Genomic DNA, 72089 nt, shown 5'->3' on the forward strand with positions numbered 1-72089 from the left:
GCTGCTATGTATCCATAATACTCTCTCAGTCTATGTCTAAACACAAATGCTTCTTCCTATATTAACGTACCCAGCTCTTTTTCTCTCTCCTCCCCGGGGAAGGACAGATTAGTGTGGGTTGATGGGCGACGGTAGTCTCAATATCATGTGTCAGTGCAGTTCAGATCAAACAGGGAGCTACTGATGATCTCTGTCCTGCTCTAGGGTGCCTTTTCCCCCTTCACAAAGAATCCTGGGCCCCTAGAGACCTCAAGCATCAGTGAGGGGGTTGATAGCACTCCTCGGCCCTATAACACAGAGGCACAGGGAACAGAGATAGGGTGATGACGAGGATGAAGATCTAAGGAACGACATTAGGATAAGCAGTAAACATTTTTGTATAAGGTATTTTATACCAATCCAAGGCTGCCCCTTTAAGGAGTAGAAAGATAATACAGTATTTCTTTGTTTGTCACCAGCTGAAATATGACACTTCCCTCGCTTTCATCAACCCTAGAAGCACAATTATTCACTGTAAACAAGTTTAAAATGCTCCAGCTTCATTTCAGTACTTCTCTTAGTGGCCTTGGTCTAGGAAGGTTAATCACTGGGGAGTTTCTCTACTTCACCTAATCAGTCAGTGTTAGATGGTGAAATGGACAGAAATGGGGGAGGGGGCTGACACCTTTATTGCTCTCCTAGGCAACTCAACCGATCAATAAGTTACTTTGATCATAATTAGACGATGAGGTTTTTTTATGCACTTTAAAGCCAAAATCACTAATGGTCCTCTGTCCAGAGAGCTCACTCATGCATATTCCAATACACCGCTGTCATAAAGGCCACTTCAAACATAATGTATTGGGATCTCCTTCCCTTCCTCAAACCAATAGTCATTAATCAATGCTGATGCCGCAAGGATCAATAAGGAAGAAATGGTGTGAGCTGAGCCCATGATTACAATGTTGCAATCCTTTGTTTTTATACCTTTATAAAGGTATAACAAATGTGCTTAATACTGATGTTTTTGCAAATTATGCAATCAAATTTGAGTAAAGGGTATTTAAAAAATCATTCTGAAAGGACTTGAAAAGAAAAAAAAACTAAAGACATTAAAAACATTTAATCATACACCCTCTTGTCACATAAATTTGGAGACAAAATGAGTTTGAACTTATCTACATTTGGATCCAGTTTAGCTCTTATTTATTTCCTCTTTATCCTCTGAGGACGCATAAGTAAATGGCAAAGCATGTCTGGTCTTAATTGTTGCCACTCGAGCTTCTATCGTCCTCTCAAACTGATTCCTAACTCAAGCCGATTTGGTGAATATTTGTGGTGTTTATTTGATTCTAAAGACTTTAGTATTCTTGTCAGAATTAATGGCCCAAAAAAAGTGAAATGTCACCGACAGCCACTAATGCAGCTGTAATTCTCAGCCTTTTTAAATTAAAAGACTGAGGTTTAAGTCTCACTAACTAATTTAAACAAGCCGTCACTGTGAAACGAGACACCCACATCCTCAATCTGCCACAAGCTTTACAGGAAATATGCGACTTTGGCATTCAAATACAGCACAGGTTAATTAAGGTTAATTAAATGCCAATAAAAAAAATAAAAAATAAAAAAACTTTCTGAAACTGATGGAAATACTTAGCATTTCTAGACTCCAATAATTATATGTTTCCCACTGGAGTCACTAGGCCGTTACATATAACTGTAGGTTATCTGATCAAAAACACTGTTTATAATGTCACCATTTCAAGTTCTCTAAATTACTTTAAGGTCGCAACATCCAATCCAAACCACTGTTGGAATAGCAGATTATAAAAGAAAATATACAGAGCTGCCTGTGTTGATTGGTGTTGCTGTAAATGTTTTATAAATAAATGTTATTTGTGTTAATATCTACCTAGGCAAAATTTACAGCTTATCAGTTTCTTTGCCAATCTCATAAAGCACAAAAGGTTTATTGTGGCATATAAGGACATGCATATTCAAAATCTGACCTAATGTGTGACATTTCTTTAGATGAATCATTCAGGAACAAATCAAATGACTGTATTTATGAACAAGTTATTGGTTAATTAATTCAACCAATTGTTCAAGAAACACTGATTTTGCTGAACAGTTGGAGCAACATATATATACAAAAATGCCCCTGTATGAGCTTTTGTCTCATGTTCATATCATATGATATAGATAAGCAATATCACACAAGTGCTGTTTGTATCCCGAATATCATAAGTACAAATTTGATAATAATTTTAGACAATTCAAGCAGGATATAAGAAAGAATATGTAATTTTATGTATTTATTAAATGATTTAGTTTGTTTGTTTCCCATCAACATCAATGCTCCACACTCCATCCCAGTAGGTGGCAGAATATGCACCAAAAGCGGGTTTGCCAACCTCCATAAGATGTCCATATTCCAATATTTCCATATTCTATCCATACTTCCATATATATTTTATTTTCTAATATTTCCATATTAATAAAAAACAGGGATAAGTCACCCAAAAAATTTAATTCTGTCATCATTTACTCACCCTCGTGTCATTTCAAACCGTCAAGACTTACTTTCTGTTTTGGTTACCACTGACTTCAATTGTATGGAGAAGAAGAAAAAAAATCTTAAATTATATTATTTTATGTTTCACTGTTTATTTTAAGTTGCTGTAGCCTAAATGTTTTTGTAATAAATTCTATGTTGGATCAAATTTCTATGCAACTTTCTGTAATGTCTATTTGATCTGAAGAGGCATTGGCTTTTATGTTTCTGTGTCTGTCTGCATGCATTTAAGAGTTTAGAGGTACAAGTAAAAGTAACATGGGAGTGACGGTCAAACACAATGTAAAAGACAGATGTCTCTTATTCGAAGACACATTCTGAGCAAAAACCCAGACTGTGAGAAAACTAAAAGATGGAACCATTATTAAAACTGTTTAGCCATCGTTCCTGATCAGAACCAGATGGTCAGCGTCTATAGGTTCTGAGTATTGTTAGCAAATACATAGAGATTAAACCTCCACACCCTTTCTGCTTTTAACAACTTAGGCAAGAGAGCTTAAAGGTTAAAGGTCAGAAAAGGGTGTCTGTGTATGTTTGAAATACTAACATTTCACACGGATAGACAGACAGAAATAGATTTCAATGGGATAAGTTGATGGGATCACAGCTTGACTTAAGAGACCACACAGTCTTAAGCTACCAAAAGCTGACTTTAAAAGGTTAGATCGCCTGACCTTTTCCTTCCTAAAGTCAAACGCTGTTCAGATAAGTGCCATCCGAGGGTTTTAAAGTCAATAAGCTTCATGAAAAGCATTTACACCACACTGCTGATGACATTCAGAGAGTCACCACTGACAGAAGCAATAACCAGGCCCAGCGGGCATCTGCAGACTATTTCTGCCATGATTTTGACTGAAGATCTGCAGGTTTAAAGACAATCAAATGTGTCACACAGAGCTGAGAGTATTATACTCTTATTAGTAGCTGAAATCACAATCAAATTAGGCACAATACTAAATAAGTGAACGCACAAGGGGATCTGTAGGCTATTATGAATAATGAGAGCTCCAGGTCTGCAGAAATCTACAGAGCTTTCTGTAATTTGTAAGATGTTTAATTTAATTTGCACTGTTTATTTTATTTTGCACTGTTTTTCATTGTCTGTCGCAACTGCTCTGGCAATGTGTTTTGCCAAATGTAACTAAAATTACACCAAATGTTTTCCGGCTCCTGTTATAAATCAAGGAGCATACAAATGAATATTTTATTTAGAGTGCAAAAGGATAAATTATTGTGTACACATGTACTTGTGCTCCCTATGGCCAGTCCAGTACCTCTGAGCGAGAACAAGAATGAGAGAGATGTAGGTCAAACATATTATAGTGTAATTAACATTCATCATCATCATAGCTGCATCTGATGTAGAACAAAACTGTGTCACCACCGGAAGTGTGCAGGTGAAATAGATCTGGGTTTTTGAGCTCTCCTGAGGAAAGAGAATAATGGAAGAGAAAGGAAAGTGAAGGCTGTGGGACACAAGATGTGTTAGTTAAATAGAGAGTACTGTGGCGATGAGTAAAGAAAGGCATTTAATTAGTTCAAAACATAGCAAAAAATGTTGAAATATTATTACAATTTAAAATAACTGTTTTCCATTTGAATACATTTCAAAATATATTTTATTCCTGTGATGCAAAGCTAAATTTTCAGCATCATTACTCCAGTCTTCAGTGTCACATGATCCTTCAGAAATCCCTTTAATAAATTTTGAAAACAGCTGTGTTGCTTAATATTTTTGTAGAAACGGGATTCTTTGATGAATAGAAAGTTCAAATGAGCAGCATTTTTTCTTTTTATTATTTGTTACATTAAAATGCCTTTACTGTTACTTTTAATCAATTTAATGCATCTTGTTTTTCTTACTGATACCAAATCTTTGAACAGTAGTGTATGTAAAAATATTTCATTGAAGGGGTTAGGGCAGGGATCTCCAACCCTGGTCCTGGAGAGCTACCATCCTGCAGACTTCAGCTCCAACCCTGCTGCAACACACCTGTCTGTAATTACCAAGTAGCCCTGAACACCTTGATTAGCTAGCTCAGGTGTGTTTGATTGGGATTGGAGCTGAAATCTTCAGGATTGTAACTCTCCAAGAGCAGGGTTGGAGATCCCTGGGTTAGGGGATGAAAAATGTCATTATCTCAATATAAAACCATTGGCATGATCTTAGACCAATTAGGCTTAACGGCATTCTGATTTTTGAATGAGAATGTATTATTTCAGGTTATTTATTGTGCTGCAAATTCCAAATCTGATGTAAACACGGTTTTCTTTCGATGTTTGGTTACTATAATGAGCTGATTTTTGATAGTTATCAGCGTTTTGTTGAACATGTAAACACACTCAATGGAAAGTGCCCACCGTGATAGAAAAACAAACAAGTGTGTTTGGTAACCCATGCTCTGTGAAAACTTCCCTGATTTCAGCTTGGCAAAAGAACAGCTGGATCTGATGGTAGCTTTCTTCAGATACAGAAGTCACAATGTCAAAGTTCGGGGTGGTCTCGTAGAAGACATCTGTGTGTATGCATGCACATACATGGTCAGTTTTGCTGTAATCTGGACTAATCTAATTTGACCTAATCTACTACACTGTCTTTAGAAAACACACACTTGAACATGAACAAAAGACAAACTAGACAGGGCCACCACATCACTTAAACCACCACATATCAAACTACAAAATACACACCATGTTACTGTCACACACATCAAATGACCAACATATGCTCTAACAAACTTCATGTGTGATATGAAAGAAGAGAGCTGGAGGAAGCGGGATGCATGTTGTTTTTCATATCAATGTAGTGCAATGTTTAGATTTGATACACTACTCAGTTGTTAACAAATGATGGTTTTTGAAAGAAGATAACTCTGTTCTTAACTTATCCATGAGCTGTATCCCTTCACTGCCAGAGTCTCTTTGTTAGTATGCAGTTTCGCCCTGTTCCGGATTCAATTGGCATAGTAAACTCAACAGTAGTATGATTAAGGTTAAAGCAAATTTGTTGTATATCAAAGATATAAAGCTATTTTTCTTTGTTTATTTTTGGCCTTTGAATAGTCTGGAGAATCAAGAATAAGTGATAAAGCATATGCATATGTTATTTTTTTAAATTTGTTTAACTATTTTGCTAAATTATTTAGGCATTATTAATATAATTTATTTGTCAGCAATATTATAAAATTATCAATAAGTTATTAATTAAATAGAATAAACCGTAAACCATCCAATGTCAAGCAGATTTTAAAGGGATAGTCTACAGGTCACTCTTAAAGGGGTCATCGGATACACAATTTGTTTGAACATAAATGTGTGTTGGAAGTGTGTGTACACATCCATCCTATAATGATAAAAATCCACCCACTGGTTTTTTAAAAAAATCCCTATTTTAAAACCCCCTTTCTCGAATCAGTCTGTTCTGAGATTCCTGTCAGAATGATGTAGTACTGTACAGGCCCCTCCCTCGATAGTTGATTGACAGGACCGTCTTACCTTAGACCCGCCCTGAGAGAGCTGAGAGCTGCCATTGTGTCGACATTGTGTCCGGGGCAGGGGAATACAAGATGTCTCAGATTAAGCGATTGAGGTGGTTTGTTGTTGGATGTAATAATGAATATAGCAGTCATCATTTACTCCCAACATCTGAGCCGCTGAAGACGCAGAGGATTAACATCACTTTAGTTTTTGAAGGGAATGCACCAATCCCCGATCTGCCTAAATGCGTCTATATTCGCGCGAATCATTCATGACCCAGCTTCATCTACAGAAGAAGTGAGAATAAAGTTTTTTTATGAATCTTTGCAAATCATTTTTCCTAATATGTGCAAGTTGGCCAGTTTCGCGGCTGAAGTTTACAGTCTGCTCGTCACCCCACGGAAGAGAGGGATGGGGTCAGCAGGGCTCATTAGCGTTTAAAGCAACAAGGACTAAAAAACAGCTTGCTGAAAGCAGAGATGATTGTGACAGGGTAAAAAAGGTGTTTTTTACACTACCATTGAGAAATTTTAACCAAAGTATGTTATAGACTTTTCATTAAGACCCTAAAGAATCATATCAACTTGTGGAAAATGGACATCCGATGACCCCTTTAAAATGAATGCATTTCTTTCTTCCATGGCGCGCACACACACACACACACACACAAATATATATATATATATATATATTTGTGTGTGTGTGTGTGTGTGCGCGCCATGTCCATAGAATGAATTCTTAATATATATATATATATATATATATATATATATATATATATATATATATATATATATATATATATATATATATATATTAAGAATTCATTCTATGGACAACACAAGACATTTAAAAGAAAAAAAAATCTTGTTTTCTTCTATATTCTATAGTAAATTTAAATTTCAGTTGAACTGTGCCTTTAATGCTAGATTAAATGGTTTGTAATCTTTTCTGAACCACAATTACATTAAAATTGTAAAAATAAATAAATAAAACCTGACAAAAATATCACATCTTCTTCAGATGAACAACATTCTTATTCCAACCTAACACTGAAACTTTATTTGATTATGCTTAAAATAATTTCTGGGACAGTTCATAAGCAGTTTGAGCAAAACCTTATAAACATCCATCTTGCACTTTTGCCCCTTATCCCTCGATTGGTATGAATGTATACACCTTTATAATCGTTCTGCTTGTATATACAATGTGCAGGTCAGTTTACATTTTAATGTCATAAATGGAGAAAAAAATCTGGAGAATTTCCAGTACATGTAAACAAGATTTTCTTGCATTATCTGTTTTTTGTAATAAATTTTTTATCAGTGTATTGACACACAAGTTATCATCAGGCTGATGGGAAAACCAGCACAGCCACAAATAAACACTTTCTTTAACATATTAGCTATTGAGTCTCGCTTCAGCATAGAGGGTGACAAAGTTCAGAGCTACAGCTTATGTTGTTCATTATCCTGTGCCTGCTCGGACAGCAGCGGCACAATCTCATTGGCTCTGCCTAGTCTCAGAGAGGCAACACAGATCTGACTTTAAACTGAAACAGAGGCTGATAATAAAATTTCCCCCACATGGGGATGAGATTAACTCGAGTACGAGTCCGCTTGCATGGAGAAATGTTCTCTTGTCCTCCCACACCTGGCCATTTAACATGAGCTGCTGACAGGAGGATTTCCACACTCTTTTGTATGGTTTGGGTGCTCTACCCATACTTGTGAGTGTGTGATGAGAGTATGTTTCTTGAGTCAAATGTGAAAAGCAAGCATAAATGTAGATGCTGTTCTACGGTCTATGTAACTAGTATGTATAAATGCGCCAATGAAAGGTCAAACTACTACTAAACTACTAATTATAGAACTAACTACTGTACCTGTTACTATCTTAAAACACTGGATGCTTTGTATTAAATGTCTGCTTTGGCACTTCAGTCTCAAACTGCCACAGTCTAGCCTTATTCTCGCTCACTGTCTTACTGCTCTGAGGAACTTAACTGAACAGTGAGTGTCCAGATACTCTGAGTGGATCAAATTCTGTGTAATGTTGTAAGATAGCCTCTTAAACTTTAATGAAACAAATTACAATCTCGGACAAAAAGTAAATAAATGCACTTTTTGAGGTACAGTGACTGATATTTTGACACTTCAGCCACTTAAATGAAAGTCTTTGCATTAGAAAACAAATTTGAAACCATGTGCTATTTATTTGAAAGAAATACACCAATAGTTTGTGGTTTTAATTGATATATTAATAATTCATTACAAAAAAATAGATATTTTACTTAAACTTAAGGCAAAAAAGTATTTTGGGTGCTTTACAGTTGTCAAACTTGGAGGTACATGTCCAATAATGTAATATAATGTACTGAACTACAAGAAAACCTTTGTGATCTTGACAAGGCAATGCTTCATAAAAAAATAGCCTCTGGACCTGCTGGTTAAAATAATATAAATAAATAATACAAAGGCTAAAAAACTGCTTTGAGAAATGTCCTAGCATTATCTGTTTGCAAAGGGTTTAAAATTCATACATTTTTAAGTGTGACTTAGGTGTACAAATACTTTTTGGCCCACTAGATATATACTGCCCTTTCAAGCACAGAAGTGAAACGGCTAGAAACTGCACTCAAGTGTGTGTGTGTGTGTGTGTGTGAGAGAATGAGTGACCATCAAAACCTATGCTAATTGTTGTCCACTGCTACTGTCAATTATACTGTCAGTTACCTCAGACTGTTTTCTTTTCTAACTGAATCCTGTGAGCCTTGATAAACAGGTTAGTGCAGATGTGACTTTCCCGTGAAAGCGTGTGTCTGGAGATCATCAGGGGACAGCACAACACCCACACCATCACCAGAAGCAAAGTCAGCACAGTAACTACACAAAATTAGGTCTTAGCACTTCAACAACAGCAGGAAAATACACCTCCTTGCTTTCTCTAAACATAAGTCACTTGATGTCCCGTTGCTCTGAAGCCTCCCAGGCCACCCAGCCTCAGCAGCACCATATCAATCTTCACCGGCATGTTTCTCTATTGGTTTTTCTCTTCATTTCTCTTCCGTCTGAGCAGGCACCAACTTTGGAGTCAAGGTCTTTTGTTCCCTCCATTTCATGTGCCATAAAAACAAACAGAACTCAAGATGGCTGCCATCGCGATAAAGCAGGAAAATAAACAAATGTGTGAGCGTTACCTGCTGGCTCAAGAATCTGCCAGTGGTTTAGATGTTTAATGTTCAGTGCAAGTTGCTTTATTTTACTTTAAAATTACGTCACCATGTCTTTGAAGCCAGTGATAGAAAAAATGCAATCAGCTGAAGGCACCAGCGTGTGGCTGAGTGCTCGTGTGTATATCCAATTGTGTGATGACTTTCCAATGCAATATAAAGTAACATATTTCTTCATATTTAATATTATGGTGTTTGAAAGTAGCTGCTATACCAGATGCTGAGGACTTAAGTGCTTAATATAAAAAGTTACAGGGAATATTTGACATATTTATAAATATTGAAATATTTGACAGTTTTTCATACATTTGGGGTCAGAGAATGTGCTCTTAAACTTATGACATAATACTATTTTCACTTCTTGTAGCTATAAATAGATAATCGGTTTGAGTATAAGCAATATTCACACTTTTGATTATCATTTATTGAATAAAGAGTACATTGATTTGATGGTACCATATTAAAGTCTGTAAAGAAAAGTAAACAATGCTGTTATTCACAGTTAAAGTTAAATTAAGTAGCACTTCACTTAAAGCCGTTATTATATAATGCTTTATAAAAGTAATTTTAATGCCTTGTAATTCACCTTATAATGCATTGTACAATCTCATAAATGTAGGGGGTGGTGATGGTGCAGTGGATAAGACACATGCCTTTGGTGTGAGAGACCCGGGTTCGAATCCACTGTGAGACACCAATGTGTCCCTGAGCAAGACACTTAACCCCTAGTTGCTCCAGAGGCGTGCGACCTCTGACATATATAGCAATTGTAAGTCGCTTTGGATAAAAGCGTCAGCTAAATGAATAAATGTAAATGTAAATCTCATGAATGATTGCTACCACAGTTAATACATTATAACACTTATCAATTCATTGTTACACTATGCATTTTAAATTAGGTTATAATTATTTACGACAAGATATAATGTATTACAATGCACATTAATAATAATTATAATGCATTACACCATTTTATAACCTTTTATAATGCATTATACATAAAGGTTTTAAGTTAAATTATCATAAATTGGTTGCGTGTATTGGTTATTGGACACATAAACAAAACAGTATATGTATCTTTCACAGAAAAAAGTACTATTTGTCAATCTATACTTTTATCGATCTTGACCTTTTATTTAAACCGAAATATTGAAACAGACAGGGGGATTTGTTGTAAGTAATATATCAGAGGTGGAAGCACGAAAAAATCTACATCCATTTTCACTTGAGGTCAAAGGTTGAGAAAGCCTGAACCTCCATTGCCACAGGGATGGCGGATAAGTTCAAATCCCAAGTGGATCAAGTAAAAGTGGGGTAAGGTGAGGTAAAGCCACCCTCTCAGATCAGTCCATCAGTCCCTCAGATAGACACCCAGAAACTCTCAGTGGGTAACACTAGGAGAAGGGTACTGATTGTGTAAATAAAGTTGCAGTATTCTCAAATGTATACAGATTGGAGAGTATTGCTGCCATCACTCTTCAGACCTCACTCACTTGTGCAGTTTGAGGAATGGAAAAACTGGAGACATGTTTTTTAATAACCTTTGGACACATGCAAGTCTTAGAAGAAGAAAATGTTCCATCTTATCATACAGTACAACATAAAGTCATTATTTTTTATGTCAATGGCTCAAAGAGTTTTTTAATTATAATAAATGCTTCCAAACTGAAAGGATATCTCCTATTACTAGCCACAGGGAATGCTGGGGGTTGATAGGATGCTTTTGTTTATGACTTCAATTCCCATAATTCAAGTAGGCCGGACATGCCTCGACTTCCTCAATATCTGTCACCAATCTGTCACCGCAGTAATAAGTGGCAATCAGTGTAATTCTGGTCAGCTAAAGTGCGACTATGAGGGTGGCACAAGCCTGTATTCAATCATGGGGAACAAAACTGCAGCCTGCTTTCTGTTTTTCTTCTGCCTCTCTCTATATTGGATATTTGATACAAAGAAAACGCAAAGGAAAGAAGGACTGGATGAATGAAGAAAAATGTCAAGAATTAAAAAGAAAATCTTGAGGCTTAGCACTCCGAAAATCTGAACTGTCAAGGAAAATAGGGAAGGGCTACATAATGGACCAAGACGACAAAGCTGATCATTTTTCATTATTACAAAAATCAAATTACATCCTCTAATGGTGGAATAAATTAGTGTAATCATGCTCGAATGGGCTGTTCATCATCTGCCCCCTGAGGGATTCTCTGATTAATAGAGGACTAGCAGTCATCACTGACATTTTACATGCACGTCACACCTTTTAAAGTTGATACCTAAAGCTTCATTTACCAAGCCTACGACCAGCAGATGAAGACGAAACTGTCTGGACCAGTCTGAAAGCACAAAAAGTGCTCATCAGTCTTCGTCAGAACACAATGCGTGGAGATAAGTGTAGATGTGAAAATGTGTCAAGAAATTTGACAATTACTGTCTCTATTTTTGAGATTTTAATTCTTCACTCAACATAAGTGAAGCAAATGGCAAAAAAAACTAAAATAAAAACTAAAATAACTGCACAAACAGAATAATCTGTTAGAAAGAGTGACATATATATCCAAAAATGTGTATAGTCAGAAGTAGCATGTGTAACTCATGGCAAGAGATCTAAGACTAATTGTCAATAGAACAATTAGTCCGTCTCATATCCTGCACAGGATCAACTGTAGACATCCGTCAATAATCCAGCTCTGGAAGCAATGAAGTTCTCTCTGAAACGTCTGCTAGACGACCTTGGTTACGGTGGGCTTAGTCAAGCACACTTCTTTAATACCTTGTACTGCTGCTCACATTAATCACGCACTGCCTGACAAGTGGACTGCATGAGAGTTCAACTCTGTGCATGCATAAGAGTTGTGAAAATCTCTATTTGAATGCATCTTTCACCTAGAAAAAAATTTAATCTCAAGTGTGTTTATGCTGATATAAAGTGTGAGTGAAAATACACTGTATTTCACTCTGCCTAGATGACAGAGGCTATCTAAACTCAACAAGCTCACTTCAATATGTCTCAGTGGAGCATGAACAAAGCACACTGTATTATTAGAGCAGTTTTTAAAGGGGTGGTTGATTGCGATTTCACTTTTTTCATTTTAAATAGTGTGTAATGTTGCTGTTGGTGCATGAACAGTATCTGCAAAGTTGCTGCTGAAAGTTCAACATAAGCAGAGATATCGTCTTTTAAAAATCAGGAAGTTTAATGCTTACAAAAACGACTCAAATGGGACTACAACGAGATACTTCCCGGGTTTTATACGTAACAAACTCATAAATTTACATCAACCCTCCCTCCGGAACATACAAAAAAGGGGACAAGGCCATGTTCTGCGGCTTTGTCGAAGAGGAAGAGTTATAGTGGAGAGCTGTAGCCATGCCGTCGAAAGTGTGTTATTTTCACCCAGCTGTCAGGTCTTCTGTATTCGGGCTTCCTACGGACGCTGTAGTTCGTCAACAATGCTTAAAATTTATGTTCCTGACAATTACAATCCTAACTTAGCTCTCTGTGCTGCGCATTTTACAGAAGACAGCTTCCAGAATTCTTTACATTTGACCGGAGCACATGCAACTGTCGCCCGTAAAGGTAATGGGCGTGAAGTTTCCGGACAATGTGCAGTACGCAGTTTAGCCAATCACAACACACCGGCCCAACTGACCAATCAGAGCCCATTGCCTGTTTCTGAGGGAGTGGTTTCATAGAATCAGGAAGTCAACCGGTAGTTCAAATGACAGAGGAGAAAGCGGCTTACAATAAAGGTGAAATTTATGAAAAGGCGTTTTTTAACAAATGAAACACGAAGACATGTTATATTGCACCCCATAAACACAATCAAGCGAAGAAAAAAGGCAGTAAACCACCCCTTTAAGTGCAGCTCAAAGGGTGTTTAGAGCAAGCATGAGAGTGAACAGAAAAAGCATGCGATGAGATGAATGCGTCACATTGTCACAGATCATGCCTGCTCATAGATGACTGTACAAGAGGAAACCAAAGACAAACTCAACGGCAAAGATAGGCAGACTTTCAGTGCACATTACATGCACTTAACAAAGAGATACTTGAACTAAAACACCAAACCAAACTTCCACATGCTCACTTTGTATAGATCAGCATGACCACCCACATGCTTCAGTGCTGAAAAATTGAAACCCTCAGTAGTGTAATACTGATAGAAGACTAATCAGTTACAGACTACGCAGACATTTCAACATGCTTATCTGCTAATCACTTCTCCTCTCTTTCTCTATGTCATGAAGACAGCATTTCAAGGCATACATGTGAAGTCTGTTCCAAAGAGTAGGATTCTTGAAACACCTCCTAAGACTCTTCATTTTAGCTAAATTATAAGGCAGCATCATATTGATCACATAGAGGAAAAAATTAATATAAATTTGACAGTTTCTTTTTGCATGCAACCACAGTAACAACTCTACAGTAACACATATTTTGCCATCACACCTTAAAACTCTTTTTCTTGCCTTCCCCTTAGTCTCTATTTAACTACTGTTTTAACTGTCCTCAGTGTATTTTCCATAACGTTCATACAGCTTGAGCTATCTGTTATCAGAGCTTCATAAATAAATAGCTCCACTGGAACCAAAACAAAGTAATTACACAGATCCTGACAGCCTAAACCCCTCTTCCTGAACATGAGGACCCCCTAAGGACTCTCTGCCATGGGACTTAGGTATTCCACTCAGTGCCTGGAGAGAAAGACCAAAGTGCAAAGCTGGTTTTGCTTTTTGGTTTTACTTCTTCCTTTCCTCTTCACATCTACGTGATGAAGGTTAACCGTTTCGACACACAGAGCGCAGTCAGTCATCAGTCAATTCAGTTTTCATAAAAATTTGATCTGGCAGTGGATCACTCGACCCCTGAGTAGTCAGTAGACGGCCCTGAAGGGGTTTCTGTCCATGATTTCAGCCCTAACTGCCCAGGGGAGTCTTACCTTTCCCATGTCCCCCTTAACTCTACATCAACCCTTCTCCTTTGCAGCATGTGGTACTGGAGCATGCTGGGCTAGCTGAGGTGATCTAGGTGTGCCTTGCATGTTATGAAAACGTTGTGTACCCCCTGGGAGAACGTTTGGGGTGCTGTTAGTGCTAGTAAAATACTGCAAAATATGACCTGAGATGGAAGTTTGTCCCACATGTGTGATCTCTCACCTGGGTCACTGAAGGAATCTTTGTTTTTGTTTTACAGTATATGTATGCAACTATGTGTGTTTGTACGTGTGTCACATTCATCTGGAAGAAATGAAAAGTCATTTTAAATGTTTTGACAGCTTGAGTGAGTTAGAGAGTCTGTTAATCATAACCACACTGGTAATATACACTTGATACCTCTTGAATAAACATACATATACACGTGTACAACAGGCCATGTAGAATCTGAAATTACGCATGATGGATACATTTAGCTACAGTAAGATAAAAATACAAATAGTTATAAAATAGAATCATGAAGAAGTACATTTTTATTTACACTAGCATTTAAAATTTGAAATTGAATTCAAGGTGTAAGAACATGTTTTTCCTGTGGCCATAGATGCTTTATTGATTTATTCAATTTAAAGTGGTCAAACGGTTCAGCAAATTTGTCTTTCATACACTGGTGTTCCACTTCCTATGCATGATATTTCTAGAAGCTCACAAACTGTTCACTTGCAAAAACACAATTAATGCAAATTAAGCACAATGCAGAATAAGCGCAAACATATGTTGGAGGAAGGATAGAGAAAAGCAGATATTCCGGCACAGAATGTAATTGGAACACATGAAACTTCCACAACAGTCTACATGTGAGAGCTGCCATCAAAAAGGACAGGTCCAGCAGAGGTGCTCCTTGCATTGCTAAGGAGAAGAAAAGAGCCATGATCAGCAGCACAGAAGGAGAAAAGAACTATTGGTTGAAATGTGTACAAGGTTAAGGAGCTCTGACAAGTGTTTGCACCAATGTCAAAACTCTGAAGGAGATAAAGCCGTAATTCCACAACATTTACTTGTGGAGTAGGTACTGAAAATCAGTTATCTTGACTTAATATAAGGCAGCATCCCACTAGACTACTCAAAACAACATCTGCTGACTGTTTTTACTGAAATCTCTGTCTCTTCTGTCAGTGGTCTGTCACACTCACCAATAAAGAATAAAGGAGGGATGACAGATTAAAGGACTGTCTCTGACATTTCTCTCCAACATTCTCTCCCTGTCATGTAGCGTCATGTTTTGGCATGCAAATTTATGGAATAACATTGCGCTGTCAATGTGTTTGTCCCTTCGGGGAATGTCATAGAAACTATATTCAGGCACAGCTTCTGTGGAAAATATTTACAATGGATAAACACAAGCTATTCTATCTTTGCTTTTGTCACAAATCTGGTCTATGAACTTCCGTTAACTCACCACCAGAGGTCACTCGCTCACCACATGGCCTCTTGCACTACACTAACTGTTGCATGTCACCTCAGACTACAATTCCCATCATTCATTGCACTGACGACAAACACAGCTGATTGCACTGATCACACACCCTACATAAACCATGGACTTCCTCTTTCTCTGGACCGAGTATTGTTCTGCGTATAACACTCTCCTAGTGTTAGCTGCTTTACCGAGCCATCTGTGTGTATGTCTAGCTCTGAGTCTGGTTCTGCGTATAATACTCTCCTAGTGTTAGCTGCCTTACCGAGCCATCTGTGTGTATGTCTAGCTCTGAGTCTGGTTCTGCGTATAACACTCTCCTAGTGTTAGCTGCCTTACAGAGCCATTCTGTGTTTTCTAAGTCTAAGTTTAGTTTGTTTTGTTTATAGTCTCGTTTCCTGTTTTCCGCCCTTGTATCATGGATTAACCCTTGTGTCACCGTTTCGGACTCTGTGTTTACCTCATTTGGATTATTGCTCAGGTTATCGGACTACCCCTCTTCTCAAGTCCTCTGGATATTGTTCGCCGATCGAGGACCCATGTCTCGTTCACCCCGTTATAGCTTTCATGTTTTATTAGTCATTAAAGGATAGGAGAACCCCCAGTAAAACATTTGGGTACACAATCAGAGTGGTCAGCAACAGCAAAAGTCCCTTTAAGGCAAGTCAGTTCACTCAGGAATTTATTGGAAACCACCCATGCAGCGATTTTCTATGTACAGTATAGGTAATAGGCATACATGCATGTACAACCTTTGGTGCAAAAAGGAGTGCATCATGCATCACATAAAATAATGATCAAAATCACTATTTTAAACTAGAATTACACATGGCTATTCATTCATTTGTTCATTCGTTCATTCATTGCAAAATCCAAGACACAAGCCTAACCATTTCCAAAACATTGCTGATGTAATGTTTCAAGTTTCTCAATAAAATACTTTATAGTGTATCATATCATCAAAGGTTGGCAACAATGTTTACATCCCCTCGAACAAATCAATAGTTGTGCCCTTGAGTACAACCTCCTCCTACAGTAATGGGGAAAGACCAAAATCTCCAAAACGGATTGCCACAATTCTGTTTCAATAACATATTTCAAGTCAGCACTAAAATCGGACAACAATGGCATCATAAATTTTTGCTTTAGCAGGGAATGAGCAGTTGGGGCTGTTAATGCTCCCCCACTGCTACTGTATACTGTCTTCCTCCTGATTCTCTAATGATTTTGCAAATGAGGCTTATGGCTGAAAACTGGCTAGAAACTCATACCTAAGTCTCTGAACACACAGTTGTTCAAACCATGCACTCACCCCAAATAAACAGTGCCTCTTTGTTAGTGGTTTAAAATATTTCTGGCTAATGACATACAAGAGTTTTAACATAATTTATTGCTGTTATACTTATAAAGCACGGAAAGGCACACTTCGCATATATGTGGAACTTTCACTGGAAAATGTTAACTTGGCAAATTTGCACCAGTCTACCAGCCATGTGAAGATGTATTGTTACAAAAAAGAACAAACCCTATTCACAAGCACACACAGTGGCATGTTAAATATTGACATTTTCCACCACCTGTTTTTGCAGTCACAGTGTGGCATTAATGAAAAGCTGGAGCAACTCACTTTAAGAATTACACGGTGCATATGGAAATAATGTACTTGACTCTTTCTAAACAATTTATGGCCAACATGCTAAATTGACTGTTGAAATTACAGACTACAGTATATAGACAAAATGGTCATTTTAGTTTTTTATGGCCACAACAACACACAGCTCCTACGTCGAAGCAAGGACAAATGATCACAAAGTCAAAATGGACCACAGCTACCACACTCCAAAATGCTTCTGTTCAAGAGAAATCTGCACAACAACAAACAGGCAAATACGCGCGCACACACACACACACACACACACAAACACAGCTAGCAAAAATACCACTATTTTGACTTCTATTTTCAAGCCCCAGACAAATCTGCTGACTTTTTTTGCATTATCTGTCCTGAATTTGGAGGAAAATATGCAGAATTCTGTGGAACAGATTTGAATGTGCATTAAATGGAGCACAGAATACTACAAAGGCTGTTATAACTAACCTTATAATCAATTATTCAAAGTACTAAATAAGCGAACAGACAAGAAGTTCTGCATGCAGATTCTGTTTAGACCTGCATATATACAATGACTGGACATTTATATCCACTGCCTGGATGAGTGCGCAAGGGAGTGTGTGTGTGAAACGGCTTTGCCCTGATCACTCAACCTCAGAGGTCCTCCTTGCACTAAAAGCTTTTTTAATTATGAATTCCATTAGTCTCTCTCTCTCTCTGCTCTCTGTCACAAATCCGGTCTGTGGCCCTCCGCCCGATAGCCACCAGATGTCGCCTTTCCATCGAATTGACTCTTGCACCACACTACTGTTGCACCCACGGACTACAATTCCCATCATCTATTGCACTGACGACACGCACAGCTGATTGCACTAATCACACGCTCACCTGAGAACTATTACACACACCATATAAATCACATTCAATTCCTCATCTAGTTGTCGAGTATTGTTCTGCATATACAGTAGCACTCCCCTAGTGTTAGCTGCCTTACTGAGGCATTCTGTGTAGTTCCAGTATTGTTCTGCATTTATTACTCTCCTACTTTTAGCTGCGATACGGAACCCTCTTAGTTGTCTTTGTCTTGCCTTGTCTGTTTTCTCGTGTTTTGATTCTTGCCCGTGTTTTCTGGATTAGCCCTTCGTCTTTCCGTTTGGACTCTGTTTGCCCCTGCTTGGACTATTGCTTGTGTTCTCGGATCACCGATCGACGACCCACGCATGCCCTCGGAATACTCTTGTGTCTTGTCCTCAACATATCTGTTAACTGATGTTTGACCCTGCCTGTGTTTTGACCACGTCTCTGTTTAATAAAAGCTTTCACATGGATCCGTACGCATCACGTCTCATCGGTTCCGTTACACTGAAATATCCAAGTACATAAATACACATACATAAAATAATAATTAAATATAAAAAAGCTTATAATAATAACGCATCCAAATGTCAGTGAAGATGCTCCTGTCCAAAGTATCCATCTTTAAATAAATAAACAAATGCATCATTTAGAGATAACACCAGAATAGGCTCCATAGCCCTTAACGGCATGAGTCACATCAGATGGATATAAGTAGCTAGGATTATTGATTTTTATATGAAGTGTATTCACTCGCTTTTAACCAAAGTCTCTTAAAGCCATTTATCCTCATCGACAGACATTAAACATGCATCACTGCTGTATTAATGAGGACTACTGTGTCTGGTTCCACATCTCTTGACAGTATAACCGAGTCAGAAAATGAAGAACAGGGGTGACCTTCATGTTTAAAGGATCATGGTAAAATTTCCAGAGAAAATTACCAGGGTCTAGACTTTTGGATGTGTTTGAACATATATGTAACCAAACCATCACAAGCCCATGGTTTCTGCTTTCTACTAGACATATGAAAACACTAATTCAGTTGTCAGCATTTTAGGTTGTGTCTAACCCTTTTTTAGAAGGTCATTGCTGCTTCCTGTTTCGACCTGATCATGGCAAAAGGGCGATGCGGGACCAATGCACACAAACACACACATACACAGAAACCTCTCAAATTACACTTCCACAGAGGCCCGTAGTCTGTGTGTGTATGTCTGTGGCAGGGGTCTGAACTCTTTCAATAGACTCCGCATTCACCTTTATCAAAGGATTCTCATCCTCTTTCAACAGAGCGAAGCATATCTAACGGCTACTCTTCATGTGTGCGTCTCTGTCAGCATAGCAAAATACCTGCAGTCTGCCTCTCTCCCATGAGATCCTATTACTTTTGTTAAAAATGCCAACAGAACAAAATGCTAGCAGAACAGTTTTAACCTCAAAGGTTAGCGCATCTAAAAATGAAAATCGTTTACTCACTTTAATGTTCTTCCAATCTCTTCTGCAAAACACAAACGGAGAACATGATTAGCACAATGAATTGGACCTGAAGTGTTTTAAGCATCAAACAGGATGCAAAAGGACCATAAGGCCATTAAAGGGCTCCATTCAATTTTATCCATCTTTTTATTGTTAAAGTAATGACAAAATTATAAGAGGCCCACTAGCTCTCTCAACTTTGATATCAAGAACAAAGATCACTTGAGGAGGCTAGATGATAGACATTATTTCTAGATAACTCAAAGGCTTTTCAAACAAGCACATAATTAAATGGAGAGAATACATATAAACAGGCAGGTGATGCTGTCAGGCTCCAAATAAAATGGAATAATCTTAGCCTGCATGAATTATCATCTATACTTATGGACTGCATAATAAGCAAAAACGCAAGAGAAAGCCAGAGACAGAGACAGGCAGAAACAGACAGGCAGATACAAATGAAATAAGTATGACGACGTTGCAGTTTTATCGCCATGTTTTTATGTCTTCTGCAGGCACATGCGGGCTTATATTAAGCATGCTTATGCAGTCTGATTAAGTCCATTTAAGGTTCTGATCAATAGAGGCCATAGAGGACAGACCTGCTTGCCCCTCTGGCCCCATCCCATCATCAAACCCACAGTCGGATTCAGACTCAAGCAACAGACAGTCATTGGAATAAATGCTGGAGTCTAACGGGCTCGTTGTCATATTGATTAAGTTGTTTGGTGCTCTTTAAATGACAGCCACCAGAGAAACTAAAAGAAGGGCAGTTTTGAAGAAGACACGAGAAAAGAGCGAGAGAAAGATAATGTGGTGCAAGTGAAAAGGTGAGGACACTGCTGAGTTGAGAGCTTGGCTTATGACGTCTGGAAACAATTCCTTCAAAATGAAAGAGACAGGAAGACAAAATACACACCCATTCCATGTTGGTCCCCTGTAGCTTTTGCTGGTCAGGCTGGTCAGCCACCAGATATTCTGCATATTAAAGAGAAAACAAAAATCAATTGCATGCAACAAAGGACAAAATAAGTAATTCTCAGATCTAAAAGATTTCAGACAGAATTGTCAAACAAAAGGAGTGTTTGGAAAACCTATGCCATTTGGTTACAATTGCATTGCAATAATTACACACCTCAGCTTTTATCATATTAAAAAAGACATATCTAGGTGGTGTTTATGTGTGCTACTATTAAAAAGATATTTAACAATACCAAATGCATCTTAATCTGGGAGTAATGTAGGCTTTTGTGTCTTAAGTAACTGTGAAAAGAAGGGGGGAAATATATTATTGTTCAAAAGACTGTCTATAAGATTTTGTTTTTGAAAGAAGTCTATTATGCTGACCAAGACTGCATTTATTTAATCACAAATACAGTACAACTGTAATGCTGTGAAATATTATTATTCTTAAAATGCAATTTCTTCCTGATGTAAAAGCTGAATTTTCATCAGCCATTTCTCTAGTATTCAGTGTCACATGATCCTACAGAAATCATGCTGATTTGCTGCTCAAGAAACCTTTTGGTAACACTTTACAGTAAGGTTCTCTTTTTTACTTTAGTTAACAAACTAACAATGAAAAATATTTCTAAAGCATTTATTAATCCTATATGAAATATCAACATTATTCAATGGACCTGAGCTAACGTGAACTAACAAGGAACTAACATTAACAAAGAATAATAAATATTGTAAGAAATGTATTGCTCATTGTTAATGTTAGTTAAAGCATTAACTAAAGAGTATTATTAGCAGTGTTGAAAACAGTTGTGCTGCTTAATATTTTTGTAGAAACCCTGCTATATATATATATATATATATATATATATATATATATATATATAAATCCTTTGATGAACAGAAAGTCAAAAATACCATAATTTTTATGAAATAATAATAAAAAACTTTTGTAAAAATATAAAAGTGTTAACTGTCTTTTTTGACCAATTTAATGCACCCTTGCTGAAATATTATTTTCTTGAAAATATATTAAAGGCACCAAACATTTGAACAGTAGCGTTTGTCGAAAGTTAAAATTGCATTATAAATAAAATGTAGCCAGACTCCAACCAGGACAAATCATTCCTACAATCATTACGGTCTGACAATCAGCTCCCTCACACATACACCTGTAATGAGCCTGTCTATTTAAAGCAGACAAATGGATCAACCTCAATGAAATATTAGTGAAAAAGAGAAAAACTGGATGCTTGCATTTCTTTTCATTCCGTGCCATCATTCAGAAAAGGGGCAGCAGATGAAACAAAGAAAAGAAGCATGAATAAGGCGCTGATGAAGCCTGATCCTCTAGAGCTCAAAGAGAAGTGAACTCGACCTCTGCAGGCCTGCTCTCTCTAGTACCTTCTTACTGACACTGCAGCGTTTTCATCCTACATCTTCTCATCTCTCACGTCTTTCATGCTGAGGGTTTGATTTGTATTCTCATCTGTCCCCTTCTTGATGTTATCTATTTCCTCCTATATTCCTCTAAAGTCTCAAGCATAATTTTGACATCTCACAAACAGTACTCAAGCTGAGTAAATGCTGGTCATGTGGAGAATTGGAGGTTGGGGGACTGCATCGTATATTTCGGCATGATTTGTAACAGCTCAAAACAAACACCAATCATATGCATTTTTTTCCCTCACTGATTATGTTTACATTTGTGATCTACATTTTTCCTCTCCTCATCTTACTCGGTTTAGATTCATAATGAGTGTGTATCACTGTAGATTAAGTGATGATGTTAAATTGAACTTGCCTGAACAGTAAGAGGCAGCCGTGATTATGTTTCTAGAACTGATGGCGGTTTGGCCACCCTGATTCTCCCAGACACGTTGCCTTTCTCATTTATATCCTGTTTCTCTGTGCTTTGGTCTCTTGTTCTTATGCTCTCCCCCCTGAGAGGAAAAAAAAACAGCCATGGGGGACAAATCAGTGGGAGTGAAATCATATCATTCATATTTCTCTGGTGAGGATCATTTGAGCTGGAATAACTGAGCAAATGTCACTTACAGTTTGATGTCAAACCACCTTTAAAAAGCCCATGCTGTGTCAACTGCTGAGAATGGAATTAAACTAAACTTTCAAGCCACTTACACAGTACACACAGTGACATGGAGAATATGGAGAACATATGGAGAACATACCGGTCTGTTTTCCTCAAAGCAATGGTGCCCTCTTAAGTTGCTATAGGTTAAACACACCTTCTTACTCAAAAAGTGAAAAATGTCTCTTCTGAAATAAAACCAGGGTGCTATAAATGCATGTATAAATGTACTCATAACTTTACTCAAATTAAAACGCCAACCAATCCCAAGAAAGAAAAATGCTGCCTTCTCAGAAAATATGGAAAAAGGGACACATCAAGACATCTGAACTTAATGTTCACATAACATCCTGCCTATTAAGATGTCTTCATGTGGATGCTGTTTGAAAGCAGCACAGATATACACTGCCTTACATCTCACAATTCTGAGTGTACTTTTGGTTAAAACTATAAAAATGGCATCTGATAAAATAGTCTTGAATAATTTTCTATAGAGATATATGCATAGTATTCATAAAATATTTACTAGTGTCATCTCAAACATTTAAGAGTGCTGAGTAGTGAAGCAGTAGCAGCTGTTAGTTATTTCAAACACATCCACTGAAAATCAATTGGACAACTTTCTCCACAATGGGTGTAGTAACAAAACTCAACACAAGATAGAGCCAGTGTCCTTTCTAACATGTTCATAACTCGCATTGCAGTGTCTCCTCATTGGATTACCCGCTGTCTCCTACACAGCTCACTCAAATGGCATTAGCAATGTGAAACAAGATAAAGCCACTAACGCCCTCAGTCCTGATCCCTACACTAATGCAGGCTCACAGACATACACAAACACAGACACTATCTCTTTCAATCACAGATACACACATACACACCCTGCATGGCTTGTAACATCATCCTTATGCATAATTACTTTTGAATACTGCAGACGAGTTTTATTTAGTAACACAGAAGAATGAGTCACGTTTAAAAAAAAAAAAAAAAAACATCTAGTTCACATTTCCCCAAAAAATCTATTAATAGACAACTATAATCTATGTAAACGGAATAATTTCTCCCGCATAACAAAATCAAGAATGTTTAATGGCCAATAAAATGGATAGAAAACGTGAAAGTGACATTTTAATGAAGATTAAGCAAACCTTCCTCTTCAAATTCTCAATACAGTAATGCATTTAAATATTTGACTTTTACTTTTTTTTGTATAATCCCCATTACTTTCAATAGCCTGAATGTAAAAGTGTTTTATTTTAATCAGCGTATATTAAAGGCAAATACAGCCAATACTACCATGATGCAGATAATTTTATTATTTAGGGTGAAATATAACCTGGACATGTTCTTGACAGGTTTCATAACAGTCACCCAAAAATATCTCACTGCATATAGCATGCGTATGTTTTATCACTCTCTCTTAAACATAATTTTTGTGGAAACCTCTGATTTGGGCAAGAAATGGCATAATAAGTCTGTTGCTTTAATCTTCTCTGTATGTGCACGCTCAGAAAGAGCAGGAAAGTGACCTTTGACCCTCTGAGGTCACTGTACATCCCCTGTCGGATATTAATATTGGGCATTAAAGCAGTGTGTGCGTGAAAGATTAAGTGGAAGTGTGTTTTCTTGGTAATGGAATGGCAAGAGGGCAAAGGGTCAAATTCTTTGATTGAAACCCTGGAGATTGTGTCACAAAATGTGAAGATAGAAAAGCAAGGAAGCACAGAAATAGAAACAGGAAAAAAGACAAAAGGGAAGGAGAATTAATGATGTTTAAAACGAGAGAAATTATCATCCTTGAGTCTGCCCAAAAAAACTAGACGAGAAAATAAATTATGGCTCCTAACAAAAGTGTGGCAATCAAGCAAGTGCTCTCATCAGTTGGCTCTAGTGCAAGTGATCTGATTTCATATTAGACTCGCATAGTAAGGCACCGGGCTGTTTCAAATCAATAAAGCTAAACAAATCGCATCGCAATACGCATAGTAGTCCTCTCCTAGGGCCAATTACCAGTTAGGTGGAGGGGAGAGCATCTTTGGTGACAAAAAAGAGACAAATAACCCAAAACAGATAACTGAGGTGCATCGATGCAGACAAACCAATAAGAATAGCCTGTACCTTGTGGCAAGGTACCGCTGGCATCAGGTTTAATAACCTGTGACGCTCCTGCCGTCAGCGCACTGAGAGAAGGACATGTTCCTGGAACAAGGTGCATATCAGTCAATTATCAACCAATCATGCATTTACAGAGATATGTTATCCAAAAACATTCAAAATAACAATTTATTCACCTTAATGTCATTCAAAACCCATACATGTTTATTTTGTTTTTCGGTAAAAGGGTTCAGTAAACACTGACTCTCAGTGCAGGGGGGGAAATGCAATGAAAGTGAATGATGACTGAGGGTGAAAAAGTTTTGAAATGACATGAGGACAACAAAAAAAGAGTTTTTTGGTGAACCATTCTTTTTTGCTAATGGTTGAGTAATATTTTTTTCCATTAAAAAAAATCTGATCCTGGTGTATTTACCAAGAAATGCATCATTGCAATAATAAATAATAATTTGTTTTGACATATAAAAGACTAAAGTTGATTATTGTGACATAATCGTAGATATTTTGGTGGCCCAGTACCTTTTGGTATAGGAGCAAGATGAAAAGAGTGTGAAGAAAGGAGGAAAGAAAGAATAAGAGTACTGTAGCTGAAAACGAGATAGATGGGGGATGCTTTGAACAGAGAGAGTAGTAATTTTCTACTTATCTACTAGAGCTATTCTTGTTTTGTTTATGTATTATATAATCATTATTTGTTCGTGCAATGGTAAATGCTTTGGCAATACTGTCATGCCAATATTGATTGAGAGTATTGAGAGAGACCAACCCTGAATATCACCCAACTGATATTATATCAGTTATATATATATATCAATTATATATTATTATTGATATTATATCAATATCATCCTGATAATATCACCAACCCCGAAAAACCTGGAAGAATCAAAGAAATTATGAATGAAGAGAAGGAGACATGCATACAGCATTGGAAAGAACAAACCAAAGACCAAAGTCGTCTCCAATGTTATCTGAAACTCAGCAGAGTACAGTCTGACTGACTATCTGGTCTCAGTCAGGAATATAACTCACAGACATTTACTAATGAAGCACAGACTGAGTGACCACCAGCTGGCCATAGAAAGAGGACGACATAAAAAGACGTGGTTACCTAAAGAAGAGCGAATCTGTAACGAATCTGGATCAGTGGAGACGGAGGAACACTTTCTCCTCCACTGTGACAAATACACGTCCTTAAGAGACGCACTGTACAGTCAAATACAGCAGATTATTCCTGGGTTCTAGTCACTCCATGAAAATGACAAATTAGGAATATTACTTGATGAAGGACCTGCTTCCTCTTTGGTAGCACAACATATTTATAAATGCCACAAACTAAGAAGTAAAGAGTGAACACATCTGCATTAGTAGTACCATCAATGTTTAAATAAATATATATATGGATGTATTTTGTTTTGTTTATTTATGGATGTATATTATATGTATTTTTGTTTTGTTTTTATTCTATGTACAACGATTTGGCTATATGTATCTAAGTATGTCATGCCAATGAAGCAATATGAATTGAATTGAGAGAGAGAGAGAGAGAGAGAGAGAGTGAGGAAGAGTGAGGAAAAGAGTGCAAGAGGAAGATTGGGGGCTCTGGCGAGGGAGAGAGAAGGAGAGAGGGGGGTTTAAAACGTCAGCGCGTGCGGGAGCCCTGCTGTCAGTCTGCATGCACTGATATGTGCGACGCTCGAGGAGTTTGCGCCCCGGTCAGGCTCGCGCACTGGGATCCTAACCGTCTCCAGCACATAAAAGCGCGGATAACGGAGATGATTCACCTCACACAGCAACACGAAACGGAGCAAAGTGTACGCAGATGGCAGCGAAGTGTCCTGTCAGTTTCCACACACCTTTGGATGTGACGCGCTCCAAGTAGCGGGAGTTTACCGTGACAGACCGCAGGTGGGATTCCCATAAGAGGAGAGCTCGGGCTTGACTTTTTGTTGGACATGGGACCGTTTCTCGGCTGTTTTGGATACGGTACCGGAGGAACCGCGTCTTCTTGAACGGAGAGCTGTCGACAGCAGGACACCGACGAGATGCGCTCCGACCACGGCTTCATCCTGCTGCTCCTCAACGGGACAGCGTGCTTGGTGAGCGGCCAGGGGGGTGATTTGAGGTCTAAGGGGTGATATTAAGTTTCAGTTTTGCGTTTATTGAACCGAACGGCGTCTCTGTCAACGGTTGAGTGGCGCGCTTCGAGTAGCCGTCACCTGCGCGTCAAGGGGTGACCGTTAACGTCTTCCCGCCGTGCGCTCGCGCTTCACAACCGAGGGCGGGAGTTTAGGATGGACTCGCTCGAGCGCGTATTGACTGTTTTTTAAACGTCACGGTTCGCTTCGCGCGCAAGGGGTCCCATGCCCATTCTGTGTTGAGTGTGTGGAGGAAAGAGAGGGGAAGAGGAGAGATCCAATGAGAAAAGCGAGAGGCGTCGCGATCCTGATTTTTCATGGGGGCACCGAGACAGTAGAGGCTCATCTGGTGCCCTAGGTAGATATGACAGGACCAAGAGAGAGAGGGGCTGAAACGAACACACGATGTATGTAACAGTCCTAAAAACTTTTAGTGCAGAATATTTTAACAGTAGCCTATCACATTAGCGAGAGTATTTCTACAGCACAACTGTGAATGTGATATTGCTAATTATACAACAGTTTTAATACAAGTAATTAAAAAACAGCTTGAGTTTCACACCAAAATACCATAAGAAGTTATGTCTATCAATAAGCAAATCAAAGATTGAAAGCTGGCCTGGAACAGTGTGTGTGAGTGGAACGGAGTATGATCATTCCACTCCACAAGTTTTCCATTTTGCCGCTGTAAAAACAAAACAAAACAAACAAAAAAACACTCTAGTTATTATAAAAACTTATAAAGACGAATGAAAACTTAACTCTGCACCACTCACACACTCTAGTATGCATCAAAAAGACCACAGAGAAGTGGTGTGTCACAAACTGATCTCTTCTAAGGAAGAGAAAAATACAATTTGGCATTTTGCGAAAATGTTTCCATTTCTAGAAATAAGATTTCGAGATTGTATGTAAATTAAAAACGGCTTTTTAATAGTTTTAAGTGAACTAAGGCAAATCATTTGTGGGAGGCATAACTCAAATGAAAAATGTTTGGATGTGTGAAAGGATGATTTCTGAAACAACATTTAAATTTTTTTTTTTTTGTCTCTACAATAGGAAAATCAATAAAAATAAACTTTTTATGAATAAAATTACTATTAATATTCATGGCACTTCTGCAAGGCACTTTCTAGAATAAGACAGACTGAGTTTTATTGAAGAATGACGCATACATGTAGGAGTAGGCTGTCCTCAGGTCAAGTCTTGGTACACCGTACAGAGTTTACACTGACCTTGGTGTACTGATATATCAATTGGTAAAATATGCCAGGGTATCCAAAGTTTAACTTTAGAGCAAAGGTTGTGTACGGCTGCCTGTTTTTCATGGACCTGCTGTGAGGGTGTTATAGCTTAACACCCGCAGTCTAAATTTAATCCCCCTCTAGCAGTCTCTGTGTTACAATTATCTGCTGTGTAGCTGGAATAATTCATGACTTCTTCTTTGACACGTTTTAATCCTCTTGTATTCTCCAGGGATACAAAATGCTGTTATTAAAGTGGCAAAAAAAGAGAAGCATATCAGAATTAAAAATCAAAACAACAAACAAGCATTGCTTTATTTGCAGGTTAATTATGCCACATACTGTAGGATGTTGCATTAGTACAAATCCAGCTTCCTGCTCTGAAGCCTCCCATTCGGCTACTAACATTTGTCCATTCGAAAGGGGGCGGACAACTAATAATCGTGACAAATCTTCCCTAGATTAATTACAAAACACCTACTTGTAATTAACTGAGAAGGGGCTGCCAGTGAGAAGAAATTTAATAAGGTCACATACCCTTAAATCTCTAACCCAAGTTTGGATTTGAAGGATGGCAGTCCTGAGAGAGATGCACGCACACCAGGGCATCACCAATCTTCTGGCTTGCCAAATTTTAATAAAGAACAAACCCAGTCTTACAGAAATGTATCAGAATGAAAGTGTTGTTTTTTTCATTAGTGATATGAAAAAACACTGCCAAGAAAAGAAACAGGCTGAAAAGAGCAGACTCATAAAATTACAGATGAAGGTTATAAGGAATTTAATTAAAATACCATATACGGTCTGCTTTGTGTGACTTGCAGAATGCTGTCAGTGCATACCTTTAGATATATAACATCAGGAAGACACTAATAATGTAATTATCCTATTTAGGTCATTTATCTGCCACATTACTTAAAACCTGAGGGAGAGTCAGACATGAGAAAATGGCTTTACGCGTTCACACACCTCAATTGGGCATCATGGGTAATTCATTTGCTGTGTGACAGTGATAAATTATGGAGCAATCCATGAATTATCCCTTATTAAACACTATTATGCCGTTATTATTAATAGACATGTAGAACACATTAATAATCAATCTTAATTTTCATCAGCTTTATTGAAACTAAAGGGCCTGCTTTAATAAAGCCTTCAAGCTTTAGTTAAACTCAGGAGCTTTCATTAAATCTATGGCCTGTGCCATGAGCTGACTGAATTTAGCATATAAGTAAATCCACTGATCAACTGATGCTTATGAGGTTAGAAACATCTAAAACCTGGCCACATACACATTGCAGAGTTATAGGAGCGAATCCACTAAATTATCACTTTGTGTGTGTACTGAATACAGAAGTCACCCTTGAAACCATAGCAATGTTTTGCCTGTTTTTGACTAGTAGTTGTTCAGTTTGGTTCTGTACACACTATATAGACTTAAAGTTGCCATTAAATAGAAATTCTAAAAATAGAAAAGATCATCATCTTATTAATCTTATTGTGAATGATTCATCCATGCATATGCTTCATTTTTAAATGTTTTTAATCAACTCAATCTTCCATGAAATGAAACGACAGATTTCTCTCTTTCGCAGTATGTCTGATTTCTCCAGTCATTCAGTTCTTTTAAACCCCACCTCTTTTAAGCCCCAAGCTCACATTCAAATCTGCCTCCATCCAATCAACGACTGATAGATTGAAAGACAGACTGAAAATAAATAACCAAATTCTGTGGTAAAGAACTCAGATAGGGAGTATTTTGCTGCAGGGTGAACGTACACTGAACAGATCTATAATGCACACATCTCAGTTAACACACTAAAATATGAAACAATATAAAATAATAATACGTAACAATATAAACTAATACAACAAAATAATATAATAAAAAATACACACACAATATTGCAAACAATTAATTCCTATTCTTTAAATACTCACAGAATCAATGGTCATTCTTTGCACACTCTTTCATATTCTGATTGTGATGATTTAAGCGATTTCTCCACAGAACAATGTCATGCAGTCAAGAGCTTATTGCAGGCAATTACCGTGTTAAACGTGTTTATGCTGATGATATTGGCCCAGCATCATTCTCATTATGAGCTCATTAAATTAATACAGTTACAAGATGTAATTTTTCAGAGCAGGCAGTCCACTTTCTACACAGTCATGAGGGAAAATAAACTACACACCGACATTAAAATCAGACCACGCCGGTCCATCTGTCTGGGCATGTGCAGTAAGCACTGGTATTGGCATACTCAGAAAAGACTGTTTGTTAAAGTCTATGCATTTGCTTGAGCACAAAACACCAATTCACATACATTTCGTTAAATGTATGTGACCAATATTGATAAAAGTAATTTGTGTTTTAAGGCTCATTCAGTTCAGAGGAACATTTCTGATTGGATATTCATACTACTCAAGCTAAATGATGAAAAAGCCAGGACAGAATAGACCTGAAGCCATTAAGGAAAGTGTATCAAGTGTGACTGTGTTGCTTAAACAGTGTCGCTTGATTTTAAGCTCTTAAAAATCTGTTTGCATGCCATAAACGGTCTAATATTCTATGATGGTCTGCTGCCTTGCCTGGTCAGATTTACTGTAAACGCTCCCCTAGATTGACCCACAGTTCATCTTGAGACAGTAAGAGGGCATGTTAGTCACTCAGACAAACAAGACTGACCCCTGGTGGAGCTCATGTACTGTAGGTTTCCCATCCGCCTCATCTGTCCCAGAAATGGGCATCATTGACATGGCAGGATTTCCCCATTGAAGATAAGTTAGAGAAAAGCACAGGACAACTAAACTAGCACAGCTTCTATGCATAGATTATTGAGCCCTACTGTCAACATCCAATTATATCTCAGATAAATGCCATTATATAAATATTGAAGCACTGCTTAATTGACACTAACTCTATGGTAGTGAGCATGCTTACATTACACTAAGCATAAAAGGCAAAAGGTGCATTTTTCAGTGGTCTCACTTTTTCTGATAATAAAGCTATGGCATTAAGGCCAGAAACACACAACACAGACAATGCACTGCAAGTGCATGTGCTCTTGGCTTACTGTGGTGCCTTATAAATAAAAAAATAAAAAATGCCTCAGTACTCAAGGGGGCGACAGAGTTACCTTTGTCATTTCATGTCTGTGACATTAAACCAGATGTGTTGTTGTTCAAGCAGACGGTTATATCATGACATAGCAAACTGGCTGTTTATGGTAAAGCCTGGTTTACGCCCATTGCAACAACACTGAGAATACAACATGTACTTGTATTGAATATGAATTGTATTGTTTTGAAATAGAATGATACCTGAAAATGTCTGTGTTCATGTACTCAGACATGTTTCTGGCCTAAAATAGAACCATCTGGTTGAAATAGCTAGTATTTAAAATATGAATATCATTGTCAGAAAATCACTGACATCACAATCATATACGGTTTACAATTTCTATCTGACGTGTTCCCTCGTAGATAAACATAACCAGACAGAAATAACACATGGATAACAGGTAAAGAAAGAGAATAAAAGTGTCTGTGCATATAAAAATATTCATAATTTCAGTAACACTAATGTTCTTTACATTAACATTGGTTTGTGCATTATGAGTTATGTGAACTGTATATTAATCAGATTAACTCAATGAATAATTTTACAGCATTTATCAATTTTATTTAAATGTTAAATTATATATTATACTTAAATGTTAAATTAAATGAATCTTAAATTCAATTTATTCAATTTTGCTTAGTGTTGATGTTCAAATTGTTAATGTTAACGTGTACAACTTAAAAAAAAATTATATACAGTTTACATGTACAAAATTACCATTAACCAAGATTAATAAATTCAACTACAAGAACTTGACACAGTCTTTTTTCATGCATTAAAGATGATAATTATATTTTTTACACTTTTTAGTTTTTTAACGGTATTGCTGATTCAAAACACCTTCAAATTATGCTTCGAGGTTTACCTCCAGTGTGGGTTTTAATCAATACACAGAGCAATCAGTTTTCATCTAAAAGAAATTAACTGCTGGACCAATAATGGACTTGGAAAGCAGGACAGATTTGTTTGTGTCTGAGGAGGTTTTGCACTTCAAAGTTTCCCCAAGCAGAAACAGACTGGTGGAGAGGGGCAAAGATGAGTTTCTTCATGGACGCAGTGCTACATCCAGTTTATTTGAAGCATGGACATCTGTCACCATCTGTGAGAGTAGACAGATGGTTATTGTACTAGCAGAGCATTGCAGTGACCTCATCAGGGTGTGACAAAGGCATCTGCTGACATCATTAGGGTGTGACAAAGGCATCTGTTGGTGAATCCTTCAAGGCTGGATGAAAACGGTTATACAGTATACTGCTGTCTTATTGTTCCTCCATGGTGTCCACTTCAATTTTGATTCTTGAAACCTAAAATGAGTGGGCTATCAATTCAAGGATTAGCTCTGAGGCCGCGAACAAAGCCTGTTTAAAAATATTAAGACTAGTATGGGGCTTTTTAATAGCTGATGTCTCGAAAGCAGTGTATACTGATAGCTGAATTAATTGAAAAAAGATGTACACAGAATTGCTTAATTGAAACTTTTTAAAATAAATTTTAAATCGAAATCGTTTAAAAAATGTCAGTAGGATTCTGAATAGACATACTGTAGTTAAGAAATAAGGTTAAATTCAGCCTTGATTTGTGCTATTAAATGTGGAGAACGTGGTCTCATTCAGACCTAGAATAGAGCAGAAAGTGGTTGATGTTCTTCAGGCTTTCCTGAATGATATAAAACTTTGTAACGGCACTAAAATGATCATGTTCACCATACTTTTCCTTTGAAATGGTATTACTCTAAGAGTCATCCCTTAATACCAGACATGGCTTTTCTTACTAGAGAATTTATCAAAGGAGTCAGTTCAACAATTTCATTCCCCACCCTTCTTTTTCTCCTGCTCTCTGTGTCTCTCTCTCCCTCTCTGATTCTCAGTGCATTCCATGAATGATCCTAACAAGTTCAAATGGGGTCAAATAGATGAGATCTAAACTCCCTGTTAGAGCCTTTCCTATAGTGCTATGGAGAACCCCATTACTCTGGGCATCAGCTGTGCTCTCAGCCGTGGAGGAAGAGAACAGATGTAGTTTAGGATGGTGTTTGTGTCGATGACATAGATTCAAACCTCTCCCATTAGACTGTTTTGCACCGCTGCCACACATAGCCTTGTCGGATCTTACAGTGTCACCCGTTATCGCCCAGCCTTCATACTACTCCACTTACAGGGCCGTCACTAAAATCCATAGGGTCCAAACAGTGCCTCTCAACTGGCTTTGCTTCAGGAATCAGATGGAATAGGCCCAACAATGTGTAAATTTAACATAACAGACTACTTTGATTATTTTCATGCTCTCAGCAGACAATAATTAAATAGCACAAAATACAATGTGGTCTGTTATTGGTCTGCCATTGCAAGTGAACACATATTTGTGACCATGTACCACAAAACCAGTCTTAAGTCGCTGGGGTATATTTGTAGCAATAGCCAAAAGTACATTGTATGGGTCAAAATTATTGATTTTTATTTTATGCCAAAAATCATTAGGATATTAAGTAAAGATTATGTTCCATGAAGATATTTTGTAAATTTCCTACTGTAAATATATTAAAACTTTTAATTTTAAATTAAAAAAATTAATTTTTGATTAGTAATATGCATTGCTAAGAACTTAATTTGGACAACTTTTCTCAATATTTAGATTTATTGCACGCTCAGATTCTAGTTTTTCAAATAGTTGTATCTCGGCCAAATAGTGTCCTATCCTAATAAATGGAAAGCTTATTTATTCAGCTTTCAGATGATGTATAAATCTCAATTTCAAAAAATTTACCCTTATGACTGGTTTTGTAGTCCAGGGTCACAGACAATATTTTCTTTCTTTTTTCTTTTCTTCGTGTTTTTTTCTTCTGTTTTCTGAAGATGCTACGGAACCTGTTTGAGTTTAATTAGATGCACAACCTTTGGCATCAAAAACAAAAGATATGGAAAGCATAAAAGTTAATTATACACTACCAATCAAAAGTTTTTACACTGAAGGGCATTGCTTATGCTCACCAGCATTTATTTGATCAATAAACAAATAAATAAATACAAATAAAAAAGAAATACAATAATATTATGAAATGTTATTACAATTTAAAATAAGCGTGTTCTGTTTGAATACATTGTAAAATGTCATTTATTCCTGTCATGCAAAGCTGAATTTATTTATTTATTTATTTTTTTTCATTTTGCACTGTTTTGTTGTTCACAACCCAATCAAAAAGTGTCACAACCCACAAACAGCCCCCTAATCAAAGAGCCTAACAATTATGGCTCTGCTAACACAAACTATTTATCTCACCATTCTCAGTCCACCTCACTCTTCTTGGCTCATCTATACCTGCTTCACCTATCACAGACCAGATTGTGCTGATTTGCACCCATACACACGTTCACTCTGTCAATACGGCATAATGCAAAATTTGATAGCCAATTCAGGCACCACCATCTCGCTGTGAATACTGAATCAGCCCTCGGTCCACAAGCAGCGCTGAACTGAACCCATCCAAGTCATTTCAGATGGTCAGTTCAAGTGGGACGGCCCGTGGTAAAAATGGACACAGAGACAAAAGTGAGGAGGAGGAAAGAAGAAACTGGTGTTTGTCCAGTTGCTGGGGCTGAGGTCGTGGGTGGGCGTAAGGTTCTGCTTATTGGGCTCTTTTGACCCCGTTGAAGCCGGCATTAATTATTCATTAAGAGTCAAACGGCTTGTTTCTTGTGAAATTACCTTTCTCTCCCCTTTGTGTTCTCTCCCTCCCTTGCACCTCTTGTCTTGGTGTGGAATAATTAGTTCTAAGGGCAGAGCCGTTTGCAGATTTTAATCATGTAACAGAAGGAGAAATCTCCCAGCGTGAGCGGATGAGGTCTGTTGCAGAGAGTGAGAGAAATAAATGTGTCGGCGAACACTCAGGAATCTGAGTGGGATCTGGGGCCTTTAATTAAAAATTTATGTCATATTAGAGATGGAGATTTCAATCCAACAGCCTGAGGAAACATAGGAGCGCAAGGCTCTTATTGAGAGGCAGTGAGAGAGAGAGACGGAGAGTGAGAGAGGTAGTTTTCATTGCACCCTGTCTGCTTCCCGTCCTCTCCCTCAATTATATGGAGTGATTTAGAAAATGAAAATCTCATCTCATACATATTGTTTTCTGCATAATATTCAAACTTAATTTGACACTTAGGTTAACAGCGCAGTGTGTTTCCACCGGGACATAATACTGTGTGTGCGTGTTTGTCGGTGCGCAGTACCTTGACACTCAGAGGCTCAGATGAGGTTATCATCTGAATCATAGCACTAAATTAAAGACATATTGTCAGACTTATTGACACACTTGTCAGTTACCTTGATTCATTTTCTACCTTCCTCTTTGGAGATTTGTAAAGAGCATGAGTCTGACTTGTCAATATATTTTCTTTCTAGGATTCAAATGCTGTGGCTGGTGTTACTCTTTCTGCTTGACAGTAGTCCTTAAAGGGGAGGTCTAATGCTATTTCATGCATTCATATTTACACTGTTAAAGAGTTGGATTCTCTTGCTAAATATGACCAAAATCTCAAAAAAACGAGTTGGATGTATGACAGAGTATTTCTGTGCCAAAGACACTTCCTCGTGGATCGCATAAGTCTCGGAAATTTTTTTTGCGAGTATGGCCCTGTATGACATCATAAAGGGCGGAATTCCTTGTATGGGCATTTTTCCCCAGAAGAGCGCACGCCTGTGTGTCAACCAGAGCACGCCTATAAATGCGCTTTATTCGTTAATTCATTACCCAGAGTTAATTTAAATAAATATAGTTTTTGTCCCCGTTTTATTTATGCCAGTGTCACAGCTTGCAGACGTTCATTATACTGGTACTCAGCATTAACATGAGTTTGGTAGAAACTGTGTGTGTTATGTTATGTCTGCTTTAACTTCCTAAGCTTGGCACATAATGGCGGACATGTAGTAAATAGTAATAGTTTAATTTACACATAAACATAGTAAATAGTTTTGTTAAAAAGAGGACATCTAGGAAAACACAAAATCACATTTCCATAAACTATCACAGTTTGGCACAATATGGCAAAATAGTACAATAATGTTAATAATATGTGTTACTTAATTTATTTATGCTAATTTCTACATAGACTAACACATTTTTCTTTACTAAAATAGTATATAAAAGAAACTTAGATTAATAAATGTCATTAACTACACTACCATTCAAAAGTTGCAAAAAGATTTGCAAAAAGATTTTTTTTAATAAATACATATAATTATAACATAATAATAATACAGTCTCAAAATAATTACTTTGAGACTTTTTCCACAAAAAAAAAAAAAAAATGTGATGGAGGTTACTGATTCTGATATTTTAAAAGAAAAAAGTAGGACCACTAAGGTTTAGAAGACGACATACTATATAAAATGGAATTGCAACAAATTTAATTTCCAGAATTTGATGTATTTTCGAATTGAACAAATTATACAGATTTATTTCCACTTTAGACTACCAAAATAAAGCGTTACCACAGAATATCACGGGATGATTAAATAAAAAATGCAGGGTGAGCCTTGATTTTATCAGGAAAAGAAGGCTATGGAATTATTGGTCAGTATTATTCTTCACCAGCACTGGTTATATTCGGAGAAAAATGGTATATTGTGCTCTGTAAGACCAGAGGCATTTCTACAGTAAACCTCAATTCCAAATTGCCTTCTGAAAAAGGGTATATAACAAAAGTTGCAAAGCTACTCTTTTATAGGACATTGAAGTAAACTGCCATATTCTTTGTTTCAGAACAAAATTTCGGTCAGTGGACACTGGCTCTTCCCTTCAGGAAGGTTTACATTAATTGCAGTGCCTGTTTCTTTAAACGACTAGGCAAAAACATGTACCTCTTTCTCCAGTGCTATCAGTCTGAAATTCTGTAATAGTGTATCTGTCTGTTCTACCATTGCCAGGGGAGATGTGATTCAAAGGGCCAGAGCCGGCTACACACTCTCACACACTCGTTATGGAATATTTCAGCCCTCTGAGGCCATAAGGTTGCTGTTTTAAAAGGTTACCCACAGACTGCAATCCTACCTCTGATAGGAGCTTAATTCAAATCCATATTGAAAAATTCACTTCAAAGACGACAAGTTATATATAATATAATTATATGCTGGGTGTTTTTTTCTCCTCAAACAATCATTTTTCATAACAATATGAAAATAAGCATACACATTTAATTAAAAACTTCAGTTTCAGTATTTCACAATAAAAAAACGAAAAAGCATGCAGTATGGAGAAAATTAGACCCTAAAGCGTTATCATTATTAATATTGGGGGAAATGAAAAAGAGCTTGCATATATTTTATTTAGAATGTAATCATATATTTAAGTACAGTGTTAACCAGAATCCAAAAGTTAGGTTTGCTATTTTCTACATTTTACACAAACTTTTTTTTTTCATTCATGACACCTTAGTTTGTGACATATTATCAGTTAGAAAGCTATGGTAAACCCCATTACTCAATTGTAAAGTGATTATGAAAGGCGTTATTCAACCTTTTCAGACAAGAGCCCAAGGAATACAGGTCCTCATGGCACTGAGAACAGTCACAGATTCTCCTACGGATAAATCAGCAGAATCAGAGATATATTCCCAGTTGCAGTCGCTTGAGCTCTGCTGAGTAAAATGGTGCTGTCGTCTCTTTAATTGGCCTCGGCAGAGCACTGTAGCTGTTTAAGAGACTCAGGTAGAATGTTGTGCCAGTCTGTTTTTAATTGGCTGGGGTGAAACTGTGTACCTGTCTCTTTAAATGCCTGTTTATTGCCTCTGGAGCTGACAGGCCCACACCGGTCATCTCCCTACTCTTCTCTAAACTGCCTGCATTGTTCTCTTTCTCCCAGCTCCCACTCTCTCTTCTACACTTGTCTGTCTCATTCTGGCTTTGAATGTCATCTGCCTGCTCTCCAGATGCCTTCTTCATTATCGGAGAAGCTGTACCTCCAGCTCATCCCACCTTCTCTCCACTTTTTCGCTCCCTCTGGCTATGTTCGGAAGCCACACTATACTGTCTTTGCAGTATGTGTACAGTATAGACATTTTCTGATGTGCAAACTGTGCAGTATAAAACTAGAGTTGACTATTTGCAATTGCATTACTTTTTCTTCACTATATTATTTTTGGGTGACCTTTTTTCCAGTTTTGCTTTTGGATTTATTCATCGAACAGATGCTTTTATCCAGAGTGCCTTACAAATAGGGAATACAGTGAAGCAATTCATCTACTTTTTATAAGAGGACATTGATAGGGAAAAAAAGCTAGAGGGGTAAGGGACGGGAAAATGACTTCAGCAAGGAAGCATTACATTTATTAAAAGTGACAGTAAAGATTTTTACATTGTTACAAAATATTTCTTTTTGAAATATGTATCATGGTTTTCAGAAAAATATTAAGGAGGACAACTGTTTTCAACATTGATATTAGAAATATCAAAATGATTTCTGGGGGATCATGTGGCATCATCTGAAGGCTAGAGTAATGGCTGCTGAAAATTCAGTTTTGCCATCAGAGGAATAAATTATATATTAAAATATATTACAACAGGTGCCTCTGGAGCTGTAAATGCATAACAGTTTTTTAAATTGTAATAATTTTTTAGAATATTACTGTTTTTTGCTTTGATTTTTAATCAAATAAATGAAGCCTTGGAGAGCATAAGAGACTTGTTTCAGAATATTAAAAAAATCTTGTCGAGCACAAACTTTTGAACACTAGTGTACACACTGCAATGTGCAAAACTCTCATATACCATTCTATCTATCATTTCATTAGATCAGCATCTTTTTGTTTCTTCACCTCCTTCAATTCCTTCTTCATCCCTGCTTCCAAAGCATGAAACCATAAAAACCGTCTTCTCTTTCTGTTGCCTGGAGAAGCACCTAAGGCTTGTTGTCAATAACTCTAAAATGAGTCACAATTACCAAAATGACAAAACCCCCCACCCCATTGCCTCCATCCTCACTGACTCACATGATACACACCAGACGGCAAAAACACAACCCGGTTTCAGCCAGCTGGCTCAGTTTTTTGATTATTCATATAGTGTGTACCATAAAGGCCCCATACAAGTGCTTGACAAGTGCAGTTTTCTTCCTGATGTATTTTCTATTGTCCCAGTTTGGGTGTGACATATCAAATCGCACTTTTACAGTAGATTATGGCTAGTTAATTTTCTGTGTAGCACATAGATCACTTCAAGTTAACAAACATAGACTAACAGCCACAAAACATAAATTATGATATAGAATTCCTGTAGCTCAAACAGTAGAGCATGACACAAGGAAGCCAGAGAAAGCAAGAACTGATCACAAAGAAAAAGCAGTCTTTAAATGAACGGTTAGTCGCTTTGGATAAAGGCTTCTACCTTAATGCATATATGGAAAATGTAAATAACTTGTTTAGTCTAATCTTTTATTTTAGTTTGATGTTATACACATCTCGTCCTGCACTGCTGGCCTCTGTGTTTGGATTTGTTCTGTGTAATAAGATTCCAAGGTGTTACCTGTCCTCATCTGGCTCTGCACTTGTCAACATCATAGCAGATCTTCTCAAATCACAAATCCCTCGTGGGCTCACCTCCAAAGAGGCTCTCGCATTCACTCTCTACTTCTCTTCCCTCCCGTCCATACCTCCTTATGCAACCTTTAGCTCTATGACTCAGTAGCTAAGTTGCTTCTTTCGTTCTTTTTTCCTTCTTCTGCTCAGCTAATTGCCATCTGCTGCCTAAAGCAGTGCTCTTGTCCTTTTTTGTTTTATCACCCTACTAATCATCCATTAGGTCTCCTTAAACACTCAGACTGGCCAGACGCTAACATTGCTAACACCACAAAAGAAACGCTACGGTGTAGTTACAGAATGTACCAGCAGAGGCTAATTGAACCATGACGACCAACCAAACCCAGACTCCTTGATAAACACTCACAGTTTCATTCACTCGCTCGAAGTGAGTTTCATTCATGCATCGCAATCTTTTATCTTACGCACCGCTGCAAATTCTGTATGACCACTGTCTCTTCAGCACTCTTGCAATATACACCATATTGACACACTTCTTAATGATTGAATTCAGCTATTTCAATTAGACCCACTACCACAGATAACGATCTAAAATCAAGCACCTAGCCATGCAGTCTGCATTTAAAAACATTTGTGGGGAAAAATGGGTCATTCTGAAGAGATTTTTTTTATTCCAGCATGACTGTGGCATGACTGCATAAAGCAAGCTCCATAAAGACCTGATTGGATTAGTTTGGTACAGAAGAACTTAGTCTGCTCAGAACTCTTCTTGGGGAAGTCGTGGCCTAATGGTTAGAGAGTCGGACTCGTAATCGAAAGGTTGCGAGTTCGAGCCCCCGGCCGGCAGGAATTGTAGGTGGGGGGAGGGAATGTCCAGCGCTCTCTCCACCCTCAATACCACGACTGAGGTGCCCTTGAGCAAGGCACCGAACCCCCAATTGCTCCCCGGGCGCTGCAGCATGGCTGCCCACTGCTCCGGGTGTGTGTCCACGGTGTGTGTGTGTGTGTGTGTGTGTGTGTGTGTGTGTGTGTGTGTGTGTGTGTGTGTGTGTGTGTGTGTGTGTGTGTGTGTGTGTGTGTGTGTGTGTGTGTGTGTGTGTGTGTGTGTGTGCATTTGTTCACTACTCACTGCTGTGTGTGTGCACTTGGATGGGTTAAACGCAGAGCACCAATTTCGAGTATGGGTCACCATACTTGACAACCACAACCCCAAATGCGTTTGAGATGAACAGGAACGAAGTTTGTGAGCCAGAGTTTCTTGTCCAACTTCAGTGCCTGACCCCACAAAATGCTCTACCAGATGAATGAGTAAAAATTGGTCAAAATTGCCACAGAAACACTCCAAAGTCTTGTGGAAAGCCTTCCCAGAAGATTGAAAGCTGTTATAGTTGCAAAGGGGTAACAACGTCATATTAATGTCTTAGAATGCGATGTGTATTTAGAATGCAATGTCATCAAAGCCTAGGGTGACACGTCCTTGCCAGGATTTCTGTATTTGGCTCTGTTTTCCTGTTGTCATACTTGCTGAAGGTAATGATTGACCAGTAACATGCTGGCATTGTACATAATCGATCAATCATGGCGCGTGAGAAGGTGGGATCTACGGAGAGCGTTCAAAGTGATGCAAATACGCGCACATGTTAGGTGTGTTCGTTCATTTGACCATCGTTCATTCAGAAATGTGAAATACAAAACTAATTGATTAAAAGTGGAGTCCACTGGGAAGAAAAACAGTCACCGTGCACACTCAGGGACCAAAACATAAATAGTTTTAATAGATTTAACAGTGAATAGGCCTAGAGACAGCAATCAGAATGAGAAGGCTGTTATAGACGGTGTAATGGGGCATTCACTGTGAATTTATTGCTGGGGTCACCGAATGGCTGTATTGTGCTGTCTTACTGAATGCGCTTATAGTGGACTGCAAAATTGGCCATATAGCTTTTGAAAATTTGATCACAAATGCAATCTTTTCTCAGTAAAATATGATGTATTACAAGGAGTAAGAGGCATATATGGACAAAAGTACTGGGACACCTAACCATTACACCAACAGGGGCTTTAATAGGGTGACCATACGGGCCATTTTTAAATATCCAGGTTTTGGCTGTTTGCTCTGCGCAGACCGATTGTTGTATTACATCAAAGTACAGCGAGCACGATTCGAAAGCATAAGGAGCGGTCTGCTCTGCTCTCAATAGCTCTTGCGGATGTCATACAACAATCGATCTGCACAGAGCAAACAGCCAAAACCTGGATATTTTAGGCAATATAGAAATCCTGGCAAGGATGTGTCCTGTAAAATGGCCCGTATGGTCACCCTATTAAAGCCCCTGTTGGTGTAATGGTTAGGTGTCCCAGTACTTTTGTCCATATATGCCTCTTACTCCTTGTTATACATCATATTTTACTGAGAAAAGATTGCATTTGTGATCAAATTTTCAAAAGCTATATGGCCAATTTTGCAGTCCACTAATAACATAAGCGCATTCAGTAAGACAGCACAATACAGCCATTCGGTGACCCCAGCAATAAATTCACAGTGAATGCCCCATTACACCGTCTATAACAGCCTTTTCATTCTGATTGCTGTCTCTAGGCCTATTCACTGTTAAATCTATTAAAACTATTTATGTTTTGGTCCCTGAGTGTGCGCGGTGACTGTTTTTCTTCCCAGTGGACTCCACTTTTAATCAATTAGTTTTGTATTTCACATTTCTTTTTTTTGTGTCTTTTTGCCATATTTAATTCATAGCAATATAAGGAAAAACAAGAAAGAATTGAAAAGCTGGACTCGAACTCTCTCTGCCCACATGAGCACCACAGCTAAATGTGTTATAGCACTAAAACAGTTTATAACCCTGTCTTCATTTACATTACCTTGTGCCTTTCCAAACTTGCATGCCCTTCTTACTCCTGAAACACACAAAAAAGACATTTTGAAGAATTTTTCTGCTGCTTTGTCCACATGGACATATATACTGAAAAGAAATGGTGTAGAAACTATTTTGACTTAGGCCTATTTGTGAATTTTACAAATAATTATAAAGAACTGGTAACTAAGACATTGAATTAAATGTGAAATTTATTCACATCAAAGATGTGAAATCTTTATTTACAACTTCAAATACAGGCTATATATTTTTTTTACAATGTCCTAACAATACAGTAGCATGAAGCAACACAATCACTTTGCATGATAAACAGATCTAAATGTACAGTATGCCTTTTTTCCATGTTGAAGCATGTTCAGTAGCTGCCAGGCTCAAGCTATTCTGTTTTAACTGTTCTTTTTTTCCTGGCATCAGTGCTCACTGCTCATTATGTTAACATTTATTTCAGTGTTTAAATGTTTGTGCTTTTAGTCCTTGTGCATAACAGTAGAGGTTTTGAGTTCTTAGGAAACAAGTTCTGCAGCTCAAAGCAAGTATCATTGCCATATACTCATTAAAGTCCAAATTTACTTGCGATCCCATAAACAAGTCACTGGCGCGTAAAGAACTCATACAAATTAATACTCTATGAATAAATGGGATTTACTGCTCTCAACCCAGTGTGCTTTTATCACACATTGTTATATTAAAGAGAATCTGTCTTCCCTAATTGAGGCTCGCCGCACAGCTATTTTTCTTCCTTATTGTCTTATCTTTCCCCGCCTCTGTTTATCACATCTAGCCTTTTGTTCTTTCTCAACTCACTGTAATCCACATGAAAGTTGAGTGTAGGATTAGAGAGCTGGACAGTCTAGACATCCGTTACACTTTTTAGTCCTGCGTATGCGACCAATGCCTCCAGCTGTGTTCTTCCCATGAGCGTTTCATCTGGCAAAAAACATAGTGTGTTATTCCACCCGCAGTGTTTAGCATGGCTGGGCTGCCTTGCACCATTTACTTCAAGTGGTATAAGGGATGAAGTCAATACCACATCAAGTCTGCAGGGAGATGAAATGGTTGATTTAGTTACAGATCTTAGTAATGAAAGGCAGAGGAACATCCCTGTCAAGAGGTGCAGAAAATTACAGTGATGTTGGATGAATCATGTCCTTAATTTCACATGAAGGGCAAAGTTATAAAATCCAATTCATCTCATTCAGAGATGCTGTCTTTTTGTTACTTGATGCATAGTGTGGATTATAATATCCCGTCAATTTCCTACAGTCTGCTTCTTGTTATTTATTTACGGAATGTAAATGAAATGAAGTTTCCTTGACCAAAAATGATCAAAGAAAGCTCCTTCTCAGGCCCTTTTAATACCGGTCTCTTCACTAAACAGTTGCATCACTTTTTTTGTGCAGTATTAAACACCTTCAAAAAGATGAATTCACTCTCTCTTATCTTATTTGCATTTAATTCCTGTTTACTAATCTAGTCTTCTAAACTTGGCATTGTGTACTGTAAATATGAAGTGATAAGCAATTAATTGTTCCCATTTTACTTTTGTGACATTTCTAAAATCTTTCCACTTTCTCTTGATGAGGTCAAGGCTTGTAAGCTTGTTGGAGAAAACTGGCCACAGATCAATATGCGAAGTCAACCATTTCCCAACATATGGGGAGTAAAGGAGAGACAGAGAAAGAGAGAGAGAGGGAGAGACAGATGAAGACTGAAATTGAGATCAGGATATAGGAACCGCGGGTAATGGTGCGGTTGGTTCTCCTCACCCCTCCTCTCTTGAACCCGCTTCACATTTATCCTCTCTTCTGTGAGAAAAAAAAGAGAAAGAAAATGAGAGTCTGAATAGATTAAAATCAATATGTCTACCTGCTTTTTATTTTTGTTTATTATTAATCTGGGGCCAAGATGCTTCTCTAGGGAGATATGGAAGAAATGGGATTTACTTGCAGGGCCTCCTGCGTGCCGTTTCTGAAGGTGGTTTTAGCAGAACAAGGGAAAAAAGCACTGAAAAAGAAAAGGATGCATAGACATGAAGAACTGGGACCTGATTGATTGATTAATTGCTCTTACAGGACATTATGGAATTACTTCTGCCTTCTGGAAGAAAGCAACAACACTTGAGTGATCAGAATAGTGTATCCAGACTGGAGTGTTTCCTCCTCAGAGGAAGATAAGTTGAAGAACAAAGCTTTTAGTTGGTGAAAACAACATTGCATCATTCAGCACAGGGACACAGCAAAGAGCATGCGTGACTGTGTGTGTGTGTGTGCGCGCATGCCATTTATAAGCAGTATTTTTTTAACCCAATATAGAATTAGATTTAAAAAGAGCAGAGTGTTAAGAAATTCTTACAAACAGATCTGAAATGAACTGGAGGATGTAAACTAGACTGCAATATAGACTCATTACACTGCGGTTACACAAGTGACAATGCTATCTACAGTCAATGCTATGAATTCAGACAGACAACATGGGATAATGTAACGGGTCATTAAAATACATTTAAATTTAAACAAAATAAACCCTGCTACGGAAATTGGGACGTGCTGAAAAATAAAATAAAAGTAAAAAAATTAAGTTTGGAAGAATGCTGTTTTTGTAACATGGGAAATATGACTTTCAAAGGACAAGTTGCTGTCTAAAATAACACCCAGATTTTTTACTTTAGAGGACGTAACAGTGCATCCGTCTAGTTGCAAATTATAATCCACGAGATTCTGTGTACTGTTTTTTGGTCCAATAAGTAATATCTCTGTCTTATCTAAATTTAGTAGGAGGAAATTATTGGTCATCCAATCTTTTACACTTTTTACACAATCTATTAGCTTAGATAGTTGAGAAGTTTCATCTGGTCTTGTTTAGATATATAGTTGAGTATCATCAGCATAACAATGAAAACTTATCCCGTGTTTTCTAATAATATTTCCAAGGGGCAACATGTAAATTGAAAATAGCAGAGGACCTAGGACAGATCCTTGTGGTACTCCATACTTTACTGGTGATAATTGAGATGACTCCCCATTTAAATGAACAAAGTGGTAGCGATCGGACAGGTAGGATCTAAACCATCTTAAAGCCTGTCCTTGAATACCAATATAGTTGTGTAATCGATCTATGAGTATATTATGGTCTATAGTGTCAAACGCAGCACTAAGATCAAGTAATACTAGCAATGAGGTGCAGCCTTGATCTGAAGCAAGTAGTAAGTCGTTCGTAATTTTAACAAGTGCAGTTTCTGTACTATAATATAATAAACTAGCTACAGCAATGACTCACATAGCAATGTAGAATATCAGTTACCTGGGACAACAGTCAATTATGCAGTTCAGTGTTCATTATACAAACATATTGGCATAATGTAGTATAATATATACAGTAAAATGTCTCTTTCATACATTTTTTTGTAAAATCTGATATAAAACTTACAGCCTATACTAATCCCGGTATGTGCATTGAATAGAAAGGCTCGACAAGACAGGTATTTCTAAGAATAATGCAATTTAATATTTATACCCCCAATTAGCTGGTATGACATTCATGCAGGACCTGTTCTGCATAGCTGTTGTGCAGATTAGCAGATCTGGAACGGAGCTAATGTAGAATTATTCAGTCTGTAGAGGTGTTACGCGCTCGTCAAGGCCAGTTGTTAGTCCACACGTTCTTTTATAGAGGCACAAAGAAGTCCACGCAAGATCCAAGCAAAGCGACTGAGAGCCCGGAGAAAAACCAGCACGGCTACAGAAGACTGAATTAGCCAGAGCGTGTTGCGCTAATCTGTACTGTATAAAATGCAGTCTGTCTTATCAAGATTGGAGATAGGCACTTAGAGTAAAGTAAAATGAGTACCAGGCATGAGTAAGCCTGATTAAGCCGGAATAAGCCTGCATAAGAAGAGATGAGATAGGCGTGAAGCATCAGAGTGGGCTGAAGGATCAGGGTTGAGACAGGGCAGCATGCATTATGGAGGAGAGAGATCCTTAAACTCAGTGGATCAGGCCTGCCCTGACAGCGAGAACAGACTCATATACACACACACCATACACTTACACACTGTATGAATATACATGCTTATATAGTCTGGCAGGCATCTCTCTCTCACACACACACACTCAAAGATAGGAAGAATCCTCAAACACTGACTATGACTGCATACATTTACTCCGAGGGTGGACTGGCATATATTCTGGTTGGAATATACTAAATCCAACCCGCTGAGAAATAAAGGCAGGTTTCAAATAAGGTCTCTTAAGGCATTACCTTATTCTCTTCTTTCTTTCTTGCTATGCTTTTCCTTTTCATTCTCTGCATTTAAAAACCACTATCATATACCTACCCGTACAGAAGAAAAATCACACACCCCTTTAATATCTCTTTAATATCTCAATCGTTTTAGTAGACAACAAGAATAAATGAGGGGCATAGTAGCAATACAATTTTAGTCCTGAAAAAAAAAAAAAAATAACACCAGTGATTTCTCTAGGGATCTCAACAATAGCCCCTTTCACACAGTAATGCCAGTAAATTGCCGTAAAATGACCGGAACGACTTTACTGATAAATACAAAAATGTGCTGTTCACACAGGCAATAATGTTCCACCTTTTTAGCAGTAAAGCACCATTCACACATACATTTTGTGACATTATTAACCGGAAATGAACTCTAAATGTCTGCGCCTCCTGGTGTTGTGTTTCTAAACATGGAGGGGTGTATGTGGTCAGTGTTTTCACTGTTTGATTTTTTTGTCAAACGTTTGCAATCATGCAGCTGCTTTTAGCCCAGAGCCATTGTATAGATTCAAACCGAACTACACAGCGCAGAGTAAATGCGTTATCTGCGTCAGAATGTAATGATTGGCCCGGAGTAGACCTCTTACGTCACCACGTTCTGAACTCATACGTGCTCATAATCTCGTTCTGCATTCACACAGAGCACATTACTGGTAATGTTACAACATACCAGTAAATTGCCAGAACAAATGTACTGGTATTTTTACAAAAGTTCCTGTTCACACATGATCTCTTAACGGTGTTTTACTGGTAATTTACGAGTAAAGGCTGCATTTATTTTCATTCATGTCTATGTATCCTAAGGATTTTTGATACTTTAATGTCCATAAAGTCTCCTAAGCAATGAAGGATCAAAGTATGTGATTTTTTGTATTTACATTATGGTTGGTAAATCATTACAAAATTAAATCCAATTAACCAATTAACAAGCGAAACCATTCTTTAGAATTAGTTCTTTTTAATGTTTCAAACGCGATTAATCTATTTACTAAATTTTAAAAACAGTGCCAACACACTGTAAGAAAAACATTTTTTCTGCCAGAACATTATCCTTTAAATTTACGCCCATTTCCCATAATCCTAATTCTAATCCTAAAAAACAATACAATGCAATGCATAATTAAAAATAGAGGTAAACATCTGTCAAAAATCAATATGTAAAATTACTTGAACACTATTTGGACTTTTGCAGTATGATCTGGTGGAACCATAAACAACACTTTGCACAATTTATGTAACTTGTCATTTATGTTATGTAAAAAGCATAAATGCTAATTTATTTGTCATTTGGCATTTAACTTCACTATTATTTTTTTCACTGCAAAAAAAATCATGTAAAACAAATAATGACAGTTAGATGAATAATTCATTGCATAAACAAATTTGGTTTGCTAAAATGAATCAAACTTGTCAACAATATAAATCCAGTTTAGTGAATGAAAAAAATACATACATAAATAAACAGGCTAGCTAAATCTGTCCTCTCTTTGAACCTACCTCAGGTTCAGAGACATTTGGCACTCCAGAGGCAAGTCTCAGTTATATTTTTATGCCCTGGAACAGATGGAGGTGAAGACAAGAGGTCACATGACTATAGGTAGTGTGAGATGGCATCAGTTGACTTGGACACCACTGAAAGTGGGAATTAATTTTCTTGGTTGTGGTCCATGTCGCCACAACTCGCAAGGTCTCTGCAACCCATAAACCTGGAAATGAGTTCTGTCTCTGGCGAAGTCAGACAGCTTCTGTACAGCATGAGACTGTTTTCTAGAAGCGAATGTGTCTTTTGGGGGAGTATCAGCTTTGAACCTGACCGTGCGGATACAATACAGCTCAAGCCCATGGTTCAGAGAAACAGACCAAACAGAATTTAGAGCTCATCAGATAATAAACAATACATCAAAGCATCATTGTCCTCTGACACTCCGCAACACACACACACAAACCTTTGAAGAGTCACATCCAACTGTTTGATCCAAGGTATGAGAGCTCTCGTTGGATTATCTTTATATGAGGTGTTTCAAATAGATCATTACCATCTAGTAATTACCAGTTACACCCACTCTGGAGCTCTTCACCCGTCCATGAGCCCACGTAGAGAGGCATCTCATCCACCTCCACAGCTCTCTTTATACAAACAATGAGACAAACACGAACTATTTTATCGAACAACATCCTTCTCTCATCTACTCTTTCTGCACTACCTCAATCCATCCCTCTGTTGTATGTTTTCTGTATCTGTTCCTGTTTAGCAGGTCCTTAATAAATAAAATGTTAAAATACATTAAAATGTATTAATTAATGTTAATTTGAAGAAAAATGTAGGTATTTCTTGAGAATGAAGGAGTTCAAATCTCACGATCTTTCTCACTCTCTCTTAGTCAAATTAGCTCTGGGAGTCCTAGAGATGTTCTGTAAAAAATAGATAAGCCATAAAGGGATCAAATCATTCCCACGCAATATCTAAAGCAATATTGTGAATCAGTGAGTGTAGAGTGTAGAGTACAGACCACAGAGATTAATTCCTGTTGACGGGAGTCTAATGTGGCCTGGACATTTTAGTGAGGTGTCAATGACGCTTTGCCGTGGGTGAATGTTGATTCAAGTGCTGATGATGTTTCCCTTTTAGCTGTTATTTTTTTCTCTTTTCAATTCAGTCCTTCAAATTATGCTGTATTGCAAGGCGAGCACTGCATTAATATTCCTCTTCTTTTTATCACAGTATTTACAAGGCAAACCTGTACTGACATTCCTCAAACATCCTATTTTCTTCATCTTCTCGATAATTTTATGCAATCTGTTCAGCTTGAACCATTTAACAGAATTCAATCATTTTACTCCATTCAAACTTTGTTTTGTAGATTTTAGCCTTGGGCGCTCTAACTATTTTGGCTTTTATAAACGTAAAATCTTTTTTGAAATTTTAAATTCAGTTCAAAAGCCTCTCTTTGCAATTCAGCATGCAAACAAACAATAACATCATCACTGTCCAAGATTCTGAATTTATTTGAATCCATTCAAAATCTCAGACAGCAATGACTTCATTGCATTATTTGCTTACTGATTTGCAAGTGCTCTTTCTTTGCATTTGTTTGGACAATTAATTGATTCATATTTGCATTCCCACATCTGCAAAAGAAGCACAACAGACACAATGTGTTAATTTTCATTCACAGTCAACAGAAAACAAGGCAGATGCTGAACATCATGACAACAGCAAATTTATGCAGAAATGAAGTCTAAAACCTAAGCCTACGTAAACTGTAAGAGTATTCTTTTGCTTCCGTGCAAACACCAGTATTTCCTTTAGGAAATGCAAATCTAGTTCCTATTCAAATTCTTGTCTGTGTATCCTCGTCTCTCTTTAAATGTCACATTTTTCATCCTCTCTATTATAATTTCATTCACCGGCTCACTCTTGCTCTTGTTTTCTTTCCTCCAGCTGGCTCTAGGACAGGAAGATACCCACTCCTTGTCGTCTTCCTTCCCCTCGTCTGCGTCTAAGTCCTCCTCCTCAGCAGACTCCTCCAAAACTCTGGGGGTTCTAGGATCTCAGGGTTCGATTTCACCCCTGAGTCGCTGGGTGATGCACAGCCGAGGACGTGCCGCCAACACTTCCACAATGGAGCTGCCCTATCGTTCGCCGGTGCCCTTTTCCAAACAGGAATTTTGGGAGATGCTGGGCAGCGATCCTTTCAAATCAGACACGGACGCATCGGGGAACTCGCGTGTCAAGCGCCGCCCACCAATCGTCAAAACTGGCAAATTTAAGAAGATGTTCGGCTGGGGCGACTTCTACTCCAACATCAAGACAGTGCGCCTCAACCTGCTCATCACGGGTAAGATTGTGGATCACGGGAATGGCACCTTCAGCGTCTACTTTCGTCACAATTCCACCGGCCAGGGGAACATCTCAGTCAGCCTGGTACCTCCGGTGAAGGCTGTGGAGTTCGACTTGGAGCGCCAGAGCGTGGTCTACCCTAAAGACTCTAAGATCTTCAACTGTCGTGTAGACTACGAGAAGGTGGATCGCAGCAAACGCACCTCACTCTGCAACTATGACCCCTCCAAGACCTGCTTCCAGGAGCAGACACAAAGCCACGTGTCCTGGATCTGCTCCAAACCCTTTAAGGTCATTTGTATCTACATTTCCTTCTACAGCACAGACTACCGACTGGTGCAGAAGGTCTGTCCAGACTATAATTACCACAATGAGATGCCCTACCTACCCTCAGGCTAGAGCTTTGTGGAGCAATGGTCTGGGGCAAGAGGGGCTGGTTGGGGGGGAAGGAGTTGGTATACAAAGGAACAGTTCTATTACGGATGCAAAGATGAATGTGCAATGCCAATATGGGAGTTTTTTTTTAAAGGACACAGAAGTGATATGGAACACCCCCTCATGACCTGAACATCACAGGTGGTTCTCTAAAAGGTGAATGTACAGTATTCGATGTGCTGCAGTTGATGTCTTGAAGAACCTCTTAAGCAACCTGGCAAATGTGACCTGCAAAAACACATATGCAAAACCAAATGGTCAGGCCCAGGAGCTCAGGGTGGAAATGTCTGCTACATCAGTCCGAGTCCCTGATTGGCTGCGCTCATCAGTGTCCAGGGTTATGGTCTTCTAATTAACACATAGGAACAAGAAAATATGCTGGTCACCACAAGTTGCTATGCAGAGGTGGAAGACATTGCTGATTTGGTGTACACTCTTAAAATTAATGGTTCTTTTTAAGCATCTATGGTTCTTTAATATCAATGGAACCTTTCCATTGCACAAAAGGTTCTTTAGAGTGGAGTTTTTTGAATGATTAATTCACTGAAAGGTTCTTTGGGGAACCAAAAACTGTGGATCTATGGATCTATTTACTTTAAAGAGTGCAGCTTGTTTTTCAAAAACAAACATAGCTAACACAACCATTAACACAGCATGACTCACTGACACTTCTTTCACCTCTGTATATTAAACACAAAAACAAAGAATGACACAAAAAGACTAAAATGAAAGCCAGTGCTGTAAATGCAGAATGCAAAAATCTAAGAGCAAAATTACCAGATTTCACAAAAAGATAAAAAAGCCTCCCCCTCCCTAATATCAATGAGAAAGAATGAAAGCAGGATAGAAAGCACTTTAATTAAAAATACAGCACCGAAAAAGAGATGTTGGGTCTGCATTGAGCCCAATCTCTCTATTGTTCTGACTGTTAGGGGAAAGCAGAAAAGACCTTTTGTTTGGTCAGGATTCCTGACTTTGTGCTGTGATAACTGTTCTGCTGAACGCACGATTGCTTCGTCCTTGTCTGAACATTCCCTTACAGTCAGCCGGTTTATCGTTGAGAAAAAGCGAGAAATATCATTGTTAATTTTGCATAATTTAATCACAATGAGATTTACCTGGCCAAGGCCTTCTCTGGATGTAAAATTACCACAAAAGATGAACGGCATTCAAGCTGACCTTTTTGTCAAGGAAAATCAGTTATATAAAATTCAAGTGGATTTAGATAGGCAGACCTTTTATGTTACAAGCAAAAACAGGCCAGGTGAACTTAAGTCGTCAGGGGAGAAATGATGGAAGAGGAAAGACAGAGAGGAAGGATGGAAAGTAAAAGCAGTGGGAGTTATGACGTCTGCAGTGATGAGCAGGTGTACATGACAGAGTAAATAGGAGAATAAAAGAGGATATAAAAGGGGATATAACAGGAGATGGACCGGGAACAAACAGATGAGAAAGAGAGAATGAATATAGGGGAGGGGAAGAGGAGAGAATCACGGAAAAAGACTGAAAAACAAACTCATGATGCTAAATAGAGTAACATAAAAGCACAATATGGAACATCAAAGTGTCGTCTCACAGAGAGAGTTGGAGGGAAGAAGCTTTTTATGAGCCCACGAAGAAAAAAAAAACTCTCTTTGCCTGAAGTTAAATTCAGTACGGTGAATACACCCCTGTGGGTTTCGACGCAATTTAGAGAGTAACGAAGACGGAAATATCCTGCTGGATAGATCAGTTTATCCATGTTCTTAAAAGACATGCAATTTATCTCCCTCTAATCTGAAATGTATTGTTTTACATACAGGAATAGCTGCAAAACACTTTGACAACAGCCTGTGTTCCACTGTCATTGTGTTTAGGGTCCTTACTTTAATGAAAAATTACCTGATAATATCACCAGCAGGTTATTTGGAAATTTGTGGCATCGGCTTGTTTAAAAAAAAAAAAAAAAGAAAAACACAAGTTCATCAAAAAACTTTAGACATCACAGATAAATTTATGATGGTAAAGCGTCATTATCGCCATTCAGCTTAGTAGATGTCTTGATTTTACATCACTTACAGCTATCATTCATACAATCCCACTCAACCCATGTTGCGATTCCTTCTCAGTGTTCATTTTGTACCCTGTAATTGCTAAAGAAGGTAGAAGAAGAGTCACCTGTGGCTGCTCCAACAAGTCTGTGTCTGATCTGTGTAAATGAGCGTTTGATCCAGACTGTGTTGCTTTGATCTGTCTCTGTTGCTTCCTAAACCGTGTCGAAATGTTTGGCCAGTCTGGTCATATCAAATTTGCCTCAGTCTAATTCTCAGAACAGACAAGTGAAAATACAACACCTCTGTCGGTGCTCCAGGCTTTACCCAGTGCAGCACGTCTCGTCTGCCCTGCTGGTGAACTGAGCACCGGGGCTCACAGCTCTCTGCTCTCTTCTCCCTCAGGCGCTGGTCTGGACTGAGTTTCCTAATCTCCTGCAGCTTAACTACACTACCGCCTGCACACACACACACTCACATAATGGCATAATTGCTCAATTTTTCATTCTTTTATTATTGATTCTATTTTGTTCGTTCTCTTTCAGTGGTTCAACTTTATTTTGTTGATATCACTTATGTTTGTTCATTCTCTTTTTCATTTATTTTTCCATTCAGTCCTTTATTTGTTTGTTTGTTCTTTTTCATTTGTTCCATTCGTTAGTTCATTCTTTCAGTCATTCTTGTGTTTTTGTTTGCTTTTTGACATTCATTTTTTTCTCCTTCTCTCTTTTATTTGTTCATTCTCATTCTTTTTCATTCCTTCTTTCATTATTATTTGTATTATTTGTTCAGTTACTTTCATTTGTTTTTCATTCAATCTTCCTTAATTTTTCTCACTCCTTCTTTCACTTTCTTCTTTTCATTCTCCCTTCTTTCTATCTTTCTTACTGTAATTCTCTCTCTCTGAAATATAGAGAATATTTTTTGGTCGTTCTTTATATTTCATTTGTTCACTTCCTTTAATTTGTATGCTTCCTTTTTCATTCATTCTTTGTATTTATTTCTTCCTTACATCCTTTTTGCGCTTTCTTCTAACAATCATTTTCATTCGTTTCTCTTTTGTTCAGTCTGTTTTGTTTAATATGTTTGCTTTTTTCATTCATTTTTGTCTTTCTTTCCATGTCTTTCTACCTTGCATCCCTTTTGCACTTTCTGAGATAATCTTTGTTTTTTTCATTTGTTTTTGTTGACTTGCTTTAATCGGTTTGCTTCCTATTTCCTTCTATTCTTCCTTTTTTCACTTTCTTCTGTTCAATCTCCCTGTCTTGTCTTACTGCAATCCTCTTTCTATCTGAAATATAAAAGTATAAAAATTCTTTTTTTTATTTTTTTTTCCACTTACTTTCATTTGTATGGTTCCTTTTTATTTTGTTCTTCCTTACACCCTTTTTGCACTTTCTTCAAAATTAATTGTTTTCATTTGTTGTTTTCTTTTTTTTTATTCATTTTTGTCTTTCTTTCAAAGTATTTTTTCCTTGTGTCCCTTTTGTGCTTTCTTCTCTGATGTCTGATCTGAGATCATTTTTATTTTTCATGCTTTTTTCCCCTTTTTCGGTCATTCTTTAAATGTTTGCTTTCTTCTTCATTCATTCCGTCTTTCCTCCATTCTTTCTTTTTTCTTTCCATCTTTTTTTTCAATTTCTTCTTCCATTCACTCTTTCTCCCTTCCTTCCCACACACTTTCTCTCGCTCTCTTTCTGTCTGATCCTCAAGAAACATCTTCAGCAACCCCCTAGTGGTTCCCTTCGCTCTTCTCATGGTCACAGGATATTTTGGAGCCCTTCTTTATACCGCTCTCACACTTAACTAAAAACAGAACATTAAGTGTTCCCCTGGTGATTTCGTACGAGAGTTCGCTGACTATAGTGTGTCTATATTAAACCACTGAACATGAGCACAAGTGGGCTGCACTAAAACGTACAGTTTAGAAATCAATCCTAATTTGCTTCTAATTGCTTTCACGTAATAGTAGCACTCTGAATGCTACTTACCCACAAAAAGCTGGCTGCAAATCTGTTTATACCCATACACAACGCAGTCCCCTACAGGAACAGATACCATTATATCCAGAGGAAATGTCTCCAAAACTACTCTGAATCTTCCTCTGACTGCAGAAGAGGGATAAGGAGACTACGCGGTCACGCACTGCTGGGCGCTGCCAAGGCAAGGATAAAAGTTGAAGTGGAAGAACTCTTCAGTTGTCATAGCGACAGGCTCCTTGGCTGGCCTGTCAGACTTGGACGGAGCATCTGACACCTGGTCAATCTGGAGAACCAGAACTGAGCTAGCAGCCTCTGTAAGCAACAAATTGTACAATGAAATGTGGTACAACATGTACTGAACAGACATATACTGCACATAAATATATAAATAAATGAATATTTATAAATATATATATATATATGAAAATATATATATGAATACAGATATATACAATAATCCAACTCCCAGGAACTGGATGAAGCTGTATTACATGTCAGACATACAGTGGACTCTTCTCTGGTTCATTTGAGGTTTACCGTTTATTTCTCTATTTTTACATTGTTTAATTTACGTGTGTGTCATGTTGATATAGTGTATGGATGACAATGGTGGCATTTATTGTGGTTTTCTGACATCTGACAAAAAAAAAATCTGAATAAATTAGAAGGAAAGCACTGAGTTTGGCTCCTGAGCTCAGAGGGCTAAAGTGACTGTCGTCTCAGGTCTTGTCTTGTTTTGACTGCTGATTGACAGAGGGGATGACATGAGCACGACATGAAAGTCTATGTTATCGCTCTATTTGCATACTTGTATTCAGTGCCCATGGCAAGAAGCGGGGAAAACAGGAGGCAATGGTCCACAGGGACACAGAGAAAGAAATGACAGAATTACTGAGACAGTGGAACTATACAATAAATTGCACTTAAACAGTGTCACCGTGAACTCAAAACGTCTACAAAGTTTCTCTTCCTTTCTTTTCTTTCTTGGACATAATCAGCATTAAATCTGTCCAGCGTCGCAATTAAACCTGACATTTCATAGCATGCAAATGATCTTAAATTATGTTCTCATAAAGCAGATCGATTACAACATTGTATCTGACAGAAACTTCAGCTCCCCCTTCTGTTCTTTTTGTCTATACACATATATACATATATATATATATATATATATATATATATATATACACACACACATATATACATACATATATATACATATACATATATATATATATATATATATATATATATATACATATACATATACATATATACATATATATATATATATATATATATATATATCTCACGTCCATAACTGCCCTCTGCTCGCTCCTATTTTTCTCTCTTTCCTCTCATCTCCCAATCCGGCCTCTTGCACAGCCTGCCTGAGGATAACCTTGGAGAGAGAGATGAAACTGTCCTAATTTGGGCTGTGTGCTCCCACTCAACCCAACGTTAATAACATAATTCAAAACAAACCAGCAAGCTAGAACAAAACAGAGAGAAAAGCATAAATAAAGATTGACAAGTCTGATAAGATAAGAGGAGATAAACAAGTTTAAGGGGGCAGGAGTACAACAGATACAGGAGGTAAATAAAAAAAAAAAAAAAAGGTACATATTTCTGAAAAATCTTCACAGTTAATAAATAACAGAGTATCAGACCACTGCTTTGGGTTATTGCGTTTTCATAAACCAGCAGGATTATGCCAAGGCCTGCGATCACCTAAAAGTTAGCCTGTATGTCTTTAAATGAATCTGCATGCGATCTGATGATAAGAGAGCAACTGAATTTGATGCAATACATTTTTTTGGCCACTTCTCATTCTGTAAAGGCATCATTCATAAATATCGATTGAAGAAACTTGATCAGCAAGCCATTATTAAATTGCAACCATTCATCAACCATTAACTGCCATAAAGGATTCCTAATGCAGAAGCTTTGCATTAATATTCATTTCTGTCGTATTATTAGTTTTCTTTTTATTTCAATATAAGATTTTTTTTCAGCACTTAGCAAACCTTTTTAATGGATTTGGTCTCAAGCTGTTACTTCTTACGATCTAGTTTTCTCTTCTTCTGGAGGTCACAAAAGCCATTTCTAAGTGCAATATAAAAGCTGCCTTGTGTCTGTCAGTGATAAACCACTTCAAATTCAGTGTCCGATACTTGAGAAGGAGACTACAACTTTGTCATCATTGACACTATAGTGACCCTGAACAAGTGGTCAGTTTTACTGCCAGTCAACTCAAGAGACTAAATGGTTTGCAACCGACCACAAAAACTGGGAAATCAAGAAAATCATGATAAAATCCCGATCACAATCCCAAAAAACTTTTGTTATATTGCTATCACAAGAAAAAAAGATAATAATAATAATAATAGTACTGCATTTCCTCTAAGGACTTCTGTAAACTGTGTATGCATATATTGATTGAATGTTTTTTGCAAGCAACATAAATTAGAAATATTTTATTATTAATGCAATTAATGTTCTTTAGCAAAGATGATATGTTTTATAATAATAAATAATAGTAATGGTCTGCTGTGCCACTGGAGAAATGTACCAGGCCTTTAAGCAGCTGATTATGATTTTGAAGACATTATGACTTTGATATTTAAATAAATAATACCACAAACCATAAAACCTGTCAATGCAGCATGAAGCAAAACACCAACACTTCTTTTGGGAGTTTTAATAAATGCGCTGTGAGGTGTGAAATCAGGAATAACACTACATCCTCCAGAGTGCTCCGAGACGAAGCCCACAACAACAATTACAGGCAGACCTTATTTATGATAGAAGACGTGTGAGAAGCACTTTCAGAAGATCATAACACAGATGCTCAGTAAACTAAAATATTAGTACTGATTGTAATGCAAAAATGTGTTGATGCAGAGAATGATAGTGGTTGGTATGTCCACTACATAATGGAATCTCCCGGGTTAAAGGTTGACCGCATATGTGGAAAAATGCTGTTAACAACAACAAAAAATTGACTTGTTCCAACATAAATTAAAAAAGCTAAATAAAGTCACATTCACAACTAGGATGATAACTATAGCAAAATATCATTCTGATTTTCAAAGAACAACAGAGTCCACGTCACAGCTATAATGATAACAGCATAGAGGAACAATATTATTGGAACCACCTTCAAAACATTTTTTTCTTCAGCTGATGAACAATAAAAACATTGATAGCCAATCAGAATTCATCCTGCTGTAAAGAGCTGGAGCATTTAAAGTGACAGATGACAAAAACTTAAGCGAACAGAATAAACAGAATGTTATCATGCATTGTTGTGGACATTAATAGTTTTTGTTATTGTTATAGCGACCGTCCCTGGTGTGAATGGTTAAATTACAATTAAAGTAAGCCACTTGGAAGAATACAGACCAAAATGCACAGTTTGATAAGTATAAATCACAAGATTAATATTATGCATGTTGGCAGGAGACAGAATTGCTTACTGACCTTGACTGTGTGGAACTCCATCCAGTCTTAGCATTTGATAATGCATAACCACCTTTTTCATTCCACCTCAGAAAGTGCTGCCAACTCAAAACGTTTGACTCAAACAATGAAATAATAATTTCCAACAATAAAAAGTTTTAATGAATAATTCACTGAAGCGTGTACAAATATACAAGCTTCACATTTAGGCTAGAATCACTGGCCTGGATCAATCTCATTGTGAGAATCTTTCGGTTCCCGTCTGTCTACACTGTCTACATGTGTTAAAATAATTTATTGTGGTAATAGACATTATGGTACAAATGCTTTTTCAGATTCTCCCTCTGTTCACGTCACCGAGGGGAAAAAGTCCCACCCATTTGTGACGCTGTCCTATAGACACAGCCCTGAGTGAGAAGCTGTGGTCCACCTCTGCCATTACTGATCACTTGCTGTAGCTGCTGGAGATATGCAATGTCAGCGCCAAAGAAGCTTTTCAAGTGTTGTGTTTTGGGATGCACTAATGAACATAGGAATCTCCATAGACTCCCTCCATCTGAGCCTGAGGAAGCTGTGGTTACGTTTCATCGTCTAAGAAAATGTCCCGGAAAAAAATAGGTAGTCCCTAATACATGTAGGAATCAATACCAACGCTTCGTGCGCCAACGTCAGCTCCAGACAAAGTAAGTGTCACACGTTTGTTTCCAAATTGCCCTCTGAAAGAGCTTCTTTGCACTCTGTAAGGCTAATGATGCTAAAGCTACCATTGTCTCTGTCTGTTTTCTCTGGTGCTATCTTCATGAATGATCGTGAATAGGAATGTGGTGGTTAAAAGTTGCATATGAAAGCAATGTGAGTCGATCGCTTTAGTTTGTTGAGCTCATAATCACGAGTTGGGCTTATAAAGTTTGTGATGGCATGCCATGCACCATGAGACCAGCTATGTTGTTATTTTCATCCCGCCGTGCTCCCATCTTTGTAATTCATAAACGCAAATTTATTATGCACAGTACAATCAGATGACTGAATTTGAAACAGAGTATGTTTTCTGTAAAGATAACAGGCTTGTACTAATAGGGGAATGTTTATTTGCAAAGGCTAGCACTGCTAATGCAGAGCTCCAGGCTCTTGAAGCACCGCCCTCTTCTCCGGGAGCAACACCTCATTTGCATTAAAGCAACACTCAAATCAGCGTGTTTGGGCTCATACCCTAAAAGTGGCGATTTTAACAAGCTATAAAAAAATATCTGTTGGGTACTTTGAGCTAAAACTTCACATACACACTCTGGGGATATCAGAGACTTATTTTACATCTTGTAAAAATGAGCATAATAGGTCCCCTTTAAAGGGGTGGTTGACTATGATTTCACTTTTTCAACTTTAGTTAGTGTGTAATGTTGCTGTTAGAGCATAAACAATGACTACAAAAAAAGGCAGGTAGTGACTACAACAAAGCTTCATCCTGTGTTTGTGACATCACTAACTCTGATGTTAAACCCTGCCCCCAGGAACATGCAACTACCTGTAATGGTAAGGGGGTGTGATGTTTCCGGACAACTTGCAATGGGCGGTTAGCGAATCACAACACCCTATATCTGATCAAATGTACATTATTATTATTCTTTAGCTTAGGTTGAACAAATCATTTTTGCTTAGATGGAACAGCAGCTATGCTAATTAAGTCTCTATTTGTTTCTCTGTTTCTGCCACGGGATTAACATCCTTCAGTCTGGATCCAACCCTTAAATGATCTGAGATGACCGAACACCTGAGAAAAGATAATGCCAACCCCTCAGAGGATGCCAACACTCAGACAACATACAGAATGACCAAATTTTGCCATAAGTTAAATATATTAAGGTTCTGCAATATATAAATATATTGTGGAAACTTAATTTCCTGTAGAGCTGATTTGCAACGATTTGCAAATAAACAAATACAAATAAACTTGAACTGAACTGAACCCTGGGGCCAGCTAACCAATCTAAGCCCGATTGTGTTATTTCCAAAAACTCAACAGAGAAAGGAAACAGAGGTGTATAGAATAAAGTGTGAAAATGTGTGTGTTTATTTTTAAACAAAGTATAAGCACATGCTACGCTGCACCCAATAAACACAATCAAGCCTTTGAAAATAGCCAATCAACCACCCCTTTTAAAGGGATAGTTCACCTAAAACTGAAAATGCTATCATCATTTACTCATCCTCAAGTTGTCTGAAACCTATGAGTTTCTTTCCTCCTAAGCACAAAAGAAGGTATTTTGAAAAAATGTTAACCAAACAGTTGACAGTAGCCATTGACATCCATAGTATTTTCTTACATACTATGGAAACCAATAGCTACCGTAAACTGTTTGGAAGATGTTCAAAATACCTTCTTTTGTGTTCAGGAGAAAAAAGAAACTCATGCAGGTTTGGGGCAACAATATAAGACCATGCCAGAAGCTACTAAGTGCTAATATTTGTAAGTATTCAGATGAAAAGGACAGACTAGTCTAGTCTGTTTTGAATTGTGACCCAATGGAATAAATTGACAAATCTGGCATTAACAGCAGCCTTGAGAACACAGAATCCAGCACTAGTGGGCCGAGTGCTATTTTTCCTTTGCCATGAGCTGTTGGCGTGGTTTTCATAACGAATCATCAATATTGATGTGCTCTATCTGGTTTATGATCCAACCTCAAGGATTCACAAAAAGGTTCCAGAATACTCAAAGAAAAAAGGCATCAAACGAAAAAGCAGTCTAATGCAGAAAAAAAAAATGAATGAAGGAGAGAGTGAGCATGAGAGAGGATGAGTAGGAAGACGAAGACCTCCACACCTATGAAAACCAATTAGGAGAGCGGTTACCTGGAAACCAAAAGAGTCCAGAGGCTAGTCATTAGCATAGCTCTGCTCGTCAAATTCAAATGTGTGTGAATATATTTATCTGTCTTCTTCCTTCTGTAATAATATTTTGCCTCAGAATTGTGAGCAGACAACGAAAACTTGAGCACAAACATTTCGGAAAGGGTTTCCATGTGTAGGCATTTTAATAGCTTCTCCAGATCGCCGTGACGCCGGGAAAGTGTCGAGACAGGGATAGGTGACTGTGACATCAACAACAGAGATTAGCACAGCCTGGGTTTACAAAGATAAAGTCACTAGCACACAATCCAACTGCTACTCAAAACCCTTCTTCGATGCTCAATATTTACTCAAACACACACCAGAAGATAGAGAAGCAGAGAGAGAGCACATAGCACAGGCTATGTTTTAGTTGGCCAGAAAAAGGAATGGAAGGAGAGGAAGACCAAAGACTTGATGAAAAAATATGACCGGCCGAGAGAGAGAGAGAGAGAGAGAGAGAGAGAGAGAGAGAGAGATCTGGTGTGAGAAAACAAAATGAAAGAGCATCTGCGAGGCTGTTAGGAATAAAAAAGAGAAACAGCCCCAGGGGCCAGAATAAGATGACATGAATAAACTAATCATTGTAATTTAATTAGAATAATCTCCCACAGACCTAGCAAAATTAAATTAATGGCTGGATTATACAGTGCGAGTACAATATTCCATAGCTCTGAAAACTCGATCTCTCAATGGATGTAATAGGATGAATCAAATTGTAATGATGAAGATTTTAATCATGCTGTCAAAAGATCTGAAACCACTTTAAATCTTAAAAAAAAAGGTGCCAGTCTTTTAACAGATTGATCGGAGCAGCACATATTAGTTTCTTCCAACAGCCTTGTTAATGGATAATTTCTTATTTTACATTATTTTCAGCGAATTTTGAGGAAATGGTGTGTGCAATAATAATTTCATTAGATGTATTTATTAGCATTATATTGGCCAAAGGACCTAGATTTGGTCCAAAAAGAGGTTGACTCATGGTAGAAACATATATTGAGATTACAAAGCTCATTTGAGAGATGCTTGACTGACTCATCAAAGGTTTCATTCTTTCTTTTGTTACAGCAAATGTGTGTTCGTCTCCATGCAGTGTTACACTACCTTTCACCTTGAATCAATGACTTGGTCTGTTTTTAATGATCTGGCTTGACAAACTCTCCTCCAGAGACTACAGAGGAAGCCAACCAAACACATAACAAAGCCTTGAACAATTCCTGCATCCAAATCGGAAACTTTCAAATAACTAAGGGCTTTATTTTGGTCTTAGTCCAGATGCTGAAAAGACAATACATTTGAAATTGTTCTATTATTAAAAAAGAATAAATAAGTAAACAAAAACAGCAATGAGAGGCTACATATTAGTGATTTTACAACATAGAGGGTGTTTCTTGGGCATGAATTTCTTTTTTCAATCAAGTTATACTTCACTAGTGTAACGATAGGATCTTTACAGCTGCCAAATGTCTTTTAAAATGAATGTTGAATTTGCAGGATTTGAATGATCCATTTTGAAGTGTGTCTCCTGACACTGTTTTACCTATTTTAAAGCAATCCACCTTTATACTCACCTGGACAAGCTTTACATTGCGTCAGACAGAACCTATGATAGCGCTGTGATCGTACACCCCACACCTACATGCCTCCAGACATACAAAGTTCAAACGGGCACCACGAGTCGATCATTGTGACAGCAGTAGAGATCTCTTTCTCTCTTTCTCAGTGGGGCAGCTGTAAAGGACATCTCCACTTCAGAGTGAGGTGCCGGGAATTTAAATTCACTGACGGGACTATGACCAGGGATCATAGCTGTGCCCTTTGGCAAAGTAATTATTCACTCGACTAAAAGAAGCCTAGGTGTGTGTGTGTGAGTGAGTGAGTGTGTGGAAAGAGACATATTATGAATTTTGTATCTGAGTGAAGGGATTTCCACTGAGTATGAGCTTGTTTTGGGTGTGCTTGTTTATAGGCATAGGTGAGTGTGTATATAGTGCTCCATAATGAATGAATGTTTGTAAGTAAGTGAATCACTCTGTAGTGTCTGCAGAGAACCAAAACCAGTCATAAGGGTCAATTTTTCAATATTGAGATTTAAATATCATCTGAAAGCTGACTAAATAAGCTTTCCATTGATGTATGGTTTGTTAGGATCGGACAGTATTTGGCCGAGATACAACTATTTTAAAATCTGGAATCTGAGGGTGCAAAACAATCAAAATACTAAGAAAATCACCTTTAAAGTTGTCCAAATAAAGTTTTTATCAATGCATATTACTAATCAAAAATTAGGTTTTGATATATTTACGGTAGGAAATTTACAAAATATCTTCGTGGAACATAATCTTTACTTAATGTCCTAATGATTTTTGGCATAAAAGAAAAATGGATAATTTTGACCCATACAATGTACTTTTGGCTATTGCTACAAATATACCCCGGCGACTTAAGACTGGTTTTGTGCTCCAGGGTCCCATTTATAGATTTGTTTTTACATTTGAGCCCCTGCCCCGGAGGAATTCTAATAAAGAAAGAATGAATGTTAGAGAGCAAGCAAAATGAACAGCAGGAAGAAAGAACAAACAAACGAAAGAATAAAATTAATGAATGAAAGAAAGAAGAGAAATAAAGGAAGGAGGAAAAGGTAGGAAGGAAAAAGTCAAAAACAGCAAAGACAAATCATTCACCATACTGCAAAAGGAGGAAATATTTTTTAGAGGAATCTGCCTCCTCATCCCTCTAACCATATACTTCATAAGATCTTTTCATCTTCAATCTATCCATCTCTCCATCTTGTAAGCTCAGTGTCTCTTTGAATAAACGTCTGCAGAATGACTATACATTCAGAGTGACCCTTCTTTCTTTCTCTCATCCTCTTCTATCTGTCAGCCACATCCTGTTTCTTCTGTTATTTCCTCCCCACCCTCCATTTACCTCTCTTTTGTTGCCCTCTTTCTCTCTCTCTCTCATGAAATAAAGCGTCATAGTTTCAGTAATAGTCAGAAACAGCGACAGCCCTGATGGGAAGTGACAGTTATTGGGAAGCCGTCCTTCAGAGAGACACGTGACAGTTCCTCAGGCCACCACTTCCTCCACTCATGTCTCTCTCTAACTCCTCATGCTGTCTTTCTCTACTGTACTTCTACTTACTTCCAAACCTCAGAACGCTGCCTTGCTGCCTACACAGGCAGCACCATAACCTCATAAGCACCTGATCTGAACACTGCATAGGCATCAATTGAGCACAAACAGCCACACAGGAGACTCAACTCACAATTGATTTCAAAGGAGTTTGACATTAGAACGTTGCTAAGTTAACAGCACAATTCTCTAATAAGCATAAAATGTGTCACACCACATTGGGTGAAATAATCCATTTTAATTACACTGGACTTTTTGTTCATCAATACTTTTAACTATTGAATGAAATGCAAGTTAATTTATTATCAACATTTCTCTCGCCTCATCCTTCATTTTGGACTTATTTTTCAAATGAGCTCGTCACAGTCCATAACAGGATTTTCTTCTCCTCTAAGGATGCATTCAGTGCTGATGTAGAATTTGGCTAAAATTAAGCATCTTAGAAAACAGGATAATTAAACAGCCTACCTTGTTGCTGTCACGTCGGGAACATGCCTATGATGCCTTATAAATGCTGCTTCTGTACTTTAGGAACAAAGCAAAAATGTCAGGACAAAACAAAAGACAATAGAAAGGAATGCATTAAGAAATGAAAAAGTGTCTTTTTGTGCTTTTTTTATGACTTAAGCAAACTTTTCATGTTTATTTTATTACTTACGCACACAGTAGGGCCCTCAATTATTTCCCCCATAGCTGCTTCAATATGCCGACTCAGCTTCCGCTCTGTCTTTCTCTCCCCTCCTCCTCCTCCTCCTTCTACATCCCTCAATCAATCTTCATTTTCTCTCACTCTGCACATCCCGTCCTCCCTCACCATTTTTCACCCTCTTTAATGGGCGACCGTCAAAATCCCTCAAGTAAAACACTCCTCGTCTTATCTCTCTCGTCTTTCCCAATTAATTCTCTCCGTTGGTCCTCCTTCCTAATAAACAAGATCTCACGTGATACCTTGGGATGCAGGGCCGGCTCCATCTTAATAACCACACAATACTGTGTAAGAATGAGAAAGAAGGAAGAATATGAAGATGCATTCAAAGATATGTACAAGTAAAATGCTTATGACAGTCTTATGTATCTTTTTAACTTCTAATGAAGCTATTAGAAACCACCAACGTGTCAGTCTGCACAAATTTTGGTCCACCACCTGTGGTGGACGGGCACAAAAAACTGCAGCACATGCTGAGCTCTGTAATGTCAGCCTGGATCAGGATGTCTTGACAATCTCTGAAAGTGACATGACTCATTTTGAGAAGAAGGTGAGTTGTCATAGGCTTCATGTGAAGGTGTGAAATCACATGGACGAGGAGAGATGCGTGTGAATGAGAGAGAGAAACAGAGAACATTTGGGACAGCAAGACAGTGGGAAAGAATCAAAGAGCACATTAAAACGGTTTTCATACAGCCGCTTTCTTTCAGAGGTCTGAGAGTGCTTTGCAAGAAATTAAGTGTTAATGTTTCATATTAACTCAGGTAATGTTGACTCCCCTAACACAGAGAATGAGAAGAGATGCTGAAAAATTTATATATATATATATATATACACATACATACACACAGTGCCCTACATAAGTATTGGAACAGTAAAGACAAAGGGTGTTTTGGGTCATTGTCCTGATGCAATATGAAGCACTTCCCAATGAATCTGGTGGCATTTTCTTGAATATTGGTAGGCAAGATGGTTTTGTACCCTTCCAAATTCATTCTGCTCTGTTGCCTGTGGAGTCAAGACATTTGCAAATATGATTAAAAGATGAATATGAGACAAAACTACAGAATGTCACATTTTATTATTAGCCGTTTCAACACATACATGTGTTACCAAATAAAAAGAACAGCACTTTTAGAGTTCATCCCACTCATTGATGTGAGCATAAGTATTGGGACAGTTGAACATAAGGCAGATATAAAAGATTAAAAGCTATTATTTAGTTGCAGATCCCTTGCACACAATCACAGCAGTGAGTCTGTGTCCCATAGACATCACCAGACTCTTGGTCTCATCCTTTGAAATACTTTTCCCAGCCTTTAATGCAGCCAATTCCAGATGTTGCTTGTTTTGGGGAGTTTCTGCCTTTACTCTCCTCTTCAGCTGGTGAAATTCATGTTCAATTGGATTTATATCTGGGGATTGACTTGGGCAATCTAACACTTTCCATTTCTTTGCCCTTATAAATTCCTTGACTGAACTGGCAGGGTGTTTTGGGTCATTGTCCTGATGCAATATGAAGCACTTCCCAATGAATCTGGTGGCATTTTCTTGAATATTGGTAGGCAAGATGGTTTTGTACCCTTCCAAATTCATTCTGCTACTGTCATCATACATTAAGTCATCAGTAAAGTTGAGAGGGCCTGTTCCAGAGACAGCCATGCATGCCCATGCCATGACACCACCTCCACCATGCTTTACAGAAGAGGCTTGTTTGCCATGCGCTTTTAACGAAATGACACACGCACACAAATATGGTTATACACAAATACAAATAAGCACTATAACGACACGATAGCAATAGCAAGCTAGCTTTGAAAGCGTAAGATCCCACCCTCCCTGTATATCACACTCCAAAGCCATGCCTCCTGAATACATAAACGTGCACAGGCAGACTAGAGACTAACCAGTGACATGATAAGAGATGGCGTTGGTGAAGAGTTGAATGCAACGCTGTCAGATTACCTCATGCCTCATTCACTGGTGAGAAAACATTACAGTACAATGCGCATAATATTTCAATAGTAGCGCCTTACATTCTCGCTTGGTCTGCAATAGTGTAATGAATCGCACTGATGATGTATCACGTCTGCGCGAACAGGGTACGCAGAGGTATGCATATACATATGTTGACAGTCAGGTAAGACAGCCTATCATAGTTCTCAGACCCGGGGGATGTGACTGGATGAACATTTTTTGGTCCTACACCTTCCATAGACAAAATAAATACATTTAAATACCTTTAGACAACATAGTGATTTCGGGATGTGAAGAGACTTTCAACTAGCCTAACAAAAAATGTTTTTGAACCAAATCACCTACCCTGCCTTTAATCTTCACCTTTTCACTTGTCATTAGCCTTTCTGATAATGTGAAGGGGGTTGGAGGGGGGATTTAATAAAGGCCTTCTGAAGAGAATGGATATGTTGGCATAAGACAAATATCCATTTTTAAAGCTTCACAAACCACTAGCTTCTTCCATTAACTGTCGTATAAGTGTACACTAGATAGTGATACCACTCTAATGAAAGCACGTACGACAGTTACGTGCTTTCATTAGGGCACCACAGCAAAAATGCCTGTCTACTGCTCCTGGTGGGTGTGTGTGTGTGTGTGTGTTTGTTCACTACTCACTGCTGTGTGTGTGTACACTTGGATGGGTGAAATGCAGAGCACAATTTCTGATTCCATGGCCACATGTATCGTCCTTTCCTTTCCTTTCCTTTCCTGGTCCTTAGTTTTTTTTTACTAAACACATCAATTCACTTTATTAACCCCCTGAGCCACATGGAGCACTTTTTATAATGGATGGATGCACTTTTTTGGGCTTTCAAATCTCGACCCCCATTCACTGCCATTATAAAGCTTGGATGAGCCAGGACATTTTTAAATATAACTCCGATTGTATCCATCTGAAAGAAAAAAAGTGTCATATACACCTACACTGTAAAAAGTTCTCAACTTATTTTTTAGGAGATTTTTGAGTTCTCTCAACTTTTTGTTGTGTAAACTTAAAACAACAAGTTGAGTAAACTCAAATTTCCTACAAAAAACATTATCAACGCTCAATTTTTTTATTTTTTTTTATTTATTTTTTTACAGTGTAGGATGGCTTGAGGGTGAGTAAATCATGGGATAATTTTTATTTTTGGGTGAACTATCCCTTTAAAATCTCATGAAATACCAAATACACGATCATATTTTTCCTGAAAACTATTAACAGCAGCTATGATCATTCTTCTCCTTTTGCTCTCCTGTTTCTATCGATTCCTGTTTCTATCTACCTGCAAAGATTTCAGACGATGCCAGCTTTGAATCCTTTTATTTTAATGATTACAAGCACGTTTTAAATTGCTGCCTAACAAGTTCTATGTGTCTGTTTAACTAAATACATGATGTTAACAAACCATAACATGTAATATATTATGGTTGTCAATTAACTGCCATATAGACATTACTTTGAAACAATGCATATTTTGAAAAGCGGTACACAAATAATCTTGAATTAAACTGAATTGAATTATCACTAAAGCATAAAATTCTGTGAGAATAATGATAAATCATGTTAAATTGTCACAGATGTTGCAATGCTTTTACTTTAAACTCAAAGACAACACAGAGTGGGAGATATTGGTCACACAATATGCCAAAGATACGCTTTTATTTTTTGTGACTCACTAAAATAAACCTGCTTCATCCCTCCACTCCATCATCCTCAGTGCACACAATCCCATGAGTCACAGCTCTTATCAGCATCAGCTTTTTAGCATGCAGCCATTATTAAAGTATTATGTGAGGAGTGTCACATTGGACGTGGAGGATCAAGTATAATAGATCCATAGAGATATATAGATACTGGTGGAAAATCCAGATTTCCCACTTTATCCAATAAGATTTGAAAACGAATACGAATGAAAGGTAACTAAAGACGTTAGACAGAAATGCAACAAGGACAGAAGAACAGAGCAGAGAGGAAGAGGACAGGATAAGAGAAAGAGGTGAAGAAGGGTTGAGTGTAATTATATTCACAGTGATATGAAGCATACACCCATTTGGACTCCACACACACACACACACACACACACACATATGCAGCAGCGCTCATGCATTATAAATCCCTCATACACTCACAGACTGGTGATCTGAAACAGAAACACTCCAGTTTGAGGGATTAATAGTTAGATCACTGATTCACATCAAATAATGCACTCCTTCACCGTACATGCAGACACACACACACAGATTCTGACAGCATACTCCATCCATATAGGTTGCATTAATCTGTCACTTTTCACACAAATGGTTACATTGGAAGTTGAATGTCTGAAAAAAAAAATACAAAATGATATATATATATATATATATATATAAAAATCACATTTTACACAAACTTATGGATTTGAATCGACTTTTGAACAAAAGAGGGACAGATCAAATGCTAGGACTTTCTGAAATTCATGTTCATTTTTCATTTCAACTTGTCACTCAAATTGCTGTACTGATGATAAAATTTACAATGACAAATATTACATATTTCTTATACTAAAAATTCAAAAAATAAGCAATTCAGCTGTCAATTCACATTTTGTTCATTTAAGGGATTCATTCCTGTATTCAAATGCAGTTTTAATTACTTAAATTGTACAGTGTGTACATGGCCAATGACAATCAACATCATCTGAAATGCACACATATCCAAAAGTCAGGGAGAAGAATGGACATACAAGCAAAAGAGAGAAGAGGAGGAGCAATAAGGGACAAGAAATTGAGAAAACGAGTTATGGAGGAACGTTGGGAGCGGGTTAAAGGACGGAGAGCGTTGGGGGAGGCCAAGCACGTTTTATGAGGCCCTTAACATTTAGCTGCCCGTGCCTGTCTACTACAGCCAGAATATCCTCCTACACACAGATCATCCATCAAATAATAAAGAGAGAGAGATAGATGGGGAGAGGGGTAACGGTGGAGGAGAGAAGGACAGAAGAGCCCTGAACAAAAAAGATTTTTGAAAAACTACAGAAATGAAATATAACAAAAGGACGAGTGGGAATGAATAGTAATACAAGGATGAAAAAGAGGAGCAATAACACAAGAGTTGGTTCACTTGTGTTTTTCAGGTTGTCAAGACAAATTTTGAGCATGTTTTCAGACAGACATTTTTTTTTATCGCGTTTTGTGACAATGAATGACCAAAAAAAGCAGTCAAAACACTTTCCAAACAAGGAGAGACTGAGACATTGCGGATGCCACAAAGAGACAGACAATGTCAACCTGAAATGTCAAGGACAGATCAAACCAATCTGCCTTTCAGAAGAGAAAAACGCAGATGGGCAGAGAAATGCTAATGTGGAATATGGCAGATGGAAATTTTGTTGTTAAGTGTTAATTGTGGGTTTGCCATCAGATCTGCACTAAGTCAACAAAAATATTTATTACACAGCACGAACTCAGCCTCTTCTCTTTTTTTGAGAAAAATTATTTGTTACAAACACACACACACACTCACACACCTATTGTCAATTTGTTTTATTCTGAGAGTCACAGAATTAATAAACACACTTCACCTTTAAAATCTCAAAGTAATTTTTCCAATGATGACAGGACCATTATATAAAAGCCAAGACCAATGCCACATGACCACAGAATGCTCTGCGTTGTTTATGCAATTATATAGTGTCTGTAAAATTCATACAAACAAGAACCAATATATTCACATATATGTTTAGCCAAGCAACTCAACTGTCATAAATCATAACTTATAAACATCAGCAGTAAAATGCATTACTGGGCCTTCTGACGCTTACAACAACAACAACAACAACATTAAGATGACTGTTACTGGGGAGAAATCAGCAGGAAGAAAGAAACACAATAACAGCCAGACTGAACTAGACGGGAAAATTATGCTTGAATTCTCCAACTTCTACAATAGTAACAGAACAAGTGCAACTTTATCAGTTCATTTTTTCTCGAGTTTATCATTCACATACACACCCCCTCTTGTTAATTGCTTTGCGAATGCTGTTATGTCGACAACCCCACAAATAAATCTATAATGAAATGCATTGAAAAAGATGAGCGAGAGACGGAGAGACAGAGAAAGAGAGAGAGTGTGTGAATAAGTAACCTTGTGTTCTCTTCAGCAGTGAGTCCCTCTGCTCCATCCCTCTACCCCCAGCAATTAATCATCTGATAGTGAGCTTACTCAAGTGTGCCTCTGCCCCCTATTCTAATTAACCAGAGAAAGAGAGAGAGCAGGAGAGGATGGACAGATTGTCAGTGAAAGACGGAGGGAGAGATGCAGGCTGGGGACCAAACCATTCGATGGAGAGATGCAACTGAAAGAGAGGGAGAAAGATGACAGGAGCACCAGCGGATGGGAAGATTTAGAGGGGCTGCCACCCTCCACTGGTCTCACAGGAACAAGACACCATGCTGCCACCAATGGAAGACTATCAAGCATACTAAACAGAGAGTGTGCATGCGTGTGTGTGTGCGCGGTCTCCTTTGCAGAAATGCTGATAGTGTCTGGGGGAGTGAATATTTCAGCGGAGGGTCAATGATAAATAAAGACGTCCGAGACGATGACAAGGTAAAATCTTTTGAAAA

At 37.8% G+C, this 72089-nt stretch overlaps 1 protein-coding gene across 1 annotated transcript; it reads left to right on the forward strand.

Annotated features, from left to right (window-relative positions):
- Positions 1-26429: 26429 nt before the first annotated feature.
- On the forward strand, positions 26430-53208 carry LOC306848623 (neurexophilin-1-like). Its single transcript, XM_079383277.1, has 2 exons — positions 26430-26887; positions 50443-53208. Exons 1-2 carry the CDS (start codon positions 26834-26836, stop codon positions 51238-51240), a joined length of 852 nt encoding a protein of 283 aa, XP_079239403.1. The 5' UTR covers positions 26430-26833; the 3' UTR covers positions 51241-53208.
- The last annotated feature ends 18881 nt before the right edge of the window (positions 53209-72089 follow it).

This window comes from Barbus barbus, assembly GCF_936440315.1.
Source record: "Barbus barbus genome assembly, chromosome: 3".
Classification (NCBI taxonomy): Eukaryota; Metazoa; Chordata; class Actinopteri; order Cypriniformes; family Cyprinidae; genus Barbus; species Barbus barbus.

Excerpts from the sequence above, each read along its gene's own strand:
- LOC306848623 (XM_079383277.1), top strand. The coding sequence starts at position 26,834 with ATGCGCTCCGACCACGGCTTCATCCTGCTGCTCCTCAACGGGACAGCG. Across the intron at positions 26,888-50,442 it reads TCAACGGGACAGCGTGCTTG|CTGGCTCTAGGACAGGAAGA; the intron begins GTGAGCGGCCAG and ends TCTTTCCTCCAG.